Source organism: Miscanthus floridulus, chromosome 7, assembly GCF_019320115.1.
Source record: "Miscanthus floridulus cultivar M001 chromosome 7, ASM1932011v1, whole genome shotgun sequence".
In the NCBI taxonomy this organism is placed as follows: domain Eukaryota; kingdom Viridiplantae; phylum Streptophyta; class Magnoliopsida; order Poales; family Poaceae; genus Miscanthus; species Miscanthus floridulus.
The window spans coordinates 132,525,115-132,596,377 of NC_089586.1; the positions used below are offsets into that span (position 1 = coordinate 132,525,115).

General features: G+C 46.3%; 5 protein-coding genes and 1 pseudogene across 6 annotated transcripts; 4 read left to right on the top strand and 2 right to left on the bottom strand.

The window, feature by feature from the left end:
- The first annotated feature begins 18,403 nt into the window (after positions 1-18,403).
- Positions 18,404-20,462, top strand: LOC136464860 (lysM domain receptor-like kinase 3). Its single transcript, XM_066463807.1, has one exon. It carries the CDS (start codon positions 18,833-18,835, stop codon positions 20,141-20,143), a length of 1,311 nt encoding a protein of 436 aa, XP_066319904.1. The 5' UTR covers positions 18,404-18,832; the 3' UTR covers positions 20,144-20,462.
- A 1,347-nt stretch (positions 20,463-21,809) lies between these two features.
- LOC136468034 (serine/threonine-protein phosphatase PP1) lies at positions 21,810-26,405 on the bottom strand. Of its 2 annotated transcripts, none has more exons than XM_066466891.1 (4): positions 25,771-26,405; positions 23,903-24,462; positions 23,614-23,808; positions 21,810-22,044 (listed from the first exon to the last, which is right to left on the bottom strand). In XM_066466891.1, the coding sequence occupies exons 1-4, from the start codon at positions 25,946-25,948 to the stop codon at positions 22,027-22,029; spliced, it is 951 nt and encodes a 316-aa protein (XP_066322988.1). In that variant the 5' UTR covers positions 25,949-26,405; the 3' UTR covers positions 21,810-22,026. The 2 variants fall into 2 exon arrangements, with proteins under 2 accessions (XP_066322988.1, XP_066322987.1); XM_066466890.1 differs by lacking the exon at positions 21,810-22,044 and having other exon boundaries at positions 23,363-23,808; positions 25,771-26,003; positions 26,155-26,405.
- A 25,039-nt stretch (positions 26,406-51,444) lies between these two features.
- Positions 51,445-53,008, top strand: LOC136464861 (2'-deoxymugineic-acid 2'-dioxygenase-like). The gene is made up of 2 exons (XM_066463808.1): positions 51,445-51,802; positions 51,928-53,008. The coding sequence occupies exons 1-2, from the start codon at positions 51,608-51,610 to the stop codon at positions 52,783-52,785; spliced, it is 1,053 nt and encodes a 350-aa protein (XP_066319905.1). The 5' UTR covers positions 51,445-51,607; the 3' UTR covers positions 52,786-53,008.
- A 9,234-nt stretch (positions 53,009-62,242) lies between these two features.
- Positions 62,243-64,985, top strand: LOC136464863 (RING-H2 finger protein ATL1-like). The gene is made up of 4 exons (XM_066463809.1): positions 62,243-64,061; positions 64,165-64,225; positions 64,785-64,844; positions 64,970-64,985. Exon 1 carries the CDS (start codon positions 62,964-62,966, stop codon positions 63,957-63,959), a length of 996 nt encoding a protein of 331 aa, XP_066319906.1. The 5' UTR covers positions 62,243-62,963; the 3' UTR covers positions 63,960-64,061; positions 64,165-64,225; positions 64,785-64,844; positions 64,970-64,985.
- A 103-nt stretch (positions 64,986-65,088) lies between these two features.
- LOC136464862 (protein KINESIN LIGHT CHAIN-RELATED 2-like) lies at positions 65,089-67,308 on the bottom strand (annotated as a pseudogene).
- A 518-nt stretch (positions 67,309-67,826) lies between these two features.
- On the top strand, positions 67,827-68,996 carry LOC136466316 (lysine-rich arabinogalactan protein 19-like). The gene is made up of 2 exons (XM_066464696.1): positions 67,827-67,929; positions 68,548-68,996. The coding sequence occupies exons 1-2, from the start codon at positions 67,827-67,829 to the stop codon at positions 68,994-68,996; spliced, it is 552 nt and encodes a 183-aa protein (XP_066320793.1).
- The last annotated feature ends 2,267 nt before the right edge of the window (positions 68,997-71,263 follow it).

Sequence of the window (71,263 nt, forward strand, 5' to 3'; positions counted from 1 at the left end):
ATTATGCATGCGACAGTAGTAGGATGTCATATTCTGTAACCCCCTTGGCCGCCGGTGATGTCGCCGTCAACGTGAGCCGCAAGCAAGTACAAGAGCAGTGTGAGGAATGCCAGCGAGGAACCCCCTCTACCTTAGGCGATTTACTTTTCTAAATGTCTGGATGAGTCCGATCCCCAGCGGGTTAGGCACTTATGCGCCGAATATAGAACATGGCCTTGGGCCCACATGTCATACATAGAATTGAAAACATGAATTTTACTCTACGCTTCTTAGCTTGGCTAGCACCTTGTAACGATGTCGCTTCAATCACTCATGGTAGACCCGGCTATTACACCTCCCCCCGCTGAAGATTCAGCTTGACCCCAAGCTAGTGCCTTCGGAAAGCGTTGCTTTAGTACATGATAATCTTCCTAGGTAGCAGTGCTCTGTGGTAACCCACTCCATGTAATGCGTACCTACGGAATGGCTCAATTCCCTTTCTTGACAAGCCGGTGATCGATGATCATCTCCGGTACAGCTACTACATCTTCCAAATCTGTGGTCACTAGAAGGGATTCGAAGACTAGAGTATAATCAGGGATGAAAGGTTTGAGTTGAGATATATGAAAAATAGGTGGATCATGGCATTATAAGGCAACTCAAGGTGATAAGACGCTGCTCCGATGCGCTCCAACACTCTGTATGGCCCAAAGTACTTATAGGCTAACTTAGGGTATGGTCTATTAGCAACAGAAGATTGTGTGTAGGGATGTAGCTTCAGAAGAACTTGATCCCCAACTTGAAATGACAATCTGTGCGTTTCTTATTAGCCATCAGCTTCATTCGATTATGGGCTTGTGCCAAATGATGTTTTTTGGATTACAGGTGAGCATTTTGTTTGAAATCACTTCAGCAACAGAAGTAGATGTGTTTTTAGACATTGTTGGGGCAGCTCCTATGTTGGGCTCATACCCATAGAGCGCTTTGAAAGGGGAGCAACCCAGGGAACCATGGTAGGAAGAATTGTACCAAAGTTCAGCAAAGGACAACCAAGATTTCCAATCTTTTGGTGAATCCTGGACTGAACATCTCAGAAACATCTCCAAACATTGGTTCACCCTCTCTATTTGCCCATCTATCTAGGGATGGTATGTTGTACTTAAGTGTAAATTGACTTTGTATAGTTTGAACAATTCTTTCCAGAAATGACTCAAAAAGATAGTGTCTCTGTCAGTCACTATAGAGTTAGGAAACCCATGCAGTTTAACCACATTGTCCATAAATACTTGTGCTATGGTAGATGCTATATAAGGATGCTTCAATGGTATGAAATGAGCAAACTTACTAAGCCTATCGACTACTACCAGTATGACACTGTGTCCCTCTGATTTTGGCAAACCCTCAATAAAATCCATTAACAAATCTCTCCAAACTCCCTCGAGAATGGGTAATGGCTGTAGTAATCCCATTGGATGTTGCAGAGAATGTTTAGCTTGCTGACATGTAGCACACTATTTGATAAAACTCTCCACATCTTGCTTAAGTCCTTTCCAAGAAAAATGTTTCTTGATCTTGTAATATGTGGCAGGAACTCCTGAATGGCCCCTAGTGGGCTAGAATGAAATGCAGCTATAAGTTTTGTTTGGAGAGCTGAGTTCTGCTCAATCCAAATATTACCTTTGTGTTTGATGAGGCCTTGCTCAAGAGAGAAACCAGTTGCATCTGGATTGACAATAGCTAACTTGGCCAACATTTGCTGTGCTTGAGGGTCAGCTGCATATGAGTTCAATATTTCTTGCACCCAAGTTGGTTTGATAGTGGACATAGCCTGCACAACCATCATGTGGGCAACTCTGGACAAGGCATCTGCAGCAATGTTTTCCTTGCCTTGTATGTACACAATTTTAAAATGCATACCCATCAGCCTTGTCATGGCTTTTCTTTGCATGTTAGAATGAAGGTTCTGATCATTTAAATAAGCAAGAGATTTGTGGTCAGTGACAATTATGAACTCCTATCTCTGTAAATAATGTCTCCATTTTTCAACTTCCATTATCAGTGCTAAGAACTCTTTCTCATAGAGGGACAAGTTCTTATGCTTCTCACCTAGGGCTTTACTGAGATAAGCAATTGGTTGACCCTGTTGCATGAGCACTGCCCCAATACCATGCTGACAGGCATCTATCTCTATAGTGAATGACTATTGGAAATCAAGCAATGCTAACATAGGTGTCCTTGTTAGGGCCACCTTTATCTTATCAAATGCATGTTGCGTAGCCTGGTTCCATTTGAATTGCTTGAGCCTAAGAAGCTGAGTCAAAGGCTTGGCCATAACTCCATAGTTCTTAACAAACCTTCTGTAGTACCCTGTGAGTCCTAGGAATGCTCTAAGTTCTGTAACTGAGGTTGGGACTGGCCAATGGAGCATAGCATGAATTTTGTTGGGATCTGTACCCACACCTTTGGATGAGATTATATGCCCTAAATATTCCAAACTATCTTGAGCAAAAGTACACTTAGATGCTTTCAAGTAAAGTTTGTTTCTTCTTAACACATCCAACATTTGCTCTAAATGACTAACATGGTCAGCCAAGTTCTTCCTGTAAATCAGTATATCATCTAGGAATACTAGGACAAACTGTCTGAGAAAAGGGTGCAAAATCCGATTCATGATACATTGAAAGGTAGCAGGAGCATTTGTCAAACCAAATGGCATTACCTTAAATTGGTAGTGACCCTGGTGAGTTTTAAAAGCAGTTTTGTGCTCATCTTCTAGTAACATCCTGACCTGATGATACCCAGACATTGTTAGCCCATAGGATCATCGGCATGGGTAAGCCGATCACTCACCAATGTTGTCAACCACAACATTCGTTGTCCGACCACACACTATGATCTGAGGTAGAAGAAGGGAGGGAGAATAGAGTAAACACACACAGCTCAAGCACCAGCGTTGGCCGAAGCTCTGCAGAGGAGATGGCAAACTAAACTCGCTCTCTTTACTGAGTTGCTGTGGCAAACTATATATATAACTCTATCCATCTAACACTAGTACAGACATGTCAGGCTGCCATACTGCTACAGTGACTAGATGTGATAGCAGGGCTGACTTTAGCGCCTACCCCTGCTGTGGCTATAGTGCGACAGCTGAGCCATTCGGCGTCTGCCCCTGCAGCTGCTACAGTGCAACAGCAGGGAGCCTTTTTTGATGCTGCCTATCCCTGTCGTGTGTTCACATAAGGGAAGGTGCAAATTACTTAATAATTCTTTCCCTAATCCTGCTGCTAACCCTTGAACCCCCTCCATGCTGATCATCTTCTTTAGCTCCATGAGTCAAAGATGAACTCGATGATGATCTGCCCTCCATCGATACAGTCCCTAAGGAAATAGAACTTAACATCAATGTGCTTGCTCTGATCGTGGAGAACTAGATTCTTCACGAGGGTGATGGCAGGCTGGTTGTCCACCATCAGTGCTAGTGGGTGAGCTTCCACACCAGTTAGCTCGCCTAGCAGCCGGTGTAGCCCCATAGCTTGGCATGCCATTATGGCTGCCACCGCCACATACTTTGCCTCGCACGTGGATAGTGCCACCACCTTCTGTTTCAGCGACAACCATGAGATAGGAGCCGACTGGAGGAAGATGAGCACGCTAGAGGTGCTCCGCCGTCCATCGATGTCCCCCACCATATCTGCATCGCTGAACACAGTGAGTTGCAACCTACTTCCACCGGTCTTGGGGAAGATGACCCCCTAATCCACCATCCCCTTGACATAGTGCAACAGCCACTTAACCATAGCCTAGTGATCCTCTCTAGGATCCTCCATGAAGCGGCTGACGTAGCCCACGGTGAGCGCAATATCTGGCCTCGTGTGGACTAGGTAGCGCAGACCACCGACGATGCTCCAATAGAGTGTTACATCTATCTTTGCTATGGTACTGGCCTTCGTTAGCTTCAGTCACTTCTCCATTAGAGTCACGCATGGCTTGCACTCAGCCATGTCGCTCCGTTCTAATAGCTTTGAGGCATATGCGCTCTGACTGAGCATGAGCGCCTCCTTCCTCTATCTCACCTCAATGCCAAGGTAGTAGGAGAGCGTGCCAAGATTGCTCATTTGAAAATGAGACACCATCTCATGCTTGAAGCTGTCAATGTCCTCCGCACGTGCGTCGATGACGATTAAGTCGTCCACATATCGTCGTTGAAGGCATCCACGAACTCAGTGATGTCACTTAGAGATGAGGCAAACTCGATCAGCGTTGATGGAGTTCCCTGTCCTGCCGTAGTACTCGGCACAACACCTGGAGTGCTCGATACCCCGGCTGCAGCGCTCGGCACTACTCCTAGACTGCTCGTCACCACTCCTAGAGTGATCGGCACCACTGCAGGAGTGCTTAGCCCTAGTCTTATAGTGGTTGGCACCACTTCAAGATCTCTTGTCTTTGCTATGGGAGTGCTCGGCACCCATCCTAGAGTGGTCGACACCACTGCAGGACCGTTTGGCACCACTCCTAGAGTGTTTAGCACAACTCTCAGAGTGCTCGGTACTGCCCCAGGAGTGCCCGGCTCTGTTGCTGGAGTGGTCTGCACCTCCTCTCTAGCGTCTCCACCACCGTGGATGACCAAGTGCTCGACAACAAAGGTGCTGGTGAAGCCACCAGCTTCCCCCGTGCTCGGACTGTTCTAGTCCTAGGCCACCTTCTGGTCAAGCATGACATCGCGTGAGACAAGCACCTTGTCTCTACGTGGGTCATAGAGCTGGTGCACCTTGGTACCCTCTGCGTAGCCCAAGAGCACCATCGGTGTGCTCCTGTCCTCTAGCTTGGTGAGGATCGACTTCGTCTTCCTGACGTGGCCAATGCAGCCGAATGTCTAGAGGAAGGACACGTTCGGCTTGCGCTCATACCAAGTTTCGAATGGCGTCTTGCCCTTTAGGGCCTTGGTGGGTGTGTGGTTGAGGATGAACACTACCATTGTCACCGCCTCACCCTAGAACCTGCCCAGCATGCCCTTGGCCTTCATCATGGATTAAGCCATGTCGACCATCATCTGGTTCCATCGCTCCACCATGCCATTCTGTTGTGGCGAGTACGGCGCAGTGTGGTGTCGCACCACACCCTGATTCGCGCGGTATGTGGCTAACTCCACCAAAGTTAATTCATCGCCACGATCAGTCCTCAGCACGCGCAACTTCTTACCACTCTCCACCTCCATGCGCTTCTTAAACTTCTAGATCGCCATTGCCGCCTCATCCTTGCTCGTTAGGAGTTGTAGCCACATATAGCGACTGCAATCATCCACGAGTAGGAGGAAGTACTATCGACCACCATTTGTGGCTGGCGTGATTGGCCCATAGAGATCGCCGTGGATGAGCTCGAGAGCGTCTGCCATATGATACTTGACTACCTTTGGGAATGGTAGCCTCCTCTGCTTCTTGGTTAGGCAGCTGTCACATAGCTCGCCTCCATCCTTGATGTGGGGTAGCCCTCGAACTATCTTCTCCAGCCGACCATGCATGTCGAAGCTGAGATGGCCAAATTGGGCATGCCACAGCCACGGCTCCTCAGTGTACCATGCTGCCAGGCACATCGACTGCTCTACCTTCAAGTCAAGCAGGTACAACCAGTTCCAGGACCTCTTCACCTTAGAAAGAAGGCGTTGTTCCTTGTCCCTGATAGTGAGGACACCGTCCTTGATCAGTACCTCGCTACCGTGCTCATCTAGCTGGCCAATGTTGATGATGCTTGAATACAGCTACAGGATATAATATATATTCGTTAGCATGCAGTGCTCACTGTTCTGGCACCTGAAGATGATTGTGTCACACCCTCGGATTGCCACCCTTGAGCCGTCACTGAACTTCACTGTGCTAGACATGTTGTCGTCGAGCTCGAAGAAGGCTTCCTTGAAGCCCATCATGTGGTTGCTCGCGCTAGAGTCCAGATACCACCGCTGCTCCTGCTCACCGCCCATGCATCCAAGGTGGACTTGGGCACATGGTTCGTTGAGGTTGATAGCCTTGAGGACCTTCCTAGGCCCTTCCACGGCCATCACCTCTTCCTTCTCCTCGGCCTCAATGTCGTGCATTGAACAGAACATCGCCATCAGGATAGTGGCCTCATCATCATTATCAGCCTATGCCAGATGAGCTTCAGCCTTCTTTTCCTACTTGCAATTTGGGCACTCCCTTGCTCAGTGGCCTGTCTTCCCACAGTGCTGACAGGCGTTGGGGTTGACCCGCTTCTTCTTCTCTAAAGAAGCCTTGCCACGACGCTTGCCATCGCCACCGCGGCTAGAGTAGGCTACCCCAGAGTTCCTCTAGGTAGCCCACTCCTCTTCTATCAGCATTAGCTTGTCGCTATCCTTCATTGTTGTCGCCTATTCTAGGTGCTCATCCATCGCCCACAACCGACCAGTCACATCCTCAATGGTGAGGGTGGATAGATCCAGCATCGTCTCTATGGAGAGAGCGATCTAGATGTACTTTGTTGGCACGGAGTGGAGATACTTGGAGACCACCTCTTCTTCATCGATGGTGACGCCATGGCTCTTCAGCTTGCTGATGAGCATCTACAGGTGGAGGGAAAAGTCCTCCACCGATTCACCATTCTTGAATTTGATGTTGGCTTACTCCTGCCTTAGAAGCTAGGCCGTTGCCTTCTTTACGCGGTCAGAACCGACGCACATCGCCGCAATGGCCTCCCACGCCTCCTTAGTAGAGCTCTTTGCCCCCAACGGCTTTCTGTACTCCGCTGGTACAGTAGCGAGGATAGCCTTCAATGCTAACATGTCTTCTTCATTTTCGGTGTCCTTATCAATAGCATTCTAGAGCCATCGGGCTCTAAGCTTGACCTTCATGATCACCGACCACTCGCCATAGTTGGTGCAAGTCAGTGTCGGCCAACTGGTGCCGCTGACCTCCCGTACCATGTGTACAACAACCTCCTATCGTGGCTAGGCAGCCACAACAGTGCCGCTACTGTTGTCCGTCTAAAAACTGTCCGTCATCTCCAATGGTTAGTTCGACAACGGCGCTTGTACGGCTCCGATACCACTTGTTTGCCCATAGGATCACCGACACGGATGAGCCGGCCACTCACCAGCATTATTGACCATGACTATCGTTGTCCGACCACACACTATGATCTGAGGTAGAAGAAAGGAGGGAGAATAGAGTACACACAGATCAAGCACTAGTGTTGGCCGGAGCTCTACAGAGGAGATGGCAAACTAAACTCGCTCTCTTTACTGAGTTGCAGTGGCAAACTATATATACAACTCTATCTATCAACACTAGTACAGACATATCAGGCTACCATGCTACTATAGTGACTAGATGTGATAGCAGGGCTGACTTTGGCACCTGCCCCTGTTGTAGCTATAGTGCGAAAGGTGAGCCATTCGACGCCTGCTCCTGCAGGTGCTATAGTGCAACAGCAGGGAGCCTTTTTCGACGTCGCCTGTCCCCACCGTGCGTTCACACAAGGGGAGCAACAGATTACTTAACAGACCTCATGTCTAGTTTGGTGAACAGCTTAGCCCCATTCAACTCATCCAAGATTTCTTCTATAATAGGAATTGGAAACCTATTTTTAATGGTCACCGCATTCAACTTCCTGTAGTCCACACAAAATCTCTAGGACCCATCTTTTTTCTTGACTAGCAAGACTGGGGATGCAAAAGGACTATGGCTGTGGGCAATTAGACCAGCCTATAATAGTTCCTAAACCCGATGTTCTATCTCAGATTTGTGGTGAGGAGAATAGTGATAAGGTTTAGAATTAATTGGTATGGAGCCAGGCACTATTGGAATAGCATGGTCATAACTTCTCTGAGGTGGTAACTATTTGGGATCAGTAAAGACATCCTAATATGACTATAGTAGTGTGGTAATAGCCTGAGGTTGACTAGCAGTGTTCTTAGGCTTAGGAACAGGTTCAGAAGGAATTTGATCCACCGAGACAAATGCCCATACATCATTGCCTTTCACTAAATTAAACACCTTAGTAGCAGAGATAGAGTGAAGCTCCAGAGGTGGCTGCTACAGGCCTTGTAACTTCACTGGTCTACCATTTTCATTGAATTCCAATGTTTTGTTTGCCCAATCACAATTCATAGGACTGTGTTGTTGGAGCCAATCAAACCCAAGAATGGCATCATATGGGTGCATATCTAGCACAATCATATGTGAAGACAAAGTTTGCCCTTGACAATACCACTAAAGTGGAGAGACCAACTTATCAGTCACCATCCATTCTCCATTTGCTAAGTTAACCTTTCTTTGGGCATAGTGACAGTTGAGAGACCAGCCAGCTGAACAAAATTTGAGCTGACAAAATTGTGGGAACTCCCAGTGTCCACCAAAACAAGCATCACCTTGTCATGCACCTTGGTCTTGAGTTTTATATAGTTACTATGGTCTAAACTGGAAATAGCATTCAGAGACAACTGGTAGAATTGCTCAGGTAAAGCATCTTCTATGGCTAGCTGATTGAGTACATCATCACTGAGTTCCCTGTCTAGATCATTGACCACCATAGCATTTGCATGGGCTTTCATTTTCTTGGAACAAATGTCATTGTGGCCTGGTTCAAACTTCTCTCCACAATTGTAGCACAATCCATTAGCCTTCCTATAATCTCTAAGTTGTCTGTCTCTCCATAAAGTGCCAGTAGCTTGGATAGGCTTAGTATCACCCTTGTGAACATTGTTTGGCCTGTTGGTATTGTTTGCACGCTGATACTTGAATTTGCTTCGGTCCACAACCTTCTGTTGAATTCTAGCAATAATGGCTGCTCTATTGACTGTGGTTGGCATCTGAGGTTCGACCACAGCCCTGATCTCATCTTTTAGACCACTGATATAGTGAGATGTGAAAAATAGGTCATCATAATGGCAACTGTGCATTGTGATATCAAATTGTAGAGCTTGAAACTGTGTAGTGTACTCCCCTATAGTGCCAGTCTGCTTGAGTGTGATCAAATCTGTGAGAGCTATTCTATAGTCATCAGACCCAAATTCCTGCTCAATTGCCAAACAGAAGGATAACCAAGAGATTTTAGTGTGTTGTTGCTTATATGCCTGCCACCACTTTGATGCATTCCCCTCAAGGTGCATGGTTGCAGAAGATAGCCAAACTAAAGCTGGTATAGAATAGATGGAGAAATAATTTGCACAATTATCAATCCAGATCTTGGGGAGAGTGCTATCAAACTTAGGAAAGTACATTTTGGCAAAGCATGTGGAATAGACTCATGTTTAGCATTGTCATCCTTGTGTCGAGGTGCTCTAGAATGTTCAGGTCTGCTAGTTAGCTTGTGCTTGGCAAACACATTCTGGAATTCCTGCTCCTCTTCCTCAATCAGGGACTCTGAGCTAGTACTGACAGACCTGTTTTCCTCCTCAAATTAACACAATGTGAGCTGAGCAACTGCTTGTCCATTGGCTTGAACTTGCTGGGCAATAAACTTTTGATCCTTGGAACACTGCTCTACCTTGGTATTGTTCAACTGTATTTGGGTCTTCAGCTCTTGCTGAGTGATACCCATATCGTTGATACGAGCATATAGCAAATCAAAGTTTTCCATCACCTGATCCCATTTGGTTTTCTCCTCATCTATATTCTTCGACATTTGATTGAGCAGTATCTGGGTCTGCTTAGAAGGCTTAATAGGAGCCGCCATGGTGGAAACTGGTGGAGCAACAGGTTTGGATGCAATCCTCCCCTATAGCATGCTACACCATAACAATTATCACCGCCGCCTAGAAGTGAGGCTCGGTCGAGGAATTTCACACAGGAACACTGCCCCAAAACCCAAGCCGATGGACACCTCCCCTCCAAACACCACCGCACGGCCAGTAAACCAGATTGCTATGGAATTTTATGAGAGAACAATTGTCCTGCAACCCTCACTGCTGATCTACGCGTGCAAGAGAATCACTAGGCAAGCTGGAGATCTGAGCTCACCGATGGTTCACGCCACCGAACCGTGTGTTGCCGATGTAGTCCCCTAGTCGAGATCCATGCCGTAAAGGATGAAATCGGTGAAGAACAGTGGCTGTCGGTGTCGTGGTACGTTGGTGGTGGTGGATCGGGGTTGGGGAGGTAGCAGCTTGCGCCGAGAGGAAGACGAAGCCAAATCCATCGCTGACCCAGTGCAACCTAAAGGATGGACCTACGGGATTGTCAGGGATATGTGTAGGATGGACGGCCATGTGGGGCAAGCTGTCAGACAGAAGTAAAGGTAAGGCCAAGCTAGTACAAGAGGAAGGGGATCGAACAAGTAATCAGAACAACACATTCCTCTCCTAGGCTACTGTTCATCTTCCTTCTCAGTCTCTTCTTATGTACCCAGTTCCCCCTTCATTCTCTGCTCTGGCCTGCCTTACCCTCGAGGTCCTATACTCTGATTGCACTGAATCAAGTTATCTATTAGCCAATCCAGTAGGGTTGCTAACAAATTGGTACTCAGAGCCAAATCCTGCAGCACCATGAAATCCACCACCACTACTCCATGGGTTCTCTCGACTACTAGTTGCTCCTGGCCGAGATTCGCGCGATGCGCAAGGAGTTGGAGTCTAAGTTTGGTGGCCTCCGATAGTCCTTCAACGAGCCAGCCTCCACCGCCATCGCTACCACGCCGTCGCCGCCGATGGTTTAGCTATCCACCTCATACCACGATGACTCCATCACCTCCGACTAGATCCACATTGAGGGTGGCCTCACCTCCAATGTCCCCGTTGCGTTACTCGATGTCATCCATGAGCCCGCTCCCGTGCTTGACTCTGCCTCCATCGACGAGCACAACCTCAGCCCCGCGGCGGTCCAAGCCATGCTCGACGCCATGGAGAGTCCTCATCGCCTAGCCACCGCGCTCGATGACATCGTCGACCTCGACCGCCTCAGCCTCCTTCTAGATGTACTCCTCCGCGACATCGTCTCTCGCCTCCCCATCAAGAATGTCGTGCGCACGGAGGTGCTTTCCCACCGCTGGAGGCCTCTCTATGCCTCCCCATCCATGTCGTTGGTGCAGATGGAGGCGCAGCCCTTCTTTCTCATAGCATGCACCAAGCAGGAGCGGCGCCCTATCATCCGCGCTGAGGGGATGGGTGCCAGCAGCCACGTCTTTGTCGGTGTAAACATACAGCGGCTCCACAATGACTTTGCGCCCGACGACCTCGGCCTTCTCCACTGCGTCTGCCTTGGCCCCGTCGTGTGTGTGCTCCGTGCCACCCCACTCGGTGGCTACGATGGCTCCCTTGATGATGACCCGGAGTCTGGCGTCACCCACGTCGACGCGCCGCTCGACCGAGCCAACGGTCATGATGGCCCTCCCGTGGCTACCACACTCTGCCCCGATGCTGTGGGGGTTGTAGGTGGTGGGCTGCTGGCTTGGGTGATGGCTACGAGGTCAGCGCAGGCCACATGTTCGATGATTTGCCCGACCGGCGACAGCAGCTTTGCCGACGTCCCCATCGGCGCACTCTGGGAGGAGGAGATGCTCCGCTGGAGCACGACCAGCGGCCTCGGCGATGTCCTCAGTGGCCTCCCACCAGCCATGGCCGCAAAAGGGTCCCACGGGATGACTTGGTCGACACACGTTGCTGAGGCTACTCCAACGTCATCAATGACATCTACACTTCTAGGTGCCTCAACCCCAAGCCCTGCTAGGTTGAGTTCGATATCTCTGGAGCATGCCAGCTCAGGTGCATGCCAGGTGTTCAAGGAATTGTCACTGCATGCAGACATCTTCTACAACATCTGCATTGGCTTCGAGCTGCCGAGTCGTATGTCACTAGGAGTCAATCAACACCAACCATGCCCACCAACACATGTGCAAGTTGAGTTTGGGTGTGGCAGTGCTGATGTACGTCCACTTCCCTAGCCATCTTTCACCTTGGGCAACTGTTGTTCCATGGGTCAGGCTATTTGTTGGAAACCACCATGGCCTCTTCCATCTCGACAAGGCGTCCATATTGGAATTGGAGCAATGCTTTGTCTCTTCCCAGTAGTGTCTTGGCTTCCTCAATGGCTGTGTTTTCATTTTCTCTGGAAGGCACCATGGCAGCTACCTGCATTAGTGATCCCAACGTATTCTGTACAGCTGAAGCGTGGTGGGCTCATACAGTTTGATTCTCACTCTCTATTTCATGTGTTTGGCATCAGTTGTTGGGGACTACTTGCAGAGATGAGACCTATCAGCTCTATGGTGCTCCTTCTATCAATCTTCGGACATTCAGCAAACATGCTGGCTTTGGATGGCCCTGTTACTTTGGTTGGCACATTAGATTGGTGCAGGTTCCCTAGATGTTTCCTATTGTTGAGCTCTATTTGGCCAGTTAAAAAGAAGCGCCAATTGCTTGGTTCGGGTGTGGTTCTGAATCTGGAGGGGTACAGTAACATGCATATGCTTACTTTCGAGCTTTGTTCTCTACCCATGCAACTAATCAAGTATGCTTCTGTACACTTTCTTCCTTCTGCTCCTAATTCCATATTGGTAAGTCTGAAGTGTGGTAATCATCTCAAGCTAGAAGTATTGGTTCCAGTGTACAAATTCAATAGCAACATTATGCTATTGCATCAGTTCACCACAACTGTACAAGCACCACCAATTGGCGCCATGTGGCTGCTACTTGTAATTAATTCTCTTGCTCATGAGGAGTTTTAGTTTGGTTTTGAGATAGAAAAGATGATGGGAACTACTGTTATGGTGTTACTGCACATTTTCACTATGGAGGCCTCGGGTCACCACTTGATTAGTTTCCTAGAGATTCTGATTTGGGCTTGGGAACGCTGGATCTCCATTTTCCTTGCTCAAGTTGACTTGTTCAGATTAGTGCCATGGGATCCTGGTGGTTTGCAGCTCTTGCTATCAGTGAGTATGGCTGGCTGTGCATTGATTCAACAGTGAGTACAGCGGAAGTGTGGTGGCAATTGTCGGTGTTTCTTGCTTGAAGTGACCGGACAGAACTTTCTAGTTGCAACACCATGTATCAAGTGCAAGGTCTTCTGCAGGGAATTTATATTGCTTGATATGGGCTTCTTGGCTACCAATAAGGAAGTGTAGTGCAATGTTGATTGCTTCAGCTCGACATATTCAGAAGAGGAGTCTCTGCAGTTTCCTTGGGATCTCGATGGTTTTGAACTTCTCCATCGGCTTGGGGGCAAGCCAAATTTAAAGAAGGGGAAATGTCAGGGATATGTGTAGGATGGACTGCCATGTGGGGCCGGGCTGTCAGACAGAAGCAAAGCCAAGGCCAAGCCAGTACAAAGGGCTAGGATGGCAAGAGGAAGGGGATCGAACAAGTAATCAGAACAACACATTCCTCTCCTAGGCTACTGTTCATCTTCCTCCTCAATTTCTTCTTCTATACCCGGTTCCCCCTTCATTCTCTGCTCTGACCTCCCTTACCCTCGAGGTCCTGTACTCTGATTGCACTGAATCAAGTTATCTATTAGCCAATCCAGTAGGGTTGCTAACAGGGATCCCCGTCGCAACACCGCTAGGATGCTGAACAGAGATCGACCCGCCAACCGGAATTACGCACTGCAGATCAAAGCGAGCAGATCTGTACGTCGCTGAGGATGGAGCGAAGTGGAGTGGAATCAGAGCCGAGGATACATCGTCTTTGATACCACTTGTAACCCCTGGGCACCGGCGATGTCGCCGTCGACGTGAGCCACAAGCAAGTACAAGAGCAGTGCGAGGAACGCCGGCGAGGAACCCCCTCTGCCTTAGGCGATTTACTTTTCTAAATGTCTGGATGAGTCCGATCCCCAGCGGGCTAGGCACTTATGTGCCGGATATAGAACAAGGCCTTGGGCCCACATGTCATACATAGAATTGAAAACATGAATTTAACTCTATGCTTCTTAGCTTGGCTAGCACCTTGTAATGATGCCGCTTCAATCACTCGTGGCAGACCCGACTGTTACATATTCAAGGAGCACAAAAATCTTTTAAGTTGTATTAAGTTCATTTGCAAATTAATACACAAATTACTTGCATCCTCCTATTAATAATATCACCCAATTAGCAGAAAACAAGTATGGACTATCATGAAAAAAAACTCGAAAAGGAGGCTGCAAACTATAACGCATCAATTCTCCAACAAAACGTTATGCATTCTTGACTTCTTGTGTGATCTAACCTGGCACCAAAAAATTGTCTCCTTGCTAGGCAGGTCTTTCCCTGGATCCCTGACAGGAGGACGAGCTGTGCCCGCCAGGAGAAGCATCCACGTAGCCGAGAATCAGAGTGGAAGGTGGCGTTGGCGAGGGAGAGGAAGCGGCTACAAGGCAGAGCAGGGCGTTAAAGGACAAAGTGCCCACTGAGCATATCACGTACCTTTGCACAACATCGGACGGGACATCCAATCCTTGGCCAGAGTGACTAAGATCCCGCCGCCCTTGGCCACCATGGCCACCTCGCCTAGAGCGCGCTCAGACGGAGGAGCACGGCCGCACGGAGGACGACAACCAGGTCAAGAAACATATAAGAATCCCTATCTGGGTATCTCAAATCACATTCATCCAACCATAAATCCACAAGATAGAGAGGTTGTAGTCACTGAGAGAAGAGGTATACATGAAGATCTAGGCCAAGAAACAAGAACAGAGAGAGATTGGGCCAAGAAACAAGAACAGAGAGGAGAGGAATATCTGGATTGGAGGAAGGGGGTGCAACGTCCAGTGAGGCCAGCGGGCAAGGGCGAGGGCGACGTCGGAGGAAGGCTAAATCCACCGCGTGAGGAGCGAGTGCAGGTGTGACCGATCAGGCGAGGGCGAGGTAGGATTGTAGGAAAGCAAAATTCGTTGCGGTGATTGTGTTGGCTTTCCGTTTTCACCTCCCTTGCACGTCGTGGTTGTGGGCGACAGGTTGGCAGGGATCGTAGGGGAGGCAGACCGAAGACGATCCGATAGTTTGTCGCACGAAAAGTTGTCCACCTTTTACTCTTTTTAGTCTAACTAGACTAGAGAGATGGGAGATGAGAGATTCAATTTGTTCTCTTCTTTCGGCATCATTTCTTTAATTTGTTTATTACCATCATTCATACACTCATGAAGTCAACTCTAGTTTTATCTTTTCAAAATTTCACCGTAAGAAGTTCGACCTAGCTTGCGTTGAGGCGGCGGCTGAGATCATACTGATAACAATTAACTACTGCACTTGTAAAAAAAAACAATTAATTACTGCTAAGCACGAACGAGCAAACACTAAGCTGCCCATATAAATGACATGACATGTAATAATGATAATAATGCAATAACACTGACGCCGTATCTATTGGCTACCGTACCATTCAACAACAAATTAAAATGCATCGTGAAAGGTTAGTTTGGCTGCCCAATTATTTGACTCGTTCTTCTTCCTTGTTGCTTCCCCATTTCAACAAACTAGTACTATTAGCTTGCAATGCAATGAGCTGGTGGCCAGTCATGCATATGCATCACAGGAGACTAGGATAGATGATCGAGCGATCGTCCCTGAGCTGTGTAATTAAGCAGCAGTAGCCGCAGCTCATCTCATCAGTCATCATGGATATTAACCTAACAAAACCTACCACACGGCTGAGCTAGCAGATCGAGAACCAAGTGAATATATATAATGGAAGTATGTATTATACGCATGCGTGCAGCATCATGTAAATATCTTATGCTCGATCGATCGATATATGCTGGACTTTCTAGAAACTATATATATATATATATATATATATATATATATATATATATATATATATATATATATATATATATATATATATATATATATATCGCGCGCGCGCAGGAAGCTAGCAACTGACGGAATATATGATTCTCCTTGTTAATTGGCCACCCATCGGATAGATAGATTACTGTAACATCGTACAGTTCTGATTTCTGAATCTGCTTAGCAGACATGATTATGTATATCCATCGCGTGCATCATTCGGTCTATAGCTACTTTTTATTTTGGGTGGGACAGTGGGAGCTTGAGTGACAGACTAAGGTAGATTTCTTTTTTTTAAAAAAAATACAGCTGATTTACGTACTACACCACGATCAAACAAATTTCAGTCGAACATATATATAAGTAGTGATGGAACAACGTAAAAGAATATTTAATAGGATACTGTGTTTCAAATTGTAAGTTTTAAAGTACATCTAGCATAATATAGCTATGTATGCCTAAAAAACCGAAACGACTTATGATTTAAAATAAAGAGCTAGCTAGGCCGCACGTAGCTGCATATAAACATGAGATGGAGTTTATGTTTTTTTTAGAAACTGAAAGAAACTTCCCGCTTCTGTGTCTCTGCACACAATGACGAGTAAGGAAAACAAAAAACACAAAAATTATGCATGACATAGTCTATTACATGAGTTAGAGTTTATGTATAGAGGGTAACTAATGTGGCTCGTTATAAAAATAATACTTCATCCATTCCAAATAATAAGGTATTTTGACTTTTCTAAGTGTATAGTTTTTGCTATACACTTAGATGTACATTATGTCTAGATAAATAATAAAAACAATGTATCCAGAAAAAAAAAATCAAAACATCTTTTTATTTAAAACGGGAGTAGAAGGTGCCCAAGTCGTACAATCACGCAAAAAAATAATCATCAATTAAAGCGGATTCATTTATCTGCCGATCGATCGAGGAGGACAAATTCAAAACGCTGGATCCAAGAGCTAGCGCATCATCTTCGTCAGCACTCAGCAGTAGCTTCCCTGGTCGCTTGGTCTTGGCATGCACAGATAAAAAAATGAGTTTAATTCAACACTTGTGTGATATATACATTGGACGGAAAAGTCACGCACTCACGTCGCTCTCCAATTTGTTCTGTTCTGCTCCTTTTAGTTTATTTATTGTCTGGTCTGGTGGATCACCTTTGAATCGTGGTAATATGGTAGATGAATAATCTCAGTGTGATCTATGCAGACACCCCATTAATTACTCCTACTATCAAATAGCCTAATTTCATATATTCTTTGAAACGGTAAGGGATTGTAATTTGTATACATACTCCCTCCACACTGAAATACAAAGCATTCAAACAATCCTAGGACCAAATAAAGAGTGTAGCAAGAGACTAACTTGTCCCTCGCTAATCAGTTTTTTCATTCTAAAGTTATAAGACGATTGGATTTTTTTAATATACATTGTTTTACTATGTATAAACATAGCGTGTATCTAAGTACATAGCAAAAACTCTGTATTTAGAAGAGTCAAAATGTTTTATAATTCGAAATAGAGGCACTATACAGCTGTTAACTTGCTTAATTTTCTAGTAAGACACACTTCTTTTGTTCTTTTTACATATTGTATTAGCTTTGTTCTAAGTTAAGTATTTCTAACTTTGACCATCAATTTTCTGGAGGACTACATCAAACCAGGAAACCTTTTTGCTTTATTCACGAGCACCATGCGTGCATAAAAAGATGTTTGGACGCTAAACATATACCCCTTTGAGATCTAAAGAATAACGTGGCTTTATGATGATCTGACCGTCGATCCATCACTGGAGGTGAAAAAGAGAGAAAAGAAAGGGGCAAAAGTACTGATGCAAGCAGCTGGCATCTTGAAAAAAGGTTTTTTTTATATATATTTTCCTCTTGTTGAGTTGATGGCTGCATCTGGTAGACCAGGCCTTGTTCACTTTGCAAATTTTTTGAACCTGATGAATAGTACTACTTTCGTCTTATTTGACAAATATTGTCTAATTGTGGACCAACTAGGCTCAAAAGATTCATCTCGTGATTTCCAACTAAACTGTGTAATTAGTTATTTTTTTACCTACATTTAATACTCCATACAAATGACTAAAAATTGATGTGATGGAAAGAGAATAAAAAAACTTAGAATTTAGATGGCATCTAAACAAGGCCCCGGTTGCGCTGCACAATGTCTGCCCTACTGTTAGTACAGAAATGTGTAATGGTAGAGTACGTGCTCTCATAGGGCGTGTTCGCACCAGACCAGCCGGCTGATCCCCTCAGCAAATATTATTTATCAACCAGTCATTACACTCACAAAACCAGTCAATTTCAGCCAAGTTTTAGACCAGCGAATGGGACCATAATCTCATTATTGCATATGAACAAATAAACAGACACACAAAATTAGCGGAGCTAAGGCTCTCTCCAACAGAAAATTCATTGCAAAACTCAAACCTAAAATAGGTCTTCAACACAATATTTATAGTCTCCAACAGAGTACCTATACGAAAGACCTATTTTAGGTGGCAGGAGAGGCATAACCTAAATATGAGTATCCTCTCTTCTGAAGACACATTTGTAGAAAGAATTATTTTTTTTTGTCTTGCTGCTGGAGAATATCAAAAATAGGTATTAAGCCCTTTGCCTGTAGCGCTATTAAAGGACGAATGGGTCTTGTATTTTATGTCGTGGTCGTTGGAGATAGTCTAAATACTTTCTAAAAAGTCACTATTTGAAGTGCTGGTAATGTTTTCTATAAATTATTTGAATTTATAATAGTTTTACTCAGATCAAATCTAGAATTGTATTGTTTTGAACCATAGTAGTAGACGTGAGAATTGACGAAGCATGTGATCATCATCAAGGAGGAGGACAGAATTAGGATTAGCCTAACGAGTAGGGTATTTGACCTGGCTTTGACCTGACCAATCCAACGCCAGCCATCTTCTCCGTTGCCCCTCTTCCCCATCCATCCGTCCATTCCGGATTTTCCAGTTCACGCACGCCGGCGAAAGGAAGGGAGAGAAAAAAAGGACCAAGCTTTCTTCCCTGTATCGACACCACGCCCGGGACTCACGAGCGCGACACGACGCGGTACTAGTACAAGAGGTGGGCGGCGGGTGGTTGCCCCGATCGGCCGCCTCCCATGGTCGGCCCCAAGCCCAGCAAGCCGAATCGGATGTGCAAATCCAAGAGCGCCATCGCCACCGCCACCTCCACGTCCTCCTCCGCCATGGCGGCCGCGGCGGCGGCGGCATCCACGCCGCGGCACCACCGCTCGCCGCGCACGACGGCGACCTCCTTCCCGGCGGTGTCATCCTACTCCACCTCCTCCTCCACCACGGCGTCCTCCTCTGCGGCGTCCCTCGCCGCGCTCCGCGACTCCCTCCCGGAGCTGCCGCTCCTCTTCACCTTCCACGACCTGGCCGCCGCCACCGCCAACTTCTCCGCCGCGCACCGCCTCGTCCCCGCCGCGCCCTCCTCGTCCAACTCCTTCCGCTGCGCGCTCCGCGGCCACCCAGCCGCCGTCTTCCGCCGCCCGCTCCGCCGCGAGGCGCGGGACGTGGCCGCGCGCCTCGCCGTGCTGGGCCACTGCCACCACGCCGCCATCGCGCGCCTCCTCGGCGCCGCCGCGTCCCCCGACCGCACCACGCTGTTCCTCGCCTACGAGCTCGTCCCCGACGCGTCCCCGCTGTCCGTGCTGCTCCGGAACCCCAAGAACCCGTCCTTCACCCCGCTCGCGTCCTGGCACTCGCGCCTCCAGCTCGCCGCCGACGTCTGCGACGCGCTCTACTACGTCCACCTCCAGGCCGACACCATCCACAACCGCCTCTCCGCGTCATCCGTCCTCGTCTGCGGCGACGGGCCCCTCCCCCGCGCCAAGATCGCGCATTTCGGCGCGGCCGACCTCGCCGGCGAGCTCCCGATCGAGCACAAGGACGACGACGGAGAGTCCAAGGCCTCCTCTTCATCCTCCTCGGGCGGCCACCGCCGCACCAGCAGCCGGGGGAGGCGGATCGAGGGCACGCGCGGGTACATGGCGCCGGAGCTCGTGGCGGGCGGGCCTCCGTCGCGGCGCTCCGACGTGTTCGCGCTCGGCGTCGTGCTGTTGGAGCTGGTGTCCGGGCAGGAGCCGGTGCGGTACGACCTGGTGAACCGGGGCACGGGCGAGTACGAGAGGACGTCGCTGATCGACACAGCGGCGGCCGCCGTCGCGGAGGGCGGCGGGGAGGGGATGCGGCGGTGGGTGGACCGCAGGCTCAGGGACTCGTTCCCCATCGACGCGGCGGAGTCGCTCACCACGCTGGCGCTGCGCTGCGTCGCCAAGGACCCCCTGGCGCGGCCGGACATGGCGTGGGTGGCCGCAAAGGTGTCCAAGATCTTCCTGGAGGCGCAGGAGTGGGCCGCCAAGTTCAATGTCCCCACCGACATCTCCATCTCCATCGCCCCCAGGTGATGGATCGTTCCCGGTGCCGTCACGCCATTGCCGGTGACGGCCAAAGCGACTTGGCGATTGCTGTAGAGTTGAGGATTTGAGATGCTGATAGATAGCAGTATAGAGCTGTCGCTACTACCACTGAGGACATAGATTGCCTTGGACTCAATTGATTCATTGTTAATTTGGGAGGAGTTTAGGCTTTACATAGATAGATTAAACTTCGTTTTTCCCCTCTTGTTCTTATCGATGATGTACAAAGGAGTGACACGATGGCTACGTTTGCTTATGTTATAATCCGTACTTTTCAGTTTGATTTTTTAGCCAGAATAGTATTTTTCTCTCCTAATAAATTAGTCAGAACAGTGTTTTGTTTTTGTTTTTTCCAGCGAAGCGCCTATACGTGGTACTAGCCGTACACAGCTTTGGTTGGTAAATGTCAGATGCAATTTGGTCAGGCTGTGATTAGGCCGATGTACACTTTTTAACTGTGAATGGAAGAAATCCAGGAGTTTGTAGAAATTGGTCAATGATGCGTGTATGCATGGATAGATGGCCTGGGCATCTCTTGGATGGATCCTGCTCCTGCCGACTCTTGGCACAAAATTGCCACGGCTTGTTATTTCTTGCTGTTGATGTGCATGTGCCTGAATTTTGATGGGCAATTCAACGAGGAGAAAACTGCATCCCTATTTTCTTCAGGCAGCGTCAGCGTCCATGGAATCAGGTCGCCTAGTGCGGCATGTGCTGATGTGCATGTCGTAGACGCCACGCACGACGGCCAAGGAATCGGATGCTGCTGCCGTTGCCTGTGTGAGACTCAGATTTCTCTTCCAGTTCATCCATTCACAGGAGTGTACATCACACATGTCGCAACGACATGGCTGCGACCATATTTACTGGCACAAGATGAGACGAGATAAGAACCTGATCCCGATGCATGAGAGAGGAAGAACATGGCCATCGAATTCTACTATACTAGCTAGACTGAGTCTGTGTTTAGGTGTAGGAAGTTAGGAATTTAGGGTTACGGTAGCAATTTCGTTTTTATTTGGCAAATAGTGTTCAAACCTGGACTAATTAGGCTCAAAACGTTCGTTTCGCAATTTCCCACCAAACTGTGCAATTAGTTTTTTTTCGTCTACATTTAATGCTCCATGCACGGGCTACAAATATTCGATGTGACAAGTACTGTAGCACTTTTTTGAAAGTTGAGGTGCAACTAAACACGCGCTGAAGTCTTTCTTTGAAGTCGAAGGAATGCAGGACATGACACAACACAGCCATGCTTTGTGATGTCATAGCAGCACAAACCATTGCTACGTGATGGATTGATTCACCTTTCTACATGGCAAGCTTACTTGCTGAATATATAATTTTTAAGAACAAGACAACAAAAAACCTCTGGAAACGCCACGTTCCATCGTGGATGACCTTGCATATTCCTGCCAGACACTCGAGCCAAAATCATGGAGAACCCAATTCAGACAGCTCAACGACCAAAAGAGGGCAAAAGGAGAACAATAATCAATAATTTCTAACGACCAGATTCAGAAATCCGAAGGAAATGGTGTTGGCTGTTGTGCCCACCGGATGGAAACTCGGCTCAAATGATCTGGCTATTTTTATTGGCGCATGCCTGGCTGAATCTTTCGAATTTTAGGACGCAAAGGAAAGGGGGCAGTACTCATTCACATCCTCTCATATCATAGGAGATCCGCACAGTAAAAACCAATAATAATACATTACGAGAGTGTTAATCCAACATGGAAGATGCATAGTTCTACATCTGCTTTGCCCTTTGCAGGCCCATGTGGTTTCCGCGAAAATGCATATGCCTGTTAGTTGCAGCTGCTGTAAGATGTACCCCTGTCGATCGCAGCGCGCTCACCATCAGGCCATTGTCACCATCCTCTCAATGACTGTAAACAAAGAGTCAAAAGATGAAATGAGTTCCATTTAGATGCTGGTGTCAACTAGTGTCATACATAGGTTGATAGGTATATCACAAAGTCACTCAATAGTCCAGATGATTTTGAATCATTTTTCCCAAGTGCCTGATAAAATTTAAAATCCAGGTTACCCATTCCAATTAAGTATGATATCGTGTTAAACTGTTAATGTAGCAGAGGGCTAGAGCTAGGTGAGTTCCCCATTTCTGTTTGAAAACCTTTTGTTTATGGACAGTTCATCCAACTATTCGAGGATGTATATATAGCTAATTCCGTACATCCTCACATCTCATAGAGTTAGCAAATAAATAGTCCAGAGATTTTTGAATTGTTTTTCCTAAGTGCCTGATAAAATTTAAAATCCAGGTTAGACATCCCAATTAAGTATGATGCTGTGTAATGTAGCAGAGGGCCAGAACTAGGTAAGTTCCTCATTTCTGTTTGAAAACCTTTTGTTTATGGGCAGTTCATCCAACTATTCAAGGATGTCTAGCTAATTCCTTACATCCTCATATCTCATATAGAGTTAGCAAATAAGCCCTCTACTTCAACCATCTGTCATATTCTTGTTGTGCCATACTCAGTGGGGAACAGAACAAGATAGGTCAACTTGAAATACGGGTTCAACTGTTAGTATGCGTTGATTGTAGGAAAGGTCACTGTCAAAACCAACTATGCACTCAGTGACAATGACATGCACTTCAGCAGCATGAACCTAGAAAATAAATATGGTGGGAGAAAGAGAAATTGAAGCCTGCCCAAATATATTCCAAAGCAATATAATTTGCCATGCAACTCGGCACATATTTTCGCATGTCACAGAATACAATACAATGTGAAAGATCAACTTCATATTCCAATGCCAAGCGTATAGTAAAGGAATTTGCAGCCATTTGCTGATATAATAGGTGACTGCAAGAGATAGGCTTAACAAAAAAAAAGGGCAGACCCAGTGCCGGAGGCTCCCACATGAGTGGGGTCTAGGGAAGGGAAAAACCGAGGCAAGCCTTCCCCCCGCAAAATCTACGGAGAGGCTGCTTCGAACCCGCGACCTGGTGACTCAGTGAGACAGCTCTCACCACTACACCAGGCCTGCACTTCAAGAGATAGGCTTAACAAATGCCTATAAATCACCATGACATCCAGTCGAGTCAACTTGGAAGTACTATTAAGAATTCAAGTTCTAGTACGAAAACTTTCTCACATTCACACCAAAAACTGAGTTTTGCAGACAAAATAATAGTAATGACGCAATTGTGTACAACAAAAGAAAGAAGACCTGTCAGGTGCAGGTGTTCTGGTGAAAGGTTTGGCACCCAGACTGAGAAATTCTTTTGAATAATCATGCATTCAGATATTAAATGGCTACATCATTTTGAAGAAAACAGTAACACTAGCATGCCACACTATCAAGTTATAATGCTTTTGAAAATTAAGAACACTACTCATATCCAGAGGGTAGGGACCAAACAATTTTGTAGGGCAACATATTGTGCTTATTTGACAGATATAAACTGCTTCCATGTTAATCATGCATACCTTGAAGCCAGATTTGTTATTAGTTGAACCACCTAGCATCTTCCTTGCAGGCTTCAGTATTTGGAAGGAGCACATCAATGTCTCATCTACACTCATCATGGCACCAGCGTTATCGAATTCTCCACAGTAGTTAGGGGCTGAGAATATTGTTACGAGTTGGCGGTTAGCGAAAAACTCATATCCATCTTCGACAACCTGCATTCCAACAATGTAAAAGCATAAGTAAACGATTGATACACTTATAGTTTATAAGGGAATACGTAGGTCACGTCTTTAAGAACACAGCAACCTGATGAGCTCGGCAGATAAGGTCCAAATCATGCTTCTCAAGGAATTCATTAACTTTATCAGGACCAAATGTGAATGAAACACCTCGATCATTCATGGCCCAGCCTGTTGCTTCATTGGAAGGATCAGACCAAAGAAGATCACAGAGCAATCCAGTATCAGGTACGTCCGTGGGGCGATTCAGGTTGAGTATTTGCTCAAGCTTGTTCAACTCTGGAGACAGGCCGCCATGCATACAGAGAATCTTTTCATCGATCAATGCTGACACTGGCAAGCAGTTAAAACAGTCTGTGAATGTTTTCCAGAGCTTTACACTGAATCTGCGTTTGCACTCGTCATAAAAACCATATATGCGATTTACTGATGCGCATTCATGGTTGCCCCTTAGAAGAAAGAAGTTCTCTGGATACTTGACCTTGTAGGCCAAAAGAAGACATATTGTTTCCAGGCTTTGCTTTCCACGATCCACATAATCACCCAAGAAAAGGTAGTTGGCCTGAGGCGGATAGCCACCATAATCAAATAGCCTCAGGAGATCAGAGTACTGCCCATGGACATCACCTGATCAGAAGAAAATATGTGAGATCGATATTTGTCAGGAAGCTCCACTAAAGGCATTTAAGGGTAACTCATACTCAGATTAACCAAAATCGCTACATATATCAGTACAGGTACTCAAATAGTGTTGAGATTCTCTTTATCTGACAATTTATTAACTGAAGGATTTACTTTTACCTAACATGAAAGGAAGTATTATCATTGTTTGTATGACCTAAAGATCTGCACAACAGCGGAGCCAGAGTTCGTCACATACAATTTATGCCACAGCATGAAAACCTATAAGTGGGATAAAGTAGATGTGCTTTCTCAGAAATATAACACTGTCAAGGGTTATAAAAAACTCGACCTGCACGACTGCACCCATACACAGTGGCACCGTAGCCCATGTGAGAACCACCACGACAGGGGCCAGACCTTAGACCTGTGCTTTGGCATGGGAGAGACGAGGAGATTTTTTAACCCCAGCCTAAAAATTCGCTCCCACGAGGAGTCGAACCCAGGCTGAGGAGTGCTACTCAAGGTAGCTAACCAACTCAGATAGAGGCCTTTGCGTGCATTTTTGTCAGCAATACATACGAACCAAACATTCAAGACTTCCATCTAAGACAGTGATGATGATCATCCAATTTCAATAGTAGGCTTAGTGAACTTTCATTTAAGTATACTGCTTTCATTTCTCATAGGATGCATGGTTATACGCATCTATGTTGTTCACTTTAACATTTTCACAAAATATCCTGACCGCAACCATGTCGTATAACATTATCATCCTTCTACAAATAGCAGGAGCCCTCTGAAAGATTGAAGATGTGCTGCATTTCTGGAAAATCTGAAATGTGGTTTTGATATTGCCATTCAATCATACAAGCACAGCAATGATTTACTAGTAACCCAAAGCATTGATACCTCAAGATTTAGCATCACTAGTTGATGGTACGCGCAAAATCTATAATAGGACCATCAGATCGATGGTAGAAAAACTAGCAGCTTTCTTTCGGCAAATGGAATCAGAGAGTTTCTATTCCAAGGATGCCTAATCACTACAAAGAGGAAACAGCTACCAACATATGTACACCTATATTCCAGTCCTCAATCGATTCTTCAAGCCATGACGACAGTCAAAGGTAGGATTGGGAATGGATACTTTCAATCACAAGATCGGGTTTAGGACATCAGCAAGACCCAAAAAAGGCACAGACCAAACAGCGCGATACCCCGTTGACCAACCAAAGCGGTCACCAAGATGTCATCTTGGGTGCTACCGACATGAAGAAATTGCTCAGGAGCCACGGGAGAAGGGGGAAATACCGCAGATTTTGATGGGGGCCTCGAGCTCCAGCAGGTTGGGCTGCGAAAGGAAGATCTCCTTGGCGGCAGCGCAGAGCTGCTTAATCTCCGACTCCGACAGCTGCGCGTTCTTCCCGGGCTTGAGATTCTTCACCTCCAGAAGCCGGCGTATGACGTCGTCAAGCAAGGCCGGATCCATCTTGAGCTCTTCAACACTCACACCACTCTTCTCGAAACTTCTCAACAACCCAAGGCTAGTAACAGTCAAAGGAAAAACGAAATCTTTACAAGAGAAAAACGCAAGCACAGATCGAAGAAATCTTGGCGGCTCTACTCTTGGGATGGACCAGAGGAGAGGGGATTTGGTCTGTGATCGGCGGTGTCTTGGTGACACAAAGATGCTACCTTTTTGCTTGGTCAGCTGGTCTCTCTGGGCTTCTTTTTTCTCCTATTTTTTTCCCCTACTAGGATGCTCTCCTGCTGCTCTTGTTCTTGCAGATGGGGGAGGCAGTTTGGTGGGTTTTTGGAGGGGATTCGGATTGGATTCGCGGCTGTCCTCTCTGGTTTCTTGTTCTTGGCATTGGTAATGGGTCTCCCCGTCCCCTTCTCTCTCTCTCAAGCACTGCCCTGTCTCTCTCTCTCCTCCCCTGTGCCAATTCCCCAAAGGCCAAAGACTTGTATTGGACTTTGGAATAAAAGCAAAGCCATTTTATGGATAGGCCCTCCGTTTACTTCCATGGCATGTCTAAGTCCTTGGCTGGAGATTACAAGAACAAAAAAAAAGTATGGATGCCGTCTCTTTCTGCTCTCCACATCTCCTCTCCTCATCTCTTTTCGTCTGACAGATCGTTGCTCGGGTCTGTCTTGCTTTGGAGCCTCGCGTTTAGATTGTAAGTTTTTTTACTTTTTTTATCACATTAAATTTTTGGATATATGTATGGAGTATTAAATATAGATAAAAAAATAATTAATTACTTGATTGTAAATTACGAGACGGATCTTTTGAGCCTAGGCCATGATTGGACAATAATTGTCAAATATAAACGAAAGTGCTACAGTGCCAAATACTGATTCCTAACCCCAATCTAAACAAGGCCCTTATTTAGATTGGGGTTAGGAATCAGTATTTGGCACTGTAGCACTTTCGTTTGTATTTGATAATTATTGTCCAATCATGATCTAACTAGACTCAAAAGATTCGTCTCGTAATTTACAATTAAATTGTGTAATTAGTTATTTTTTATCTATATTTAATACTCTATATATGTGTCAAAGATTTGATGTGATGAAGAGAGAGCGAAAAAACTTGTAATCTAAACGAAGCCAAGGCCTCGCATAGGAGTATCCTTCAGGAAGGATGGAAGAAGAGAACAGTCAGTGGCAACGCTGATGTTCGTAGAAAATGTGGGTGCAGGCATTTATGACCTGGCAAGAAGAGAACTATTATTTCTTGTACTGCATTTGTCCTCGCAATTGCTACACTCCGTTCGCTTGATCGTCTGTGACGCTGAGCAGAACATGGAGGTCGCTGTACATGTAATTTTCGCTAGAAAAAAATTAGTTCTGGTATCAGACCGCAAAAATTCATAAGTACGCTGCCACATGGTGTGAGCACTTCATATCCAAGGTTAAGGCATCATGACCTGTTGTGCCATGACCAAAATGGAGGAATTCAGATTTCAAAGCAGGAAAAAGAGGCACAGAAATAAACTGAGGAGATGACTTAGTTATTGCAGGACATGATGGTACACAGTCGTGGAAAAAGAATAAGCTTCTGCTTCTCCTTTTTTTTCTATATACGAGTAAGCTTTTCAGTTTAACCGCTTCTCACTTTTCAGCTTTAGATTCGTACATACAGATAACTTTCGGTTATTCACCGGCTGTGAAAGAGGAAAAAACGTTCCTTTCTATGCGAAACTGCCTCTGCACAGCAGATGTGCCCAAAACCCTATTCCTGCACTTCTAGATTTCGGTAGTCATGCATCCTTTTCACAAAAAAAAAGGATTTTTCTTAGTGATGCATCGCCGGGAACGGGAAAACTTAGTGTTCCTGTGGTCTTAAACAGTGACATCCAATTTACAACCACTAGCACTAGCTGAAAGATGGTATTGTAGGTATTCTTCAAAGTAATCTGCGCCATGTTCATTTGGCTTATAAGCCATACTTTTTCAGTTAACGAATAATATTTTTCTCTCACAATAAATCAACCAACAGTACTTTCAACCATGGCTTATCAGCCAAACGAACAGGGCACTAATCCGAGGATTACATCAGTAGTTGTTGCAGTGAACCACCCTCCAATGATGCAAGCAAGCCTGGAGTACATGTATATATATGTATTCCTTACTGAATGGGATTTTGGACACTTTCTCGATCTCTTCTTGCTCTTTCTCTGGATGGGGAGGTAGTAGTAGGTGTGCTGTGCCCTCATGCTCATGCATGTGTGTGATCATGCACACATGCTCTGGACCAAAGCAAAGACCAGACGTCGAAGATGCATGATGACCCAAACTCAAGACCGGCGACTGATGAGTGGGTGGGTTCATACTTTCATGTTTTTCTTTTTGCCCTTGTTTAGTTTACCCCAAAATCCAAAAAGTTGCTACAGTACCTATCACATCGAATGTTTGCGGCCCGTGCATGGAGCATTAAATGTAGACGAAAAGAAAAACTAATTGCACAGTTTGGTGGGAAATTGCGAGACGAACGTTTTAAGCCTAATTAGTCAATGTTTGGACACTATTTGTCAAATAAAAACGAAGGTGCTACAGTAGCCCCAAAATCCAAATTTCACGAACTAAACAAGGCCTTTGTCATCCTGCCCGTGGAATCTTTGAACACGGGGATCCATGCCAATGCCAAGGAAATTTCTTCCCAAGTAGGCCTACTAATCATTGGTACGGTGTCCACACACCAAAAAAAGAGGGTCATTATTTGGTTTAAAGAGAAATACATATATCCATAGGGACAGAACATTTGTCACATCTAGATCTTCGTCTTCAGTTATTATATATATACACGTCTCAGCTATTTACAGTAATCCACATCGACTTGCAGCCTGTTCGTTTGCCTGTGGCTTGTCGTAAATGATTGTAAATTTCCAGCCGAAACAATATTTTTCTCTCACACAAACCAACCAGCAGTACTTCTTCATGAACCAGCAACGATACGAACCAGCCAACCGAACATGCTGTTGTTTTATAGCTAAACTACGTCAGCAAATGTTTACGTGGATGAGGGAGAAACGAGGAGAGAGAAATTGCTTGTGGCAAGTTTCAACACCGAGCGCTAACACAGTTCCCTGTGCTTTGTGGGACCCTGGCGAGCACGAGGGAGCGAGGTAGGAGACAGGGTGGCGGCGGTGAGCTCGGGCGACGACTTACACGGGGAGTGTATGATATGCTTAGGGCTTGTGTAGATGCCATCCAAATTCTAAGTTTTTTTAATCTTTCTCAATCACATCAATTTTTAACTGCTTGTATGGAGTATTAAATGTAGGTAAAAAAATAACTAATTACACAGTTTAGTTGAAAATCACGAGATGAATCTTTTGAGCCTAGTTGGTTTACGATTGGACAATATTTGCCAAATAAGACGAAAGTGATACTATTCATCAGGTTTATTTTTTTTCGCAATCTAAACGAGGCCTTAAGTTTTGTTCTTTCATCACGCGCTCCATGCCTGTTATCATGAAGACTGGGCAGCAAGAGCTGAATATAGCTGTCATCTCATTCTATCTCTCAAATTTCGGCAAGATAGATGGAGGCTATGCGTGATTTTTTATATATATATATATATATATATATATATATATATATATATATATATATATATATAATATAATATAATATAATATAATATAATATAATATAATATAATATAATATAATATAATATAATATAAGCATCCGCACTAGTATAGTTAATCATAATCAGGCTAGGGTGTCGCTGGTATGCATGTTCCAGCAGGATCTGTGTGCTTCCCAAGATGCACATTTTTCAATTGCTGCTTTGATACGACGAATAGGATACTGGGGCAATCTGGCAAACAGTTGTTGGTCACCACCATCATGCCGGCCTTATGCATGACTTATTGTGATGCTCACAGCCATAGGATTCTAGACCTTATCATTTTCGGGGGTTTCCGTCTCAGAAAAATACATGATCTTGGTAGGAACTATTTAATCCAGTGTTAGTAGTTCAATAAAAAAGAGGCACACAACTCCAGCAAGATGAGAACTTTTGATGCCATCAGCGTCCAGCATCAGGCTGAAAACGACATCTTTTATTTTTCATAAACAAAAAAAACTCACCTTGTCATTGATACTTTTCGCTTATAGTCTTTGAAATCTAATTTTGACTAGTACTTTTTATTAATGTAACAGACCAAATAGTTCTAAACATGTCATAAATCATACGTGTGCGTCATCCTTGCATTAACAAAAAATTAAGCTTGTTTTGAATGCTTTTGAATTTAATTTCAAATTAAAGCGTTATTTTTTTTATGTGCTTGTGAAGAAATTTTGGATTTTATCATAGCAAGTATCTAGACCTGAGGAAAAGTTGGACCGGACCTGGAAAAAGCCCGACTGGTTTTCTGGCCTAGAATATGTGCTCAAACCCACCCAATAGGTTTGGTTAGCCTTTTTATATCATTCGTTATTGATAGAAATAAAAAAAATTGGTGGGCAAAAATGTCCTTAGGCTTTACATCTTGGACAGTAATCTTTGCCGAGTAATGTTTTTAGTTGTCCTATATCTCTAGCGTATATTAATTAGAGAATTTTTAGTATGGTGGGAGAAATTATAAGTCGACTCTGTCGGATCTTTCAAAAAAAAAATGACTTGAAACACTCCTGTCATGTTCATCATCGGTAGAACTGCTCCCTGGACCGGATCACCACACCCACGCCTTGGTGGCTTGGTGGGAGTGTAGAGCGAGTCTGTATGCACGGCGTGGACTGGACTTCTCATAACGCCAGCCTAACCAGTCCTTATTACTCCCTGTTGCCGCAATTTCAATCTTCAAAATTTCTGCGACACCACACCCCATGGACATGTGTACAAGTACCTGCGTGTACCACCGCTGTTTCATCCCAAGCTCTGGCCTCAGTGTCTATCAGATGCATGGTGCACCCATCACACATGACAAGTGACCATGCATCTCTCCTACGCTGCACACGCCGACGAAAAGAATTCCAAGGGAAGCATTCAAGCTATACTTGAAGAAATCGTGACTGTCGACGACGAAGAACCCTAAAGACAACTCACTGCTGCTCCAAGCAGAAGAAAACGATGTTGATGAATGTGTGGATTTTTTTTTTAATTTTAACACTTTTTGAAAACTAATTTTAAATCTCTCCTACGCTGCGAAAAGCATGTGCCGCGCCATGTATGGTGGAGCGGCGGATGACTGACGTGGCGATGACCGGAAAGGCTGACCAGTGACGTGGCAGGGCCTGCCGCGCCACCGATCTTGGCGCGGCAGTGCCGCGCCCTGATCCGTGGTGCGGCAGAGCCGAATATAGGCCCTGCGACCAGTCCCACCTGCCCGAGCAGCAAGCCCGTCGCGCCCGCGCCAGCCCACCGCCGAGCACGCCAGCCGCCGCGCCACGAACGTCGGCACGCCACGGCCGCCGGCCGCCCGGTGCGGCCGCCGCTCCCGCACGCCGGCGCGCCACCCCCTCCAGCCATGCACGGCGGCTGCCCGCCGCGCCCACCGAGGCCAGCGCTCGCACCTCCTGGCCCGGTCTAGCGCGCCACCGCCACGAGGATGAGTGCCACTGCCGCGAGGTACTCCCCTAGTGTATTTGTTGATTGAATCGATATTATTAGTATAGTAAGTTAGTAAAATAAATAAAGTTAGTATAATTAGTAAAGTATAGTTAGTATAGTTAGTAAAGTTAGTTAGTTTAGTTAGTATAGGTAATATAGTAAGTTAGTATAGATAGTAAAGTTAGGTAGTTTAGTCAGTATAATTAGTGAGTCTAGTTATATATTGGATTTAGTCTAATTAGTTGTTGTAGTTAGCCTTGTATAGATGTTAATATTAGATTAGTTAGTATAGTTATAGTTAGAATAGGTATTAATATTACTATGGACATTACGTACGACGATTTCGATGACTTGATGAAGTTTCTTGAAATGCTTTTGCAGATGGATTGTTGTGTTAGAGTTTTATACGGAGGAAGTGTTAGGAGATAAGATGGTATGTTTGAGGATATGAAAGAAGAATTGGAATAGTTTGATGAACCTTCCAGCTTCAACGATCTTTGTGTCCGTTTGAATGCAAAGTTTGACGATGATTTCACACTGAATGAGAGGTTTGATACTGGGAAGACTAGGACACACTATGTCCTCATGCCCTTGCGCAACCCTGCTCACTGGTCCCGCTACACTAGGGTGCTCCATGGTTCCAATGTGCCCATGCCTAAGGTGGTGGTGGAGAATGGGTACAAGATACAGGGTGTTCAAGACGGCCCGTCCATTGATGGTGTCGAAGGGGAACCAACTTAGGATAACATGGATTTGGACGGTCAGTTGACGCAGGAGCAGTTCATTCAACTGTAGTAGGTTGTATGTGAATGAGTTCGAATGGGAAGAGGAGGAGCAGAAGGAGGAGGACAAGATCGGTGATGTAGTTAGCAGTGATTTAGACCATTCTGATGATGACCAAGAAGGTATAGTCGTACAGATGCTATGCCAACACCAGTTGATGTCATGCCAGTACCAGTTTATACTATGTCATTACCAGTACCAACTGAGGTTTTGTATGGCATCCAAGCTTAGGGTGGACTAGTCATAGATTTGGCAACATATGATACCCCCTATGATTTATGGGCCAGAATTAGCGAAGCGCAGCAGTATGTCCCACCACCACCTTACACAGCGACTGAGCTTGAGCAACTAAGGTCGATGAATGTACCTTTCAGGGGTGTTCCAATCTGTAGGGATGTCAGCATGACAGATATGGTAGTTTGTGACACCGGTCTCTAGATGTGTAGGAAATCATTGTCTGACCATGAGAAATAAACCCTTAGGAAGGGGATGATATTCAATATAATATCAGAGATGAAGCTCTTCCTTTAGGACTATGCTGTGTACCACCATAGGTCGTACACCGTCACTCATTCGGACTAGGAGTTGAGGTACCACGTGATATGTAAAAATGGTTGTATGTGGAGGTTAAATGCACGAAGAGACAGAGCGATGGCAAGTGGAGGATAAGTAAAGTTGTCGAACCCCACACTTGCCTATCAAACAGGGAGGAGAAAAATCATCAGCAGCCCACTACACGTTACCTTGCCCTGTCATATATTAGGGCTCATTGATGACAATAACGACATTTCGATGTCTTCTTTACAACAGTCCATATCTGGATTCATTAAGTACGATGTGAAGTATGAAAAGGCTTGGCGTGCTAAGCAAATTGCCCTGGCGATTTGATAGGGTAGTTGAGAGAAAGCGTACAACAGGGTGTCCTACATCTTATGTGCAATGCATTACTACAACCCTGACTTGAAATGGTTTGTGGACACCGACGGGATGTGTTTTCGGGACCCGTTGAGGCATGTCCTCTATCGTGTGCTCTGGTCGTTCGCGCAAATAGAACATGCATTCTAGTTTTGTCAGCCCGTCATACTTGTTGATGGCACTTTCTTGACAGGAAAGTATAGGGGCACCTGAAAGGTCCTAATATGGCTAGAGCAGGGGTGAATAGCCTATTCAAAAATCTACAAACCGTCTAGAGCAATTTGATTAGTATAACAAATAGCGAAATACAAACTTGCTCTAGCACTACAAGGGTTGCAAGTCACCTATCCAACAATTCTAGTTGTTATGATCACTAGGCACACAATTTATGAGGTCACTACTGAAAGGTCCTAATATGGCTAGAGGGGGATGAATAGCCTATTTAAAAATCTACAAATCAACTAGAGCAATTTGATTAGTATGATAAATAGCGTAATGCAAACTTGCTCTAGCTCTACAAGGGTTGCAAGCCACCTATCCAATAATTCTAGTTGCAATGATTACTTAGTCACACAAGCTTGCTATGTAACTACTCACTAAGAGCTCTCAATCTTGCTACTCTAAAGAGCTCAACTAGATGAATGTAAATAATAAAGCAAGCTCTCAATTCTAATTACACTAAAGAGCTTGTATCAACTAGTTTGCAAGAATATAAATAAGTGAGTACGGTGATTATACCGTCGTGTAGGGGATGAACCAATCACAAGATGAATATATAGCCAATCACCGGGAGAATGCCAAAGATAAGAGACAATCGATTTTCTCCCGAGGTTCACGTGCTTGCCAACATGCTACGTCCCCGTTGTGTCGACCAACACTTGGTGGTTCGGCGACTAAGAGGTGTTTCACAAACCTCGTCCACATGAGAGGACACCGCAAGAACTGACCTACAAGTGAGGTAACTCAATGACACGAGCAATTTACTAGAGTTACCTTTCGGCACTCCGCCAGGGAAGGTACAACTCCCCTTACAATCACTGGAGATGGCCACGAACAATCACCGACTCGTGCCAATCCTCCACCGCTGCTCCAACCATCTAGGTGGTGGCAACCACCAAGAGTAACAAGCGAAATCCATAGCGCAACACGAATACCAAGTGCCTCTAGATGTAATCACTCAAGCAATGCACTTGGATTCTCTCCCAATCTCACAATGATGATGAATCAATGATGGATATGAGTGGGGGTGTTTGGCTAAGCTCACAAGGTTGCTATGTCAATAAAAATGTGCAAGAGAGTGAGCTTGAGCCAGCCATGGGGCTTAAATAGAAGCCCCCACGAAATAGAGCCGTTGTACCCCTTCACTAGGCATTGATCGGGCTGACCGGACGCTTCGGTCGAACTGACTGGACGCTGGTCCTCAGCGTCCGATCGCTCGATGGCTGCCACATGTCACCTACGTTCAACAGTGAACGTTTGATCTCAACGGTCGAAATGTTGACCGGACGCTCCGATAGAGCTGACCGGACGCTAGACCCTCAGCATCCGGTCGTTTCCAGTAAGGGTCCAAATCCTATTTTTGCCGACCGGACGCGTCCGATCATGCTTGATCGGACACAGCCCAGCGTTCGGTGCTTAACCCTAACCACTGTGACGTCTGACAGCTCAACCGAACGCAAAACAACATCCCTCAAAGCTTCATCTATCTTCTTAGGTTCAATGGATGACACAAAAGAGAAGTGCTCATAAAATGAAGCCAATCTTGATCTTGTTTGCACACCTTTTGAAATATCACCAATGGTAGTATCCAATGGATGATCTCTTGCAACATTAGTTGGTTAAAGCACTTGCACTTGATTGCTAGCATTTGATTGATCACTTGGTTGAGATGATGAACTAGCCATTTGTTGATCTTGCTCATTACCATCACTAGTGCTTACTTGAATTTGATCATAAGAACCACTAGCTTGCACATTTGAGTTAGAGAGCACTTGATTCTTGTCATCTTCTATATCAATCACCTCTCTAGGCCTTAACTCACCAATATCCATGTTTCTCATTGCCTTGATCAATTGAGTGTCTTTCACATCATCTAGATTCTCATCTTCCTCTTAGGAACCATTTGTTTCATCAAACTCCACATCGTGAACCTCCTCAAGAGTACCACTAGCCAAATTCCAAACTCTATAAGCCTTGCTAGTAGTGGAGTAACCAAGCAAGAAACCTTCATCACATTTCTTTTCAAACTTGCTCAATCTAGTGCTTTTCTTTAATATGTAGCATTTACATCCAAAGACCTGAAAGTATGCAATGTTTGGCTTTCTTCCATTCAATAGCTCATAAGGTTTCTCCATCATGGGGTGATAATAGAGTCAGTTGCTATAATAGCAAGTCGTGTTGATGGCTTCAGCCCAAAAAGAATAACTCATATTGTACTCACTCAACATTGATCTTGCCATATCAATCAAGATTCTATTCTTTCTTTCAACTAGCCCATTTGATTGAGGAGTATACTTGGCCGATAATTGATGTCTAATTCTAAATTCATCACATAACACATCAATTCTAGTGTTCTTGAACTCGCTTCCATTGTCACTTCTAACTTTCTTGATTGTTGTTTCAAACTCATTGTGAATGCCTTTGACAAATGATTTGAATGTTGCAAACACATCACTCTTGTCAACGAGAAAGAATACCTATGTGTATCTAGTGAAATCATCCACAATCACAAATCCATATTTGTTTCCACCAATGCTAGTGTATGTGGTTGGTCCAAACAAGTCCATGTGCATCAACTCAAATGCCTTAGATATGCTCATCATGCTCTTCTTAGGATGTGTATTACCAACTTGCTTTCTGGCTTGACATGCACTACATAGCTTATCTTTCTCAAAGGTGACATCTTTCAAGCCTCTAACTAAGTCATGATTAATCAACTTGTTCAATTGTTTCATTCCAACATGACCAAGCCTTCTATGCCATAACCAACCCATGCTAGACTTAGTGATCAAACATGTTGACAATTGAGCTTCTCTAGCATTGAAATCAACTAAGTATAGATTCTTATATCTAAATCCTTTGAATATCAAGTTAGAGCCATCTACACTTATGATCTCTACATCATCCACACCAAATATGCACTTGAAACCAAGATCACACAATTGAGCTACCGATAATAGGTTGAAGTTCAAGCTCTCTACTAGTAGCACATTGGAAATGCTCAAATCATTGGATATAGCAATCTTACCAAACCCTTTGACCTTGCCTTTTCTATTGTCATCAAATATGATACTATCAATCCTATTGCTCTTGCTTTCATTGATTGAATTGAACATTCTTGAATCACCGGTCATGTGTTGTGTGCACCCACTATCAAGCACTCAATGCCTTCCTCTGGCTTTATAATTTACCTACAAAAGAAGATTAATTCTTTTTAGGTACCCAAACTTGCTTGGGTCCTTGTAGGTTAGTCACCAAGGACTTTGGTACCCAAATGGCCTTCTTCTTTGGGCCCACAATTGATGTACCAATGAACTTAGCCTTTACACCATTGACACCCTTATAAAGCATGTAACAAGAATCAAATTTGATTAAGGATACATCTGGTAGCTTGTTCTTGTTAGTCTTGCAATTTTGCTCTATATGCCTAACTTGCTTGCATCTATTGCAAAACTGATAATTGCCCTTCACAAAGCTAACTTTGGGAGTGACAAAGGCCGCCTTGTCTTTCTTGGGGGTATAGCCTAATCCCTCTTTGTTGAGAGAAAACCTTTGGCTACCCAAGCACTTTAGCAAGCGGGCATCTTCATCATAGGCATTGCCTAAGGCACGAGTGAGCTCATTCACCTCCTTCTTGAGGGTTTCATTTTCCACCATTAGTGATGTATCATTCATAGGTGGAGTAGAGATGGTTGTGCTACAAGAAGTGTTAGTAGGAGCAACAATAATGGGTTCATAAAAAGATTCATCAATAAGATCATATGTTAGTCCCACATCACATGTTACTGTCACTTGCTCCTTCTTGGCTTCCTCCTTCTTGACTTGCTTAATGAGAGAGGAGTGAGCCTTTTTAAGCTTAGAGTGAGCTTTGCCAAGCTTCTCATGGGCTTCCATTAGCCTCTCATGAGTGGCATTGAGCTCATCAAAGGATTGCTCAGAGATTTTAGTTTCTTGCGCAATTCTTTGCACTCCTTTCTCTTCATCTCATTGCAAGCGTGCACTTGCTCACACATGTCCAAGAGCTCCTCCTTGGTGTACTCCTCATCGTCATCGTCATCATCCCTACAAGAATCACTTTCACATTCATCACCACTCTCATCATATTTTACCATGGTAGTCTTTGCCATGAGGCATGTCGATGGAGTGTCAAAGATGGATAGCTTCTTGTTGATGGTGATGCTTGCTAATGCTCTCTTGAGACGTTTCTTGTCATCATCACTAGAGCTATCATCATCCAAAGAGCCATCACTATCCCATGTGACCACATAGCCTCCCCCTTTCTTCTTCTTTTGGAAGGTCATCTTCTTTTCCTTCTTCTCCTTCTTTTCTTTCTTATCCTTGTTGTGCTTCTTCTTCTCATCTTCATCATTATCACTATTGTAGGGACAATTTGCTACAACATGATCAGGGCTCTTGTAATTGTAGCATCTTCTCACATATTCTTTGCTCTTGATGTGATCTCTTCTCTTTCTTGCACTGTATCCCTTCTTCTTCATGAACTTGCCCATCTTGCGCACAAAGAGAGCCATAGCTTCATCATCAATATCACTAAGATCCTCATCATCACTTGATTCTTTCTTGGACTTGCCCTTGTTCTTGTATGATGATGAGCTAGCCTTGAATGCTACACTCTTCTTCTTTTTGTCTTCATCTTCCTTCTTGTCCTCCTTGTCATCCACCTCCCTTTCCACACGGTATGTTTCTTGTGTCATGACTTCACCTAGTACTTGGTTGGGGGTGATCTCTTTCAATCCTCCTCTTATGATTAGCAATCTCAATATTTCAAACCTTAGAGGTAGGCTCATCAAGAACCGATAAGAGACATTATCATTCTTGATCTTCTCTCCCAAGACCTTCAAGTCATTGACAATGACTTGCAAGCGATGGAACATCTCCGGAATGCTCTCATCATCTTTCATCTTAAAGCTTATCAACTTGTCCTTGAGAATATATAACTTGGCACTCTTCACCTCTGGTGTGCCCTCATAGGTTTCCTCCAATCTTGTCCACACCTCATTTGCTCTTTCACAATCTTTGATTTGCTCAAACACCTTGGAATCAATGGCATTGTATATGGTATTGAGAGCCATTGTGTTGCATTGCTTGTTGGTCCTATCTTGGTTGGTAGGATTGTCTGGATCAATGATAGCATAATCATTTTCCGTCACTTCCCACACTTGATCATTGATTGAACCAAGATACATCTTCATTTTTCTCTTCCAATAATCATAGCTTGTGCCATCAAAGAATGGTGGTTTGCCCCCACATGGTTGAACACAACTTGAACCATAATTTGACATCGAGGTTGTTAAGCCTTTACACAAACTATGACCATGGCTCCGATACCACTTGAAAGGTCCTAATATGGCTAGAGGGGGGTGAATAGCCTATTTAAAAATCTATAAATCAACTAGAGCAATTTGATTAGTATGACAAATAGCGTAATGCAAACTTGCTCTAGCTCTACAAGGGTTGCAAGCCACATATCCAATAATTCTAGTTGTAATGATTACTTAGTCACACAAGCTTGCTATGTAACTACTCACTAAGAGCTATCAATCTTGCTACTCTAAAGAGCTCAACTAGATGAATGTAAATAATAAAGCAAGCTCTCAATTCTAATTACACTAAAGAGCTTGTATCAACTAGTTTGCAAGAATGTAAATAAGTGAGTAGAGTGATTATACCGCCGTGTAGGGGATGAACCAATCACAAGATGAATATATAGCCAATCATCGGGAGAATGCCAAAGACAAGAGACAATCGATTTTCTCCCGAGGTTCACGTGCTTACCAACACGCTACATCCCCGTTGTGTCGACCAACACTTGGTGGTTCGACGGCTAAGAGGTGTTTCACAAACCTCGTCCACATGATAGGACACCGCAAGAACCGATCCACAAGTGAGGTAACTCAATGACACGAGCAATTTACTAGAGTTACCTTTTGGCACTCCGCCGGGGAAGGTACAACTCCCCTTACAATCACCGGAGATGGCCATGAACAATCACCGACTCGTGCCAATCCTCTACCGCTGCTCCAACCATCTAGATGGTGGAACCACCAAGAGTAACAAGCGAAATCCGTAGCGCAACACGAATACCAAGTGCCTCTAGATGCAATCACTCAAGCAATGCACTTGGATTCTCTCCCAATCTCACAATGATGATGAATCAATGATGGAGATGAGTGGAAGGTGTTTGGCTAAGCTCACAAGGTTGCTATGTCAATGAAAATGTGCAAGGGAGTGAGCTTGAGCCGGTCATGGGGCTTAAATAGAAGCCCCCACAAAATAGAGCCATTGTACCCCTTCACTGGGCACTGATCGGGCTGACCGGACACTCCGGTCGAACTGACTGGACGCTGGTCCTCAACGTCCGATCGCCCGATGGCTGCCACATGTCACCTACATTCAACAGTGAATGTTTGATCTCAACGGTCGAAATGTTGACCGGACGCTCCGACAGAGCTGACCGGACGCTAGACCCTCAGCGTCCGGTCGTTTCCAGTAAGGGTCCAAATCCTATTTTTGCCGACCGAACGCGTCTGGTCATGCTTAATCGGACATAGCCCAGCATTCGAGGCTTAACCCTAACCACTGTGCCGTCTGACAGCTCAACCGGACGTAGCCTTTTAGCGTCTGGTCGCTGAGTGACCCAGCGTCCGGTCAGTAGACCGACGCTAGCATCATTGCGACCAACTCCATTTCACCTCTAACTTCTTCACCCTTGATCAAATGTGCCAACCACCAAGTGTATCACCTTATGCACATGTGTTAGCATATTTTCACAAATACTTTCAAGGGTGTTAGCACTCCACTAGATCCTAAATGCATATGCAATGAATTAGAGCATCTAGTGGCACTTTGATAACCGCCTTTCGATACGAGTTTCACTCCTCTTAATAGTACGGCCATCTATCCTAAATGTGATCACACTCACTAAGTGTCTTGATCACTGAAACAAAATGGCTCCTACATTTTATACCTTTGCCTTGAGCCTTTTGTTTTTCTCTTTCTTCTTTTCCACGTTCAAGCATTTGATCATCACTAATGTCATGATCTTCATTATTGCTTCATCACTTGGAGTAGTGCTACCTATCTCATGATCATCTTGATAAACTAGGTTAGCACTTAGGGTTTCATCAATTAACCAAAACCAAACTAGAGCTTTTAATCTCCTCCTTTTTGGTAATTGATGACAACCCTTATACAAAGATATGAATTAAAGTTCATTTGAATCCATGTTGCTTGCCCAAGCATATTTACCATGTGTAAAGGATATTGACAAGTTTCATGAACTCCATATGATAGCAATTGCTCCCCCTACATATGTGCTAAGAGTTTGGATTGAAGCTTTGCACATATGATTAGATAGGAAATATATGAGACAATTTCTACCAAATGATGCTAAGGTATAAGAGATGGACCTTTGAAGCGTGATACCAATCAGAGTGCACCAATATGCCTTCCTTAGCACCATTAGTAACTAGACATACACAAAAACTAGAATACCCCATGAGATCAACATTACAAGCAAGGGTCTAATTTCCATAAAATGAACATAAGTCTAGTTACTTTAGCCTATGCATGCTAGTTTCTCATTTCATCATTCAAGCTTATAACTAGCATACACCACACAAGCATGGATATTGAAATTTAAAACTTGTGCCATGCAAGCAAACATATGTAATGCACATTCAAATTCACCATACAAGTTCATGAGCTTGTTCCCCCTATTTGTATGCTCAAAATTTTAACTGATCCCCTTCCTTTGTCATATTTTACCTCTCCCCCTTTGTTTCTTTGTTGTCTTTTCGCTATCTTTGTACACTATTTCTCCCCCCTTTGTCATCAATGACCACAAAGGCTTAGAGTATAGATAGGGTAGGATTATCAATGTCAACAATTAGCACAAAAGGTGACCTCAAATTATAGATATGTTGGGGTGAAATCATATGAAATGAGGATCATTTTCCCAATTTGGTTCAATCTAGATTACTTACAAAAAATATTTAACTCGGTTTGATCCAAGGATAAGCTTCTTCACACCTCGAATTAAGGGTTATCTTGTACCATGTTGAGTTAAACACTTATAGCTCATTTTCTAAATCAAACACTAGGTTTGCAAGCCCATAAACATGTCATATGCTACCACTAGATCATTTCAAACATACAAGCAATAGTGGTACCATACAAGCATCAAATTCATTTGATTTTCATGAATGAGCCTATTCAAATGTGAAACATGTCTAGATGCACTACTCATGTCCTTAGCAAGGATGTATGCCATGCCAATCAACTTTTACCTTGAATTGCTCGAAGGAGAGACATGTCATATAAATTGGGGGTGCATCAACACATATTGGAGAAGTCAAGTATGTTCAGTTCATTCCTTAGCTTGCAAAACCTCTTCTCATCAAGTGGCTTGGTGAATATGTTGGCAAGTTGATCTTCGGTGCCCACACTCTCTATGCAAATGTCCCCTTTTTGTTGGTAATCTCTTATGAAGTGATGACGGACATCTATATGCTTTGTTCTTGAATGTTGAACCGGGTTGTTGGTGAGCTTTATGACACTTCCATTGTCACATAGCAATGGCATTTGTTTAAACTTAATTCCAAAGTCACTTAAGATAGCCTTCATCCAAAGTAATTGAGCACAACAACTATCAGCCGAAATGTACTCCGCTTCGACGGTTGAAAGTGCTACACTATTTTGCTTCTTTGATGATCAAGACACAAGTGATCTTTCCAATAGTTGACATGTGCCCGATGTGCTCTTTCTCTCAACTTTGCATCCCGCATAATCGGAGTCCAAATATCCAATCAACTCAAATCTTGCTCCTTTGGGATACCATAATCCAACATTTTGTGTATGCTTCAAATACCTCAATATTCTCTTTATTGCTTTTAAATGACTTTCTCTTGGTGAGGCTTGGAATCTAGCACACATGCATACACTAAACTTCACATCCGGCCTTGATGCGGTCACATAGAGTAGACTTCCAATCATGGACCGATACATCTTTTAATCCACCATGTTGCCACTAGCATCACTATCCAAGCTTCCACTTGTCCCCATTGGTGTACTAATAGCTTTACTTTCCTCCATTTCAAACTTTTTGAGCATATCCTTGATATACTTGCCTTGACTCACAAATGTGTCATTCTTCATTTACTTTATTTGAAGACCAAGGAAGTAACTAAGCTCTCCAATCATGGACATCTCAAACTCACTTGCCATCATCTTGCCAAACTCCTCACAAAATTCTTGATTTATTGACCCAAAGATGATATCATCAACATAGATTTGCATTACAAACAAGTCATTTTCAAGCTTTTTGGTGAAGAGAGTGGTGTCAACTTTTCCCATCTTGAACCCCTTAGAGAGTAGGAAATCCCTCAATCTCTTATACCATGCTCTAGGTGCTTGTTTCAATTCATACAAAGCCTTTCTCAACTTGTACACATGGTTGGGTTTCTTTTTATCCTCAAAACCGGGAGGTTGCTCAACATACACAAGCTCATTGATGTACCTATTGAGAAATACACTTTTCACATCCATTTGGTACAACTTGATGTTATGGGCACAAGCATAGGCTAACAAGATCCTAATTGCTTCCAATCTTGCAACCGGAGCATATGTTTCTCCAAAGTCAAGACCTTCAACTTGAGTGTAACCTTGAGCCACTAATCTTGCTTTGTTCCTTATTACTATCCCATCTTGATCTTGCTTATTCTAAAAGACCCACTTGGTTCCTATCACATTATGATCCTTAGGCCTCTCAACTAAATCCCATACTTGGTTTCTTGTGAAGTTGTTTAGCTCTTCATGCATAGCATTTACCCAATCAACATCCCTCAAAGCTTTATCTATCTTCTTAGGTTCAATGGATGACACAAAAGAGAAGTGCTCACAAAATGAAGCCAATCTTGATCTTGTTTGCACACCTTTTAAAATATCACTAATGATAGTGTCCAATGGATGATCTCTTGCAACATTAGTTGGTTGAAGCACTTGCACTTGATTGCTAGCATTTGATTGATCACTTAGTTGAGATGATGAACTAGCCATTTGTTGATCTTGCTCATTGCCATCACTAGTGCTTACTTGAATTTGATCATGAGAACCACTAGCTTGCACATTTGAGTTAGAGAGCACTTAATTCTTGTCATCTTCTATATCAATCACCTCTCTAGGCCTTAACTCACCAATGTCCATGTTTCTCATTGCCTTGATCAATTGAGTGCCTTTCACATCATCTAGATTCCCATCTTTCTCTTAGGAACCATTTGTTTCATCAAACTCCACATCGTGAACCTCCTCAAGAGTACCACTAGCCAAATTCCAAACTCTATAAGCCTTGCTAGTAGTGGAGTAACCAAGCAAGAAACCTTCATCACATTTCTTTTCAAACTTGCTCAATCTAGTGCTTTTCTTTAATATGTAGCATTTGCATCCAAAGACCCAAAAGTATGCAATGTTTGGCTTTCTTCCATTCAATAGCTCATAAGGTGTCTTCTTCATCATGGGGGTGACAATAGAGTCAGTTGCTATAATAGCAAGTCATGTTGATGGCTTCGGCCCAAAAAGAATGACTCACATTGTACTCACTCAACATTGATCTTGCCATATCAATCAAGATTCTGTTCTTTCTTTCAACTAGCCCATTTGATTGAGGAGTATACTTGGCCGAGAATTGATGTCTAATTCCAAATTCATCACATAACACATCAATTCTAGTGTTCTTGAACTTGCTTCCATTTTCACTTCTAACTTTCTTGATTGTTGTTTCAAACTTATTGTGAATGCCTTTGACAAGTGATTTGAATGTTGCAAACACATCACTCTTGCAATTGTAGCATCTTCTCACATATTCTTTGCTCTTGGTGTGATCTCTTCTCTTTCTTGCACCGTATCCCTTCTTCTTCATGAACTTGCCCATCTTGCGCACAAAGAGAGCCATAGCTTCATCATCAATATCACTAAGATCCTCATCATCACTTGATTCTTTCTTGGACTTGCCCTTGTTCTTGTATGATGATGAGCTAGCCTTGAATGCTACACTCTTCTTCTTCTTGTCTTCATCTTTCTTCTTGTCCTCCTTATCACCCCCTCCCTTTCCACACGGTATGTTTCTTGTGTCATGACTTCACCTAGTACTTGGTTGGGGGTGATCTCCTTCAATCCTCCTCTTATGATTAGCAATCTCAACATTTCAAACCTTGGAGGTAGGCTCATCAAGAACCGATAAGAGACATCATCATTCTTGATCTTCTCTCCCAAGGCCTTCAAGTCATTGACAATGACTTGCAAGCGATGGAACATCTCCGGAATGCTCTCATCATCTTTCATCTTAAAGCTTATCAACTTGTCCTTGAGAATATATAACTTGGCACTCTTCACCTCCAGTGTGCCCTCATAGGTTTTCTCCAATCTTGTCCACACCTTATTTGCTCTTTCACAATATTTGATTTGCTCAAACACCTTGGAATCAATGGCATTGTATATGGTGTTGAGAGCCATTGTGTTGCATTGCTTGTTGGTCCTATCTTGGTTGGTAGGATTGTCCGGATCAATGATAGCATAATCATTTTCCGTCACTTCCCACACTTGATCATTGATTGAACTAAGATACATCTTTATTTTTCTCTTCCAATAATCATAGCTTGTGCCATCAAAGAATGGTGGTTTGCCCCCCACATGGTTGAACACAACTTGAGCCATAATTTGACATAGAGGTTGTTAAGCCTTTACACAAACGGTGACCACGGCTCTGATACCACTTGAAAGGTCCTAATATGGCTAGAGGGGGGTGAATAGCCTATTTAAAAATCTACAAATCAACTAGAGCAATTTAATTAGTATGACAAATAGCGTAATGCAAACTTGCTCTAGCTCTACAAGGGTTGCAAGCCACCTATCCAACAATTCTAGTTGCAATGATTACTTAGTCACACAAGCTTGCTATGTAACTACTCACTAAGAGCTCTCAATCTTGCTACTCTAAAGAGCTCAACTAGATGAATGTAAATAATAAAGCAAGCTCTCAATTCTAATTACACTAAAGAGCTTGTATCAACTAGTTTGCAAGAATGTAAATAAGTGAGTAGGGTGATTATACCGCCGTGTAGGGGATGAACCAATCACAAGATGAATATATAGCCAATCACTGGGAGAATGCCAAAGACAAGAGACAATTGATTTTCTCCTGAGGTTCATGTGCTTGCCAACACGCTACGTCCCCGTTGTGTCAACCAACACTTGGTGGTTCAGCGGCTAAGAGGTGTTTCACAAACCTCGTCCACATGATAGGACACCGTAAGAACCGACCCACAAGTGAGGTAACTCAATGACACGAGCAATTTACTAGAGTTACCTTTCGGCACTCCATCGGGGAAAGTACAACTCCCATTACAATCACCGGAGATGGCCACGAACAATCACTGACTCGTGCCAATCCTCCACCGCTGCTCCAACCATCTAGGTGGTGGCAACCACCAAGAGTAACAAGCGAAATCCGCAGCGCAACACGAATACCAAGTGCCTCTAGATACAATCACTCAAGCAATGCACTTGGATTCTCTCCCAATCTCACAATGATAATGAATCAATGATGGAAATGAGTGGGAGGTGTTTGGCTAAGCTCACAAGGTTGCTATGTCAATGAAAATGTGCAAGAGAGTGAGCTTGAGCCGGTCATGGGGCTTAAATAGAAGCCCCCACAAAATAGAGCCGTTGTACCCCTTCACTAGGCACTGATCGGGCTGACCGGACGCTCCGATCGAACTAACTGGACGTTGGTCCTCAGCGTCCGATCGCCCGATGGCTGCCACGTGTCACCTGCGTTCAACAGTGAATGTTTGATCTCAACGGTCAAAATGTTGACCGGACGCTCCGACAGAGCTGACCAGACGCTAGACCCTCAGCGTCCAGTCGTTTCCAGTAAGGGTCCAAATCCTATTTTTGCCGACCGGACGCGTCTGGTCATGCTTGATCGGACACAGCCTAGCGTTCGGTGCTTAACCCTAACCACTGTGCCATCTGATAGCTTGACCGGACACAGCCTTTTAGCGTCCGGTCGCTGAGTGACCCAGCGTCCGATCAGTAGACCGACGCCAGCATCATTGCGACCAACTCCATTTCACCTCTAACTTCTTCACCCTTGATCAAATGTGCCAACCACCAAGTGTGTCACCTTATGCACATGTGTTAGCATATTTTCACAAATTCTTTCAAGGGTGTTAACACTCCACTAGATCCTAAATGCATATGCAATGAATTAGAGCATCTAGTGGCACTTTGATAACCGCATTTCGATACGAGTTTCACTCCTCTTAATAGTATGGCTATCTATCCTAAATGTGATCACACTTACTAAGTGTCTTGATCACTGAAACAAAATGGCTCCTACATTTTATACCTTTGCCTTGAGCCTTTTGTTTTTCTCTTTCTTCTTTTCCACGTTCAAGCATTTGATCATCACCAATGTCATGATCTTCGTCATTGCTTCATCACTTAGAGTAGTGCTACCTATCTTATGATCATCTTGATAAACTAGGTTAGCACTTAGGGTTTCACCAATTAACTAAAACCAAACTAGAGCTTTCAACTACTCACTAAGAGCTCTCATAGATGGGCATATAGATGGGTTCCCGCCTCTAGTACATAGATGGTGCATGAGACACTTTGCCGCTAATTTCTGGCGACATCAGCGGAAGCAGGAGGTATGTGACAAGGTAAATGCTCTATGTTGTGTACGTACAAAGCACCAGTTCAAGGAGATAAAGAGAGAACTAGACAAGATGGTAAATGAAGCGGAAAAGCCTGGTTAGAGGCGCAGATGGAATAGAAGGCTCAGTAGACGTTAGCATATAACGATGGGGGTTTTAGGTATGGCATTATGACCACTAACTCCTTGGAGTCCTTCAACCGTGTATTCACCGAAGTTCGATCATTGCCTATGTCTGGAATTGTTGAGTTCTCCTTTCATAAGTGCAATGAATATTTTGTGAAGAGGTGGGAACTTGCGCAGAGGAATATAGCTGAGCAGGGGCGTTTTGGAAAGGCCGGAGCTGAACATTTGAAGGAGGCTGAGGAATTGGCCAAGCAGCACACCGCCGAGCCGTATGGACCCTGCCACCATATTTTTAGTGTATGGGCAAGGGTGGCACAAGCTTGGGCGGCGAACGTTATGGTGGACGAAACTACCGAGTTGATCTTGAAAAGGTAGAGTGCAGTTGCAATGTCCCTCAGATCATGCATGTTCCTTGCTCTCATATGATCATGGCCTACAGGGTTCGCGGGTACAGCTATGAGGATCTGCCATATATGTCACTCTTGTATCTCTGTTCGAACACCGTTAGTATTTGGGAGATGAGCTTCGAGTCGTACCTTGACCCGACACAGTGGCCACCTTATAATGGTTATGACTATGTGCCGCATCCGGATCTAATGAAGGTAGGGAAGGGTAGGAAGAAAAAGAAGCGACTCAATGGGGACATGGACGCTATGAGAGGGTACGGCAAAGACATGTACGATGGGGGAGACTTCAACAAGACCCGTGGTAGGAATCTTTGCTCCGTTTGCAAAGAATCTAGTTACAAGGCTAGCAGGCATAGAAGACGAGGGCAATAGGTGCTTTCATATTGTGTTCGTATTGCATAACAAGTAATTCAAATTTTGTAATGCTACATAATATTAATTTGAATATTGTTAATTTGAATACTCTAATCCTTTGTTTATCAATTTGTAACATGATGGCCCCTCCCATGCCGCACCAGATGTACCCTCTTCTTGAGGTGGAGTACGATGATCCCCTTCTTCCACCGGACGATGAGGTTTCCAAGATGCGCTTGAGGGATCCTTACATTCATGGAACTTAGCTCGTTACGTTGAACTTATATTACATTTATATTATCATCCGAAACTTGTAGACTCATGAACCAATGAAAATGTTATGTGGCAACTTGTCGTCCATTTATTTGCTTCATATTCATTTTAACTTGCGCATGGTCGCGACAGCACTTGTAGTTGTTTACAGCACCGACAACAGCTCAATTGAGGCTGGTCGGTTTCTGTCAGCATCACTGCCACGCCGTGGATATGGCGCATCACTGCCGCGCCGTGGACTATGGCGCGACAGGACCTAGGCTATGGCGCGATAGAACCAATGGGCTATGGCGCTGCATTCGAGATAATTTCACTCGATTATGTTTGTTTTAGAAATTCTCAACGCATGATACAAACAGATGGGATCACTTAAGATCGACCATGGGTAATCTGAGTACATGATACATGGGTACAATACATCAATAGTTCAAATAGAATATAAGACAACACAATAGAATTTCTAGTACATAGCTACATTGATCATTAATAAAGCATAGAACTAACAGACGACGTTATCAAAAACCCTCAGTCAGAAACATACTGAGTAAGCAACTCATCGTCCGAGTACCAATCCTCAACCACAACCCTGATGCCGTGGCTAGGCTCACCTGTATTGCCCTGGTCTACCTTTTGCTTGTAGTAAGCGGCATTCACTTCATCTGTGGCCTCTACGGCCTGAGTGAAGAATGCGTCGTCATCCTCCTTCGCCTGCAAGCCCGCCTCTACTAGAGCGATGAGTTCGCTCAGTCTGCCAGTGTCATCCTTAGCCTGCAAGCCCACCTCTGCTAGAGCGATGAGCTCGCTGAGTCTGGCAGTGCCGTCCTCATCCTTACCCCCCTCATCAGACAACACAATCGGTGATTCAACGGTGCGACCAGCTCACTTTCTGTGCTCATCTAACTTCTTTTTCTCGTACCTTGCATGAACCACCTCTACAGCATGTTCCTCGCTGCATCCAATCCCTTCATGTATAAAATGCAATCAGTTAGTAATGCGATTATATTATATTTAAAATCAAGCAACAAAAAAAGGCTTTTAAGCACTCACTGGCACATAATACAACAACATGCTCGTTTAAGACCTGTATCTGTACTCTTGTCTCCTCCCTTGCCTCCTTCCTTGCCCTCTCCTCCTCTAACGTCATCCGTCTCTCCAATCCCCATTTGTCAAGCCCAACATCGATCGGGTTACAAATATCGTGCTGTCTAGCAAACTTATGTATTCTGTCTTTGTGATGTTTAACGAAAAGGTTGGCGTAGTCAGATCTATATTCCCTCTTCCGTACAATTACTTGCTTCCCCTTCAGTTCATTCAAGAACTTAGCTTGACCATCATAACATTCCCACCTGTATTTACTAGCGCTCTGTTCAAGCAAAAAATTATATCATATATGTCTTAGCAAAAGAAATAAAATACAATTTTATGGTTACCATAAAAATAACCAATCTCATCATAGTCAACTATATGGCCGCAATAATGGCCTATTCCAAACTTCGAAGGGACTAGACCGTAGTTGGATTTAACACCACATTCGCACTTGACTGGAGGTGCTTTGTAAATTAACCTTTCTTTCTTCTTTTGCTTTGCCTTTGGAGGTTCTTCTGGCCATTGGTTCTTAGGACCATACAACCACTTCTTGAAACGATATTTCGCCATTGAATACACCTAAATAAGGTGATATTAGTACATGAACACGTATAGCTCAACATTTCAACACATACACTTTGCACTTACTTCATGCTTGTTTGGATACACAAACTCCAACGTATTCTCAGGATTTATCACAGCTCGATCTTCGCAATCGTACAGAGAAGGTTCCTCGAGTCATCTAACTACGGCTAAGTGCTTTTCCTTAGCCGTCATTGGAGGGGGGTTAGGGGGAGGTGGAACCCACCGCTCGAAGTGCTCTCGTGGATGTCGCCATCTCCACCAATCGTCGAAAAGGAGGTACCTGGGGTCAAACTTGTCTGCACCGTCGACCCGCTGAAAGAAAAAGCACCTCTCATGGCCTACACAATAAAATTCCAAAATATTAGTAACCTAAAAATACAAATGAAGAAAACAAACATACGGAAATAATTACTTACATTAAAACGACTGCATGTGTAGAAGCAACGAGCCGCTGTGTCCGGATGTCTCGATTGAAACACGTAGGCCGGACGACCACAGTCATAGTTAGGGACAGGGAGTTCAGGAGGGACGAGGACATCTTTGCTAGACTCGTCGGGGTACAATTATCTAGGATGACCCCGTTTTCGCCACAACTACTCCCGAAACATGTCTTCCATCTAATAAAACGGTTCAAATTAAATATCAATCAAAACAACACAGATTAATGTAAAATATAATCATTTGCATTATAACTAAAATAATATAACCAACACTTATAGCAACAAAAATATACATGGTAAACGTACTTCTAACTAAATAATTAACCTTAACATTGACAAAATCAAACTAATATCTTCGTTCAAACCGTAGCCCATAGTTCCCAAACATAATTTTCCTCATAACCTTAACTCACATTCATAATATTCATATCCACCATTCAAACAAAAATAAAAAATATGCCATTAACTTAAACGAGGACGAGGAGGGAGGGAGGCGGCAACAAAGGGCCGGGCGGGCGGCGGGCGCGGTGTCCAGGCACGTGCAGGCGGGCTCGCTGCTCGGACAGGCGGGACTGGCCGCGGGGCTTATATTCGGCTCTACCGCGCCACGGATCAGGGCGCGGCACTGCCGCACCAAGATCGATGGCGCGGCAGGCCCTGCCATGTCACCGGTCAGCCTTTCCGGTCGTCGCCACGTCAGCCATCCGTCACGCCACCATGCATGGCGCGGCACAGACTTTTCGCCGCGCCATGGCAATAGGCGCGGCCAAAAGTGTTAGTTTTGAAAAAAAAAATATACAACGTTAGATTTAAAATTAGTTTACAAAAAATGTTAAAATTTAAAAAAAATCAATGTGTGTAGCCGGATTTTAGTTGAAGCGTCGTCAAGTATTCATGACCATTGACCCAAGCGAATATCATAATTATTTTGCTTGCAAAAATTAGCCGCCCAAATAGTAAAACTACTTTCTAATTTGCTTAAAAAAAATACAACTTGTGGTAAAGTAAAGAGCTACTCCATGCGACGACAAATGCATGTTTCCAAGCTGCGGTCAAATCACGAATCCAAAAGATGCTTCTGTTCTGTTCATCGCTGTATAAAAAATGCTCATCTGAATCTGAACTTCTGAAGGAAGCAAGAAACCCGCCGTCAGAGGAAGGAGATGGCTGAGCCCCTCTCCAATGGCGCCGTCTACCAGTCGGTTCCTGAGTCCTACGTGCTCCCGGAGCACAAGAGGCCCGGGAGATCGCCGCCGTCTTCCGCAGCGGCGATACCTGTAGTCGACCTCGGCGGCGATGACCCCGACAGGATGGCGGAGCAGATCGTCGCCGCCGGGAGAGAGTTTGGTTTCTTCCAGGTGAGAAATTCTTCAGTTGCTCGTCCTCACTCGCTCGTCAGTCCTGGAGCTGAGCTGTCTCTGCTCAGAAGCTTCTCAATCCAGCTGAACTGAGACCTTGGGCGCTGTCTGTGACTGACGTACAGGTGATCAACCACGGCGTGCCGGAGGACGTGATGGGCGCCATGATGAGCGCGGCGGAGGAGTTCTTCAAGCTCCCGACGGAGGAGAAGATGGCGCACTACTCCACCGACAGCACGAAGCTGCCGCGGTTCCACACGAGCGTCGGCAAGGAGCAGGAGCAGCTCCTGTACTGGAGGGACTGCCTGAAAATCGGCTGCTACCCGTTCGAGGAGTTCAGGCACCAGTGGCCCGAGAAGCCAGCCGGGCTCGCGGGGGCGCTGGAGCCGTACACGGCGGCGGTCAGAGGCGTGGCGCTGCGCGTGCTGCGGCTCGCCGCGTCGGGGATGGGGCTCGCCGACGAGGCGCACTTCGAGGCCGGCGGGGAGCTCACCGCGGGGCCGGTGATCATGAACGTGAACCACTACGTGGCGTGCCCGGACCCGAGCCTCACGCTGGGCATCGCGCCGCACTGCGACCCCAACGTCGTCACCGTCCTCATGGACAACGGCGTCCGCGGCCTGCAGGCGCGGCGGCGGCACCGGCACGGGCACCAAGGCGACGGGGAAGGGTGGGTCGACGTGGACCCCCCACCCGGCGCGTTCGTCGTCAACTTCGGGCACCAGATGGAGGTGGTCACCAACGGGCGCGTGCGCGCCGGCGAGCACCGCGCGGTGACCAACGCGCGCGCCCCGCGCACGTCGGTGGCCGCGTTCGTCATGCCCGCGATGGGCTGCGTCGTGTCGCCGGCGGCCGGGATGGTGCCGGAGGGAGAGGCGCCCTTTCTCAGGCCCTACACGTACCAGGAGTTCGTCGGCGTGTACACCGCGGCCAACGGCGACAGAGACGCCGTCCTGGCGCGGTTACGCAACCACAGTGGCTGACTGACTGCTCGTCTCGTCGCCGCCCCCCCCCCCCCCCCCCCCCCCCCGAAAAACAACCAGCAAGAAGTGTGTGTTCCGTGTTAGTGATCTGGCCGGTGGGTGTCAACTGTAAAGCGAGAAAAAGCTGTCATTATCTACGTCGCGTTAGATCGATGCGGTACAACGCAACGTTGTTCCGACGTGACACCATGTCGCGGCTGGACCACAGAGCAGAGGAGTTCCGTTCGCCCCGTTTTTTTTTATAAATGGTACTTTTTCAGTTAATAAACAGTATTTTTTTCTTAAAATAAATTAGTCAATAATACTTTCAGCCATGACTTATCAACCAAACGAACATGACAGTTCAAAGCAATGCACCCTCTAGCCTAGCGAGACCCAACTATGGGGCTGTTTGGTTAACAGCCCCCGCCAGCCACTGATGTTGTGGCTGCGTCGAAGACCATGACGCACAAGATGGCCGTCACGATTGTGGCGCAAATTTCAGGGTTTTTTTTTCGGTGCTGCTACAATTCCTGTGGATCAAAAAACACCGTTACTATTTACCTATTCGGAGATGAGCCATTACAATTCTTCAGTTGTCTGAAAAATGCCATTATATACGCTTTGGACACGGTTGGACCATTTATAGACCACTGTATTCCTATATTGCCTAAACGCCCATCTGCCCTCCACTCTCTCCCTGTCACCGACGGCTGGGGCTCGCCGACGAGGTGCACTTCGAGGCCCGCGGCGCAAGCGAGCTGCGGTAGTGGCGAGCGCGTGGTGCGCTGTGGCAATAGCGAGAGCGCGACGGGCTGCGAGTCGACGAGCACAGCATGCACAACCAGCGCGTGCGAGACGGACGCAGGTGGCAGACACCGGCTTGGTCGAGCTGTAGGTCGGCGTTCGCGAGCATGGCCTGCGCAGCCAGAAGCCAGCAGCATGGCGCCCGAGGCGAGCGGCGAGGCGCGGGAGTCCGCCCGCCGGTGCGCACGCGACCGTGGTTAGCAGAATAGCAGATGAGGTGAACGCGAGGTGGCACGCCGGCGTGCGTGCGCGGCCAAGCTCTGAGGGCCATGGCTGGCGCAGCGAGCACAGCCTGCATGGGGTGGTGAAGCGTGGCCGCGACGGCGGTTCAGCAGTTCGCCCGCGTGGCCGCGGTGGCGGCGGCGGCAGCAGCTAGAACGCGCGCCCGCGTGGCCGCGACGACGGCTCTCTAGATCGCATGCATGTTCGCATGGCAGTGGCGCCGCCTGCTCTCCCCGTCGTGGCCACGGCGCCTGCTCGCCCATGCGCTTTCGTGTGGCCACGGTGGCAGCTGCTCGCCATGGAAGGAGACGGGAAGACGGGGAAGAATATGACATGTGGGGCCTGCACGTCATTCACGGAGACAAAGGGGAGGACATAGGGGTATTCTAGACAGTATGGAAATATAGTGGTATGTAAGTGGGCCTAGCCATGTTCGATGCGTAAAAATGACATTTTTCAGTAATGACTCATTCCCAAATAATTGAATAGTAATGGTATTTTGCAAGAATGGTAATGGCACCAATAAAAAAAACCAAATTTCTACTGCAAAAAGGGGTAGATGTCAAACATAAAAGCTGAACCAAGCAGCTGCCTTCCCTCTGTGGCAGACTGGCAGGCGGAGTGTGACGATAAGCCAAACACCCCCCTATGATTTCGCAGTCCGGCAAAAAAATGATCTAAACGAATAGACTTCTGGAGACTCTACTACATATTCTAGCAATCCAAAGCCATGATTAAGTTATGTCCTCTCTACTATGAGCTTCTAGGTAGATTCTGTTAGATTGATCTCTAACCTAACTGGACCCAACGGTCTAGTTGGGCTTTTGATTTGCGCCCTGATCAGGGGCGTCTAGCCCACCATGGCTGGAGGGCCCCTGTCATCCTACGCTATATAAAGTGGTGGGGGTCGGCGGCTCTAATCACGAGGTTGACCTGAGCCGACCTCCCCACCGACAAAACCCTAAACCCGATCTAAGTGAGGGGCGCAGCCAGTGACGAGAAGTCCCTCCACCGTTGCACTGCACCGCCGTCGATCTTCACCAACCGTCGCTGCCCATGCGCAGACATCATCAATGAACCCGACGACGTCTGCTGAACCTTCCCCCTCCGCGGTGTCAGGTTCACCACCATCTCCCTACCCTCTATGTCTCTCGCTAGTTCGTTCTATACATGCTTAGGATGTACTGTGTCTCCCTTTTATATCGTATAGAATAAGCTATGGCTAGATCTATGATCCTACGGTTACAACAATGGTACCAGAGCTAGGTTTAGGAATAGATCTAGCTTATCAAAAAGGAAATCCAATGCGGATCTAAAAAGAAGAAGGGGGCTTCGGCCGACAAAGGGTTCGGTTGAACCCTAACTTCGATCCCTTTGGATCTGAGAAAAGAAGTGGGTTCAGATGTATCCTAACCCTAACTGGGTTAAGCAAATCAGAAAAGAAAAGGGTTCGGATGAACCCTAACCCTAACTGGGTTAAAGAAGCAGGGCTCGTTTTCATGTCAAAATCGAACCCGAAAACCTGAAATAAATTTGGGAAAAAGAAAACAGTGAAACCCCATCCCCAAACCCTAACCCTAATCCCCAAATCGGTTGAAATCCGAGCACAAGAACCAAAGAAACCGAAGGGGGAAGAGGGGGAAGGGGGTGGCTTACCTCGCCGCTGTGCAATGTTGCTGTCACGCCAACGCGTGGGGAAAAGAAAGGGCCGGCCGGGGACACTGCTCGCCGGACTCAGGCAACAGGAGCGCCGTGGCCAGGCCGCTCGACGGCGGCGCGCTCACCCGCTGGGGAGCGCGCACGCCGGCGAGGGGGCCGATGACGGCGCCGGGGCTCTCTGCTCGCTCTCGCTGTTGTTGCTCGTCGCTCGGTGCTGCTGCGCTGAGGAAAGAGAGAGAAGTGTGAGTGGCGAAGAGAGAGAGAGAGAGCAGAGTGGCAAATGAGTTAGGGTTTCGGCTCGGAGGCGCGCGGCGTCGGGTTTTATTCCGAGCGATGCTGATGCTGGATGAACGGTTGAGATAGAGTGGGCCAGTTTTGGCCCAGGCGGAGCGCGCGGTCGAGCGGCTTCACCGACCCAGGCCCAGGTTGCGGCCTGGGTGCGGGCAGCGCGCGGTAAAAGGAAGTGAGCCGGGCCATTTTCACTTGTTGGGCCGAAGAACAGTACGCATTTTGAGTCAGTTTTGTTTTTTCTTTTTCCAGTAAAAGTTTTATTCCCTGAAAAATAGAACATGACTCAAAAGAAAATAGAAAAGGAGATTTTCCTATGGGTAAAATTCATCAAATTGAATTGTTTTCCGCTACGTATGTAAAGATGTTATTTTCATTATTAAATTCGAACCAACGGGAGAATTTAATTTTGAAAAAATAGATATGTTTTAATTGATTATAATATTGTTATTATTCTGACCAACGTTGATTAATGGCAATATTATAATGTTTTGTCTTGCATCAATTCTATTTTATGCCCAACGGTGATATAGAATTAATGTAGAGAATAATTGTATGTTTTAATTTTGATCAACGTTGAACTAAGGCATGCAATTGTTATTGTTATTATTTATGTTCTCACACTATTTGAATTATGTTTTCAGGCGAGTATAACTTGATGAGTTGTATCAAAGAGATCCCCACTCTAAAAGGTGATAACTACATTGAGTGGAAGAAAAAGATCGACCTAGCTTTCATCCTCGCTGAGGTGGACTGGGTAGTCACCACACCGTGTCCCACAGAGCCTGTGGTACCGGTGCGGGAGACAAATGAGGCTGATGCCGCTTGGGCAACCAGAGAGAGGGATTTTGCATCCCAAAGAATGTCCTATGACCTTGAGCATAGAAAATGGGTCACTGCCAACAAGAAGTGTTTGCCTGTGATAAAGAACATGATTGAGCCTGCAATTGTGGGCTCAATCCCAGGTGTGACACCGTCACTGAGTATCTAGAAAGAATAAATAGTCAGTTCACTGGCACTTCAAAGACATATGCTACCCAGCTGATAAAGCAGCTGGTGACAGAGAGATACTCAGGCAATGGTGGCATTAGAGAGCACATACTAAGGATGAGCCATTTGGCATCCAAGCTAAAACCAATGGATCTAGCTCTCAAGGATGAGTTTATTATCCATCTGGTTTTTTCTTCCTTGCCAAAAGAGTTTGACACTTTTGTTGTCAACTATTACATACAGCCCGAGAAATAGGACATGGAGAGGCTCATGGCTATGTGTGTGCAAGAGGAGGAGAGAATGAAGGCTGTCAATGGTGGCACTATCAATTATCTGAAAGATAATAAGAAAAAGAATAATAATGCTAACTCCTCTTCAAAGTCAAAGGGAAAAAGTCCCTTGCTGCATCAGTCTCAGCAAAATAAGTTCACAATGGATAAAGATCAATGTCTCCACTACAAGAAGACGGGACATTATAAGAAAGATTGTCCCGATTACCTAAAGATGATTATGGCAAAGAAAGATGAGAACATTATTATATTTATAAATGAATCCCTGTATGTACAGTATTCAAAATCTACTTGGTGGATTGACTCAGGTGCAACTGTTCATGTTGCTAATTTTTTATAGGGATTCCGTTCGACGAGGACTACGCAAAGAAGCGAAAGACACGTTAAAGTCGCAAATGGAGTCCAAGCAGAAGTTGAAGCTGTTGGCGATCTTTCTCTAGAGCTTACTGATGGTTTTGAACTCATACTTAGAGATGTTCTCTATGTTCCCTCCCTACAGAGGAATTTGATTAGTGTTTTATGTTTGGACAACGATGGTTATGATTGTCATTTTGGAAATGACAAATGTAAGATAACATATAATGATGCATGTGTTGGTCTTGCTATCTTACAGAATGAGCTTTATTTGTTATCACTACGTGATGATGTGAATGTTGTATGCGATGATGGGAACGTTGCGTGCGACAATGTGAATGTATCCTTGTTTGCGGATGTAAACAGAAAATGAAAGAGAGCTCACGATGCGTTGTCGAAATTATGGCACTGTCGTTTAGGCCATATTTCGAGGGGAAGAATAGAAAGACTAGTTAAGCATGATATTCTTCCTCCATTAGAGCTCTCAGATTTAGAACAATGCAGAGATTGTATAAAAGGAAAGTATATAAAGAAAATTAAGAAAGATGCCAAATGAAGCACATGAATTTTATAGATTATTCACACAGACATCTGTGGTCCATTTCCTGTAAAGAGTGTGGATGGTTATGATTTATTCACAACATTCACAGATGATTACTCCCGTTATGGCTATATTTATCCAATCAAAGAAAGAACAAAAACATTGGATAAATTTAAAATATTTAAGGCAGAAGTTGAAAACCAACACAACTTAAAGATTAAGATAGTCAGGTCCGATCGTGGAGGGGAGTACTACGGTCGGCATACCCATATGGCCAAGTTCCTGGACCTTTTGCAAGATTTTTATAGGAGAATGGCATAGTAGCTCAGTATTCAACACCGAGCGAACCTCAACAGAATGGAGTAGCTGAAAGACGTAATCGTACCCTGATGGATATTGTGCGCAGTATGAAAAGTTACTCTACCTTACCATTGAGCCTATGGATGGAGGCGTTAAAAATCACCATTCGCATTCTCAATAGAGTACCAAGTAAGTCGGTGCCCAAAACATCGTATAAGTTGTTGACAGGAAGAGTACCATCACTAAACCACTTGCTTGTGTGGGGGAGCCCTGCTGAGGCTAAAGTATTTAACCCGCACATTGGGAAGCTAGATCCCAAAACAGTGAGTTGCCATTTCATTGGCTACCTAAAAAAGTCAAAAGTTTTTCGTTTCTACTGTCCAGATAGACATACAAAGTTTATGGAAACGAGACACGCTGTCTTCCTAGAGGATGAAATGATGAGGGGGAGCATGGAGCTCTAGAAATTGACCTTGAAGAGAAGCGGGTGTATGCACCCACTCCGATGATTCATGAGCCATTTTTCTCACTACCTGCTATCGCTGCACCGACAGTGCAAGATACTATGGTGTCAGCACCTGTTGTTATCCCACCTATGACAACAATAAATAATGATGAGGGACCTGTTCTTCAGGATCCTATAGAACCTATTGTCACAAATGAGGGGGGGGGGCAACAACAGCCTCAAATAGAAGATGTGCCAAATGTGGAGGCCCCTAGAAGATCTCAAAGAGTTAGAAAATTGGTTATTCCTGCTGATTATAAAGTGTACAACACTGAGGAATTTCAAATAGAAGATGATCCCACCTTATTTGAAGAAGCCATGAGAAGTGATCATTCATCAAAGTGGCTTGAGGCCATGGAAGATGAAATGAAATCAATGAATGCCAATAAAGTTTGGAATTTAGAGATAATTCCTAAAGGAGCAAAAACAGTAGGCTGTAAATGGGTCTACAAGACAAAGCTTAACTCTCAAGAGAATATAGAGAGATATAAAGCCCGACTTATGGCAAAAGGACTTACGCAAAGAGAAAGGATTGATTACAATAAGACCTTTTCTCCAGTCTCATGTAAGGATTCCTTCAGCATCATAATGGCATTAGTGGCACATTACGATCTAGAATTACATCAGATGGATGTAAAGACGACATTTCTCAACGAAGACTTAGAGGAGAATGTTTACATGGCACAACCGAAAGGTTTTGTCATGGAAGGAAAATAACGAATAGGATGCCGCCTAAAGAAATCCATTTATGGATTAAAACAAGCTTCAAGACAGTGGTACTTCAAGTTTGATCAGACAATAAAAATTTTTGGATTTAAAAAGAATGTAGAGGACAATTGTGTCTATATAAAGTTTAAGAATGGGAAGTTTATCTTTCTTGTCCTGTATGTGGATGATATCTTACTTGCTAGTAGTGATGTCAGTCTACTACTGGAGACAAAGAAGTTTTTGTCCTCAAAATTTGATATGAAAGATCTTGGTGAAGCTTTGTTCGTTCTAGGAATCGAGATTCACCGAGATAGAAGTAAAGGGGTATTAGGACTGTCACAAAAGACATACATTGAAAAGATCTTAAAGAAATTCAGTATGCACAAATGTAGTCCTTCACCTGCTCCTATAGTCAAGGGCGACAGATATAAGGATTTTCAATGCCCCGGGAACCAATATGAGATCGATCAAATGAAAGTGGTTCTATATGCTTCAGTTGTCGGAAGCTTACAATATGCTCAAGTATGCACGCGCCTTGACTTGGCATTTGTTACCGGGTTACTTGGCAGATTCCAGAGCAATTATAGAATAGAACACTGGAAATTGGTAAAGAAAGTCTTGCGTTATTTGCAAGGAACGAAAGGCCTCATGATGATATATAGAAGATCTAATTCACTCCATATAGTGGGATATTCAGATTCTGATTATGCGGGAGATGATAGAAAATCCACGTCTGGATATGTATTCACTCTCGTAGGGGGAGCTATTTCATGGAAAAGCTCAAAGCAAACCGTCACTACATCGTCCACAATGTATGTCGAGTTTATAGCGTGTTATGAGGCAACGGGGCAGGTGAACTGGTTAAAGAAGTTCATACCCGGTTTGAAGGTGGTTGACGACATCTATAGACCACTAAAGTTATACTGCGATAATAATCCAGCAGTACAGTATGCTCACAACAATAAGTCAAGTGGTGCTGCCAAACACATTGACATAAAGTGTTATGAAAGATAAAGTCCAGGATCAAGTCATAAGTCTTGAGCATATAAGTACAGTAAAGATGCTCGTGGATCTACTTACAAAAGGCTTACCACCCAACGTGTTCAGAGAACATGTAGCCGGCATGGGTTTAAGGGAAAGCCTATAATTCCTGGACAAAGAAGACCCAAAGATAAGTATCTATTTCAGAACAGAGTAGTGTGTTGTAGCTATTAAATCTATCGGTAATGGACCGTGACGATGAGACATACTTTATGCGCTAATATGTAATGGAATGAACAAAAGTAAGGAATATGGAAGTGAAAGATGAAAAGAGATCAAGGGGAGGATTGTTAGATTGATCTCTAACCTAACTGGACCCAACGGTCCAGTTGGGCTTTTGATTTGCGCCCTGATCGGGGGCGCCCAGCCCACCGTGGCTGGAGGGCCCCTGTCACCCTACGCTATATAAAGAGGTGGGGGCCGGCGGCTCTAATCACGAGGTTGACCTGAGCCGACCTCCCCACCGACAAAACCCTAAACCCAATCTAAGTGAGGGGCGCAGCCAGTGACGGGAAGTCACTCCACCGCTGCACTGCGCCGCCATCGATCTTCACTGACCGTCGTTGCCCGTGCGCAGACATCATCAACGAACCCGATGGCGTCCGCTGAACCTTCCCCTCCGCGGTGTCAGGTTCACCACCATCTCCCTACCCTCTTTGTCTCTCGCTAGTTCGTTCTATACATGCTTATGATGTACTGTGTCTCCCTTTTATATCGTATAGAATAAGTTATGGCTAGATCTATGATCCTACGGTTACAACAGATTCTAGTGCGGCGAACGACGATTTTGTCCCTGCTCCAATGAAAAAAGTTAAAGGATTGAATGCCATTTTAGACACTTGGCTTGTGAAATGAATCCACTCTCCAGAGTATAATCCAGATATCAAACATGTTGGGAGCCGTTTGGTAGTACTCGCTGGAGCAAATTCTCCGTGAGAATCAACCAAACAACAAGATCCTAAGATCATTACTATCCGGAGTCCAGATTTCTCGTAGTTATTTGATGGTGCAAATGGACCCTAATTAATTAATCATCATGTGATTTGGTGTACAGAGTGACATCAACACGTCAGAGGGGAGAGGAGGACATGTTGACCATTATCTATCCATCATCAATCTACTCTCATCTTCTAGCGTCCTATCGTACGTACGGATCTTTTTTTTTTAATTTAATCTCCTTTTATATACTCCGTGCGCCTCAAAATAATTATCGTTGTCGTTTTCCGAGAAATAACTTTAACTAATTTTATATAAAAATATTAATACTTATGGTACACGGTTAATATCATTAGATAGATCGTCGAATCTATTTTCATAATAAATTTATTTGGAGATACAAATGTTACGCATATTTTTTACAAACTTATGGCACGAAAACGAAAAACGACAGATAATTTGGGACGGATGGAGTACATGCACTATGATTGTTGATTATGATCTTGTTAAATAGAGACAAGGGCAATATTATATATGTAGTATGAGGGTTGTGCGTATTATTATTGGGCTCAATTGGTTGGCTTTATATGTTATTTTTGTGCATATTTTCAGAGCCACTTTTGCAGGGATTTTCATGTGGCTTCTCCACCGGCTTAATTAGAAGCTATACCAAATGAACGGTTTCTGAAGGGGAAAAAGAAGAAGAAGAAGAAAGTTAGGAACGGTGAAGCCGAAGCTATTTTGGAGGCGGAAGCTCAAGCCACGAAAACATAGTTTTCCTGATTTTTCTCTTTTTAAACAAGTCTAAGCTCTACCAAAGAGGGTTTTATAGTGCTTATTAAAACAGCTCCAGTCCAATACAGTGTTTGGGAAACCGCCAAACGGACGGACACGTCTGACGTCCCTAAAGAAAGGAAGAAAGCATCCGAGGCTAAAAGCAGGTTAATCGTAGCGCAGGTTACACGTTAATCGCAAACATCCGCAGGCCGCAGTGGTAGAGAGAGCAGAGCTAGCGTGTGAGGGCCGCAGCCGGACCAGAAGTCTCGCCGGGAACACCGCATGCACCGGCGTCGCTGTCTGTCTCTGTCTCCTCCGTCTCCGATCCGTCCATAGGTGAGGTGACCCAGCACGCACGCCAACGCCAACGCCAACGCCAACGCCATTGCCGTTACAGTCGCAGTCTATGCATCTGCTACTGCAGTGCAGGCAAGCCAGAACGGGCGACGCCACGACACGCCAGTACGCACACCACACGCACTTTGGTCGTCATCGTCTCCGATCATCGCCTTGGATCGAATTCGATTTGCACTCTGCTCCTGCGTCTGCGTCCGCGTCCTTCTAGAAGATCACCATGCTTGTCACCGCGCGTTTTTTTCCAACCTCACCATCCCCTTCTTCCCGCCTACCTTCCCACGACCCTACGGCTACGCTACATTAACATATGGCAGCAGCAGGTCAGTGACAGTCAGCTCTCAGCTGCAGAGCAGAGGAACTCCCCTCACGGCCTCTCCACCGCTTTACTGTTCACTCTGCTAGCTGCCCTGCCTGGCTGCCGCCGATGGACGCGAGCCGGGGCAGCAGCAGCGCCATCTTCCCGATGCCGCAGATCACCCCGCTGCTCTTCGCCTCGCCACCGGCGGCAGCATTGCCATCTTCTTCCCTCTCTCTTTCCTCCTATTCCTCCTCCTCCTTGCGCGGCCACGCGCCGTCCATCACCAGCTTCCCCATCCTCGTGCTCACGGTGCTGGGCATCCTCGCTGCCTCCGTCCTCCTCCTCGCCTACTACGTCTTCGTCATCCGCTGCTGCCTCACCTGGCACCGCGGCTCCTCCCACGTCGCCGGCCCCATCGTCTCCCGCCGCGGACTCCGCCCCCAACGCACCGGCACCACAACCTCCAGCAGCACCGCGCCCGCCGACGCCGGCGCCGAGCCGCGCGGCCTCGAGGACGCCGCCATCCGGGCGCTGCCGGCGTTCAGCTACAGGAAGAAGCCCGCCAATGCCGCGGCGGCCACCGACGAGTCGTCCGCTCCCGCGAGCGAGTGCGCGGTGTGCCTCGGCGAGTTCGAGGAGGGCGACAGGGTCAGGATGCTGCCCGCCTGCCTCCACGTCTTCCACCTCGGCTGCGTCGACGCCTGGCTCCAGGGCAACGCCAGCTGCCCGCTCTGCAGGGCCAGTGCGGACGTCGCCGCCACCCTCTGCCGCCTGCCCCCGCTGCCGCCCGAGGAGGAGGTGGTGGTGACCATCCAGGTCGTCGTCCCCGGCGGCGCTGAGGAAGACGGCCAAGACACGCGGGAACAGGGGCAGCGAGAAGCCATCGTGCCACCCGCTGCCGAGTTTGAAGGAGAAGACACCTGTACAGATCGTCAGGTCAGTGGTGAGAAAACGAAGAGCACCATCGATGGCATGACGGAGAGGAGGAAGGATGGAGAGGTTCTTCCACCGAGGACGAGGACGTCCTTCTCCAGGGACGGAGACGCAATGGCTGGTGGTGGGGAGGTTCACCTGCAGATTCGGGAGAGCATCTTGCAGAGGGAGTCACTCCCGTACACATGATCATGACAGCGACAGCAGCGGCGGCGGTCGAGTGTAGTGTAGGCAATTGGATCAGCATTCTTCTTTTCTTTGCTGAAAAACGTGATTTCAAGGGGGCGTCGTGTACGGAAGACTTTTCTTCTATCATCTCTTCTTTTCCACTTTTTACTTCTTTTTTTTTTTTGTTGACAAATTCCCACTTTTTACTATAGCAATATATATGCAGGATATTGGTCCCATCCCTGTTGAGAGAGAGATGGACAAAGTTTTTTTTTTATTATTGAAAGGTAAAGTATTTTCACTAGGAGTACTTACAAGAAGAATGCATAATCTTCTTGACAGGAGTAAAGACAAGAGTTCAGAATACTAGATTGCCCTGTTTTGCGAGCTTGTTCGGACGTCCTAAGTCCTAAGATGACAACCTGCTCGTATTATGCTAATGAAGGTCTTATATCAATTGCTTTAGTGAATTTAAGTGAAAAGTTCAAAACTAAAATATTATAGATCTTGCCAAGAGCTGCAATGTCCATTTGAATTTCAGTACGAAATAGTATGTTTTCCCTAAGGTAACAAACTCCTGATGCTTAATATATTGCTAAAAGCTTGTATCAAATTTTTAAGGATCTTAACGCCTGCAAATGAACAAAAAAACTCAACTACAAAATTGTTGATCTCATTGAGTGCTACAATTTTCATATAAAAATCAACTTTTGACTTCTGCATACTTCTCAAACAATACGATATAGAGTGGTACACTGCTGTTATTCATGATTTGCCCATGTAATCTGATTGCAACTCCCAACCAACACGTCTTATGTGCCTAACGCAAGCTCCATGCTTTTGTAGGCACACTAGCACAATCCAGTGTGGCGGCGTGGCGCTGCCTTGCGGTGCCTGTTATTCTAAGTATTGACCAAAACTCCATACCTCTAAATGTCTCACCAAATACTCTAGTTCATAAAAAAGGGCATGCGGACATTTCTGTTTTGAATACATCATAGCTTGACTGATCAGGTCTTTCCTTGCTGCAGGAGCTGGCAGTTCACCAGCCATTGATTTTCGGATATCCAAAATATCTGTAATACTACATGTAAGAACTAACAAGAAAACCCAAATCCTTCAACCAAATATTTGCAGAGGCTACCGTTGCACAGCTTTGGCAGTATCTGAATCTGTTTCCTGCTCCTGAGGTTCAGGCAATGTGTTTGCTGAACCTCCAGGTGATAGGCATGCAAGCGCCTTTGCCTTGATCTGGTTGTAGAGTCGCAAAGCTTCCTTGAGCTCATCCCTAGCGTCGGCGCCATGATTTCGCCATGAATCCACCACTCTCTTGTGGAACTCCATAGCCAGAGGATAGCTGCAGATGCAGAAACATGAGGAGGTCCATACTGATCAGTTCGAAGTTGGAATACAAAGCAGCTTCTATTCCTAAAGTAAAAACAGAACTTAACATCTTATGCCCAGTGGGGGAGCTTGATCTTAAATCTAGGGGGTTGGGGGTTACTGCACCCCAGCTTACAGCTGTTTTTTTTAAGTAGTAGAGTTGGTTATTTTGAAGGTTGCTTAGGCATGCCACATGTTGGCCTGAACAGAGCTCCTCCCCTGCTTACAGCATGTCTGAACTATCTCCACTATGTGCTTAGAAAATGAACATCAATCATCCAGTCAGCCACTATGCTGCCTAATAGCATGTGAATTATCTTAGCATCTCTATTTTTTTTTGGTCTGGTTATGTTTGAGTTGAAGCTAACAAAAATCACGCTCAAGATAGATTCAAGAGGGAAGGAAAGAAAACTCATTGTAATGCATTTGTGAAACTATACCTTCCCATAGCATCGTAGGCTATATACATACCCTACTCCATAGTGCTTCGGACCAAAGCTGTCCTTCATCCTCTCCACTGCATCCTCCAAGTATGGGACAGCTTCAGTGACCTTACCGGTCAAGAGCAAAAGCCACCCAATCCTCGCTGCGACATTGCCCTCCAAATGCTGTGCCTGAGGGATCCTCTCAAGCATTCCCAGGCTCCTCTTCAGCAAAGATATTGCCTTTTCAAACCCATTCACCATCTCATACAGTGAGGATACCTCTATATACATCTCTGCCACTTTGTCAGCTGTGGCAAATTGCTTCTTCTTCAGGATGTCACAAGCAATCTCCAAGCACCTCTTTGTGTCCCCAACCTTCTCCTGGTTAGCGAGCGCCTTCGCCATCGATATGAAAACTAGAGCTCGCATCTCGCTATCCTTCTCCACCTGCTTAGCGACATTCTTCAACACATTGACAGCCTCATCAAACTTGCCCAATGCGATCTTGATGTTTGCCGCGTCAATCTCAGCGTGCAGGAGGTCAGGACCAGCCGCGCCCCAGCTCTTCATCACCTTCTGCGAAATCTCATTCTGCTCCAGCGCCTGCTCATGCTGCTCTAGGCCTCTAGCCCAGTGTATATCACCCCAAGCAGGCGCCTGTCGTGCGCAACCTCCACGGAGTTCTTGCCGAGCGTCGACTCATGCAGCTCCAGCGCCTTCTGGCAGAACGGCAGCGCCTCCTTGAAGTCAAGCAGGGTGGTGTACGCCTCCGCGAGGTCCCGGTACGCGACTCCCAGCTCCCGGCTGCCCGGCGGCAGAATGGACTCCTTGAGGTCGAGGCAGGAGCGCATGTCGGCGAGCGCCTCCTCCCGCCTCCCCACCCCCGCCTCTCCCCACGGGCCTGACGTCGAACCCTCCCGGTTCCTCTCCAGCCCCGAACGCGACGCCTCCATCGGGGAGGAGAGGAGCGAGGAGGCGTAGCGCGCGAGAGAGGAAGGAGAACGCGTCGTGGAAGCGGGAGAGGTCGAAGGAGGCGGAACCCGCGAGGTGTAGTGCCATGGCGAGCGAGACGGCGTCTGAGGCGGAGGCAGAGGCGGGGGTGGCGGCGTTGGGGCTGGCCTCGAGGATGCCCAGGCATCGGAGCGCGAGCCCGAGGACGCGGGACGCGTCGGCGGAGCCGGACGCCTCGAGGTGCTGACCGAGCTTGAGGCAGGCGAGGGCGAGGCGCCTCTCGTTGGCGGGCACGGCGGCCTCGAGGCGGGAGAAGGCCGCGAGCATGTCGTTCGTTGACCTCGCCGCCTCGAACGCCTCCTCCGCGGCCTCCGCGACAGCAGCAGCGGCGGCCCCGGCGGTGGCGGGGACGGGAGGCGGCGGCCGCGGCGAGAAGTGTCGGCGCGGCGGCGCGAGGAGAGGGTTCATTAGGGCTTTGCGCGAGGGGGACGTGAAGGGGACCCGCAGGCGGGTCCTGAGGAGAACGGCGGCGGCGCGGCATAGCGCCAAGGTGGGCGATGGAGCGATTGCTAGCTCGCGGCGGCGGCGGCCGGCGGTGAGGGCGAAGAGGGAGGAATTTGCGCGATGGGCTGGGCTTTCTCCCCTTAGCAGTAAGTAGCTGAGCTCATTAGATACTGTCAGGGCCGTACACTGGGCTGGGCTGGGCTGAGAAACATGTGCCACCTACCGAGGGCATATGGACCACCGAAAACTGAAAAATTAGGCCTGTTTTTGTTTCGCAATCTCTTTTCGCGACCCGTCGCGCTCGGACCTGAGCACGCAACCACGCAGCCCAAAGCCCATTACCGGCGGTGATGGATGATTCAATCATGGCGTTAGGGTTTGGGGTTGGGGATATGCTCAAGGCGGCCTTGGAAGCAGGTTTTGGGGGGGGGGGGGGGGGGGGGGGGCACTCGTGACATGGCGGTGGAGTGGGTGAGATGGGGGTAGGGCAGGTCTCCTCCCGGTTGGGCGGGGTTGGCGATGAGGGCGTCGCGATGGAGCTTGTCCGCGAGCTACCCTGTGTTTAGGGGAGGGTGAGGGCGAGAGGTGGGTGGCGCGGCGAGGCGGGGGGAGCTGCCGGGCGTCGATGATGGAAGCCGGTGGCCGGGGCGGGGCCGAGGACGACACCGGCGGAGCTCAGTTAGGGGAGCGCGGGTTCGAGGGACGGGGGTGTGGTGAGGCAGCAAGAGGTTGTCTGCCATGTGTACCCATTGACTTGGTTTTGTCTCCGGCTACAAAAAAAAATAACGATAATTATCTTGTCCCAAATCAAACATGGACATAGGACCATCCTATCCCAGAGAATTGAAATAATTCTCAAAAAAGAAATAGACTTGTCTCGTCACTCTTTGTCCTCAAACCAAAGACAATCTAGTAGGGAGCCCAAGTTTCCATCTCAAATGAAAAAGAAAACCCTATACTAATTTTGTTGACTATTCAGTCAAATCTAAGTTGTGTTGAAACGCCCTGCCACACTCGACATCTCCATTGTACATACAGTCTACAGGATCAATTTATTTTTCAAGAAAAAAATGACAGAAACATAAATGAAAATGTTCCCGTTCCAAAAAAAGAGCCTAATCGTCTAAGGAAGGTCCGCAGCCAAAAAAAAGGAAAAGGAAAAAGGAAAAAAAAAAGTCGCCTCCTCCACCAACAGCCGTAGAGGCACAGGCAAGAAGGATCGGAACAGCCCCATGGTCTAATGGTTGTACGGCTGTGGCCGCCCCAGCAAAAGGCAACTATGCAAAGCTAAGACTACAGCCGATCTTCAAATTAGCGACCTATACCTGGATTTGAGTTCGTCACAGTAAAAAAAGTCAGCTACCCAAAACATTCCTTCTCCAACAGCCTGCCTCCGTCCCCGCCTCGCCGTCGTCGTCGGGCCCGCATCGCCGGCGAGCTCCCTCCCCTGCACGGCCTCTCCCTCCCTCCCTGCGCGCAGATCCGGCGAGCGCCGCCCGCCACCCTCCCCGCCAAGCTCCGCCCACTTCCCTCCCCGGCGAGCTCCGCCCGCCTCCCTCCCCGCCTCGCCGTCGTCGTCGGGCCCGCCTCACCGGCGAGATCCCCCCTGTACGTCCTCCCTCCCTCCTTGCACGCAGATTCGCGCGAGCGCCACCCGCCTCCCTCCCTGCCAAGCTCCGCCCACTTCCCTCCCCGGCGAGCTCCGCTCGCCTCCTTCCCCACCTCGTCGTCGTCGCCGGGCCCGCCTCACCGGCGAGATCCCCCCTGCACGGCCTCCCTCCCTCCCTACGCGTAGATCCGGTGAGCGCCGCCGCCACGCTGCAGTACTTGGCCCAGTGGACGGCCACCGCGTCGGCGGACTGAGCCCAGAGAGGAGCGCGCGTCGTCGGTGCCCGCTGGTGCTCACCTCGTTGCCGCGGAAGACTTTGCATCTTCGAGAAAGAGGACGCAAATAAGCGTCCCGGATGAAAGCAATAGAGATTGCGTGGAATATTGGATTAGATTGATTGGAGAGTCCTATGTACATATATATAGGGAAGAGGAGATCTTGTGGCTTATAGAAACAGAACCAACAGAGATCTCCTCATATCTCTCTAACCAAATATAGGGCTGGCCGGCTATACCAGGCACAGGCCCATACACGCACAGCACATATACATGTATATTCTAACACGCCCCCGCAGTCACAGCATCGATGGGTCGAACGTTGAGACTGTACTGAAACTCCGTGAAGACAGCAGTAGGCAAGCCTTTGGTAAAAATGTCGGCGAACTGGGACGTCGTCGGGACGTGAAGAACGCGGACAGCACCAAGAGCCACTCGTTCTCGGACGAAGTGAAGATCAATCTCAATGTGCTTGGTACGCTGATGCTGAACAGGGTTGGAAGACATGTACACGGTGCTGATATTGTCGCAGTAGACCAATGTGGCATGGTGTAGGGGTGTATGCAGCTCAGACAACAACTGGCGCAACCAAGAAGCTTCGGCGACGGCATTGGCGACCGCACGATACTCAGCTTCAGCACTGGAGCGAGAGACCGTGTTTTGGCGCTTGGAGGACCAGGAAATCAAAGTGTCACCGAGGAACACCGCGTAGCCCGAGGTGGACTTACGAGTGTCAGGACAGCCGGCCCAGTCGGCATCGGAGTAGACAACAAGATCAAGCTGACTGGAGGCTCGAATGTGTAACCCCAACTCCAAAGTGCCACGAACATAGCGCAATATGCGCTTCAAAGCTGCAAGGTGAGGCTCTCGCGGATCATGCATATGAAGACACACTTGCTGCACGGCATAAGCAATGTCCGGACGTGTGAAAGTGAGATACTGCAGAGCTCCTGCTAGGCTGCGAAAATCCATAGGATCTGCAATGGGGTTGCCATCAGCTGAGAGCTTCGGGTTGATATCAACCGGAGTAGAGCAGGGCTTGCAATCTGCCATACCAGCACAATCTAAGATGTCCAACATATACTGATGTTGAGATAAGAAAAGACCACAGCTGGTGCGCTGAACCTGCATGCCCAGAAAATGATGGAGTTCTCCCAAATCCTTCATAGAAAATTCCCGCTGAAGCGCTGCAATAATACGCTGGCGCAGATCCGCTGAGGAAGCAGTCAGCACAATATCATCAACATAGAGCAGGAGATATGCAGTCTCAGAACCCCGACGATAAACAAATAAGGATGTGTCCGACTTGGTCTCAACAAAGCCCAACTGGAGAAGGAACGTGGCGAACCTGCTATACCAAGCACGGGGCGCCTGTTTCAGGCCGTATAAGGACCTGTTTAAGCGGCAGACAAAATCCGGGTGAGAATTGTCCTCAAATCCTGCTGGCTGGGCGCAGTAGACTGTCTCGGAGAGGGTCCCATGGAGGAATGCATTCTTCACATCAAGCTGATGAACTGGCCAACTGCGTGAGACAGCCAACGAGAGAACTGTGCGAATAGTGGCGGGCTTCACAACGGGGCTGAAAGTCTCATCGTAGTCAATGCCTGGGCGCTGGGTGAATCCACGAAGAACCCAGCACGCCTTGTAGCGCTCGAGAGAACCGTCTGCCCTGAACTTGTGTTTGAAGACCCACTTGCCAGTCACCATATTAGAGCGCGGTGGTCGCGGAACTAGATCCCAAGTGTGGTTGACAAGCAGAGCTGAGAACTCCTCCTACATAGCTGCACGCCAATGGGGGTCAGCAAGAGCGGCGCGATACGTCCGCGGGATCGGCGACAGGGAGGTCGTCTGAAATGCCGCCGGCTATCGGTAACCAGCTTTCCCACGCGTCCTCATGGCATGTTGATTGACCACAGGGACGATGGGAACCGCCCCAGGTGGAAGGCGAACAGCAGTAGCAGCCGGTGGTGGTGGAGCAGGTGGAGATGGAGGCCGTGGGTGACGACTGTATGTCAGCTGAACTGGTGGGACCGGTGCCGTAGTAGCCTGCCCATCCCAGCGCTGGAAGCCGGGTGGAGGACCAACAGGGCGACTGCCCAGACCAGCCGGCTGGCTGCTGGAGGGGCCAGCTGCTGGTGGTGCACGTGCCTGACTGCCCAGACCAGCTGGCTGGCTGAT

Coding starts and splice junctions, on each gene's coding strand:
- LOC136464860 (XM_066463807.1), top strand. CDS start 18,833: ATGGTCGGCCCCAAGCCCAGCAAGCCGAATCGGATGTGCAAATCCAAG.
- LOC136468034 (XM_066466890.1), bottom strand. CDS start 25,948: ATGGATCCGGCCTTGCTTGACGACGTCATACGCCGGCTTCTGGAGGTG. Junction 24,463..25,770: donor GGCCCCCATCAAAATCTGCG/GTATTTCCCCCT, acceptor TCTTCTGATCAG/GTGATGTCCATGGGCAGTAC. Junction 23,809..23,902: donor TTATCTGCCGAGCTCATCAG/GTTGCTGTGTTC, acceptor GTTGGAATGCAG/GTTGTCGAAGATGGATATGA.
- LOC136464861 (XM_066463808.1), top strand. CDS start 51,608: ATGGCTGAGCCCCTCTCCAATGGCGCCGTCTACCAGTCGGTTCCTGAG. Junction 51,803..51,927: donor GAGAGTTTGGTTTCTTCCAG/GTGAGAAATTCT, acceptor ACTGACGTACAG/GTGATCAACCACGGCGTGCC.
- LOC136464863 (XM_066463809.1), top strand. CDS start 62,964: ATGGACGCGAGCCGGGGCAGCAGCAGCGCCATCTTCCCGATGCCGCAG.
- LOC136466316 (XM_066464696.1), top strand. CDS start 67,827: ATGATGGAAGCCGGTGGCCGGGGCGGGGCCGAGGACGACACCGGCGGA. Junction 67,930..68,547: donor GTGTGGTGAGGCAGCAAGAG/GTTGTCTGCCAT, acceptor AGTTCGTCACAG/TAAAAAAAGTCAGCTACCCA.